This window comes from Nesoenas mayeri, assembly GCF_963082525.1.
Source record: "Nesoenas mayeri genome assembly, chromosome: 6".
NCBI lineage: Eukaryota > Metazoa > Chordata > Aves > Columbiformes > Columbidae > Nesoenas > Nesoenas mayeri.
Window position 1 is genome coordinate 30,853,980 of NC_137545.1, and position 71,722 is coordinate 30,925,701.

At 44.9% G+C, this 71,722-nt stretch overlaps 1 protein-coding gene across 1 annotated transcript; it reads left to right on the top strand.

The window, feature by feature from the left end:
* Positions 1–40,050: 40,050 nt before the first annotated feature.
* Positions 40,051–58,150, top strand: MRAS (muscle RAS oncogene homolog). The gene is made up of 5 exons (XM_080346663.1): positions 40,051–40,249; positions 49,586–49,739; positions 53,047–53,146; positions 54,450–54,529; positions 57,570–58,150. The coding sequence occupies exons 1-5, from the start codon at positions 40,057–40,059 to the stop codon at positions 57,667–57,669; spliced, it is 627 nt and encodes a 208-aa protein (XP_080202789.1). The 5' UTR covers positions 40,051–40,056; the 3' UTR covers positions 57,670–58,150.
* Positions 58,151–71,722: the final 13,572 nt, after the last annotated feature.

Consider the following 71,722-nt stretch of genomic DNA (forward strand, 5'->3'; position numbering starts at 1 on the left):
TTTGTAGACATTGTAATCCATGTTCAGGGGCTTGGCTTAGCTCCTGGAGAGCATGATAAACTCTAATGTGTGGGGCGTGACACAGAGCTGAAAATCCCTGGGAATCCTCATGATCCAAAGAGCACAGCTGTCCCATCGTGGATAAGTGCAAATGCTTTCACACCATCTCCGCTACTGATTTACTGGACAGACAGCATTAGTCTCACTTCGGGTCTTCATGCTGTAAAAACATCAGTGTGTACTCCACACTGAAGGCAATCCCACCTCTTTGCATGTTTATTGATAACTAAATGGTCAATTGTGAAACCTCAGCTAGCTCTGGTTTTACTTCAGACTGAAGAAGAGCCACCTGTCTGTTTTTTTTCAGCTTCCCCTTTTAAGATAACAATAGCTTATCTATCTTTAAACTTCACTTAGCTCGTTAATAAAATCTTACTGCCTAGATGGCTAAAGCTGGAAAGAATAAGGTCTGTGCGCACCAGCTCCTGAATTACAATTGCTTGCACATCACATGCCATTTAATGCCATCTGGAATTGCAGAGGAATCTCTTCATGTATCCCCCTTGCCCAGTTCCTCAAAACTGAAATGGGTTTCTTTGTAATGGAAATTATTTTAATAAATGTAATCAATTAATTTATTACTAATTTGATAAATATTGCTCACCTTAAAGAAACAACTTCGTAGCTTTTATAATTTGCCAAAAAAAAAATAAAATAAAATAAAGGAGATACAAAATTTTTACCAGCTCAGACAGAGAAGGGAATGGACCAGAGCTCCATATTGTGGATCAGCCCTGGGCTTTCACATACTAATTGTCATTAGGAATCTCTCTTTTCTGTCCTTGGAACTGTGGAGTCCTGAAAGCCTTTCTTCTGTAGCTGGTGGAAGAGAAAATCTTATTTTGAAACCAAAATCTTTCATGAAGGAACAACACTGTATTTCCGATGATACTAATTTTACCAAGTTCCCTAATTTGAGCTCAAAAACTGTGGGTTTTTTTCTCAGATCTTATACAAAGGCATCTTGTCTCCACACAAAAGCACAAACAGGAGAAAATCCAGCCCTCCCACTAGGGATTTGTTCCAATGATAAACACTGACTTTGGTTTTGAATACTTTGCATTATTTCTTTTGTGAAACGTTTCAAGCTTCAGTTTTCAGCTAGTTGTTTAAGTACTGTCATTCTCGGCCAGGGTAAACTCCGGAGGGATAAAATTTCCTGTTAATGGGGAGTATTTGAACACACCAATTCATGAAATGGACTTTCACCCAGTAATTCCACTAACTATTTAGTAGTGTAATAAGAGATTACCTTCTTCAGTTCCCATTCCCGTTCCCCAAGCTCAATACTCATCAGTCCAAAGTCTTCTAATTATTTTCTAGGGCTTCCAGCCTTTGTTTAATTGTGCATTAATTTGTACAATTGTATCTGACAACATTTTAAGTCTATTTAAATCCAGATTAATCTGATCTTTCTCCTCTGCTATATAATTCTTGATTCCTTTTTCTTGGTCCAGCCAAATCTTTGGACACAGGCCTCTAACCTGATCCTTTTTCTTATGGATTGTTAGGATCCAGTTTGTGGCTATTGAGAGCCAGTTGGCAGAGCTGCTTTTGTGTGCAAGATCAGTACTGGAGCTGAAAAATCAGAAGCATTTGTTTCTCCAGGGTGTAGTCTGAGAACAGCTGGAAGGCTTGGGCTGTCACTAGTGTCTTAGGTGTGAAATACCTGCTGTTTTTACCTGGGTGAATCTGTGAGAGCAGAGCCTGTTACTGTACCACCAATAGGATTGCATCAATGGGCCAATTTTCTCTGTAACCATAAATCACACTTTATTTCTTCATAGAAGAGAAAAATCCACAAGAGATTTGATTCTATTTGGGTGAGTTGTACTGAAGGAATATTGCTATTTTAGAAATAACCGTTATTGAGTTTGATTTGATGTGGAATACAATAAAGCCTAAGTTGAATTATTCAGGGTTACTATAATTATTTTCAAAGCTCAGCATGGTAAAATTTGTGACAGCTCATATGTTCACATCAGGGATCATTTCAATTTTACCCTCATGAACAGTTGTTCATTCATTGCTGATTGCAACAATCTTTTAATCAAGAAAACAGTGTGGATATTTTACTGCAGCTGGCAACAGCGGCTGGGAGAAATGGCGAGGTTAATTTTACAACCTGAATTTGAGAATCAAATTTCTTCAAAGTAATGATACTTGCTAAATAAGAACAAGTGGTTTAAAAGCTTCTTTAAAATGAAAGATGGTGTCAAACCCAGCCTTTAAGCAACGTGTTGCAAGTGTGCTCCAATCCTGGAAGCAGCAATGGAAAGGTCTGTGTCATAGGCAGCCTACAGAGGCAGCTTTTCCCCATCGCTCCATGTGGCAGCAATGGGCAGGAGCCCTGGTTTGCTTCAGCAGCAACAAATTATAAATCACTAAGTGAATGAGCAAGCACACAATAAAACAGCTGGAAGCAAGGATCTCTCCATCCGTTCTACTCACTGCTCAAATCAGCTCATGCAGTGCTTGCTTACTCTTCAGTGCCCAAACCCAGCGTCTCACTGAGTACCTTAAAGGCCGGTGTTATTTGACAACACAAAGGTGGACAGACACTGCAGCTGGCTTCCCAGGCAGGTAGATGTAGGGAGGGGATAAGATAACAAGTCTTTCCTGTGTTCTGGGAGTCCCGTATCCCCTGCAGGTTACTCACCATCACAGCTATCTGGAAAGCACATTCCATTATTTTCCCAATCTTAATGTGAAAGAGGGGAAAGAGACAGACAGGAGGATCTCTTTATATGTTGTTGTCAACTTCTGTGAGTTTTTTCCCCTGGAAAATGTTGGGGTTTAAAGTGTTAAGAGATAACCTAGTGAAAGCATGAGAATTCTTGATTAAACCAGTTTTGAGGGTTCCCCCCCCAAAAAAAGCAGATACACACACTTTTCAACTCAAACTGGTGCTTCTGGAGGAAAGAAACTGTACCTTTCTTACCACCATTCAGCTCCAGGACTATGAGAAATCCTTCAGATTCTGATTATAGTCTGATGGTGTCTCCCATCATAATTTTTAAGCAGAGTCCATCCAGATATGAACCACGCAAGCAACAGCATTTGCATCTCAGAGTTGCCTTGAAGGACCCACTTGGGCATCACCAGTGCCAAGTGAGTGTTTGGCTTCAGGTTCTTACACAGCTCAGCTGCCTGCTCTGACTGTGCCAGCTCTGCTGTTGACCAGTTTGGATCCACGCTTTCTGATGGGGACAATGCTCTGAGAGTAGGATGCTAGTCAGACTTCTCAGATGGCCCATCTGAGGAGACAAGAACAAAGGGAGTTTACCCCACAGACCTTGCAACTGTTTTCAGTGACCAGGTTTCGGAATATGTGAATGAGATGCCCAAACTGTGAGAATCTAGTCTCAATTCAGACTAGTGCAAATAGGCAGGTATGGAGCAGGGCTAAAGTCCTGCCACGCCATGGAAAAATCTGGTTTGCAATCAGGAGATGTGAATAAGTAGTCTATATTGAAATGGGATGCTTTGCTTTTATAAGAGTTTTTTGTGTGGTTCTGTTTGTTTTAATCTAGTAAGGAGAGCATAAGCTGCAACAAATATGTATTTTTTTAACAATGAAATGAGACTGCTAAGTTATGTACAACTTAGGAGCATTTCCATCAAGTATAACATGATATGGCCAAGATGCTTTATCCTTTTCAGGCATAAGTGAAGTGACTCCAGATATCACAGGTGCAACTGAGATGTTTCTTCCTTTCTTGCCCCAGTAAACTCTTGGCTTCACTGGGAGTCTTGCCTACTTTCAGAATTCAAGCTGGGGACAGTTCTCATTAATACAAAAAGAAGTAAATGAGAAATCCCTGTTCCAATATGTCATGACTACCTATTTTCTCAGCTTACTCTCCAGACGAATTGGGTTTCAAGGGTTGGTTTTCCTGTTGTCTCTTCTGGGGACTGGAACCTATTCAAAATGACCTCTTGATATTTCTCATTAATTTCCTTACTGAGATTATTCCATAATTAAAAAAAAAAAAAAAAGTTTAGATTTGTCATACAGAATCAAGCAGCTTTGATATGCCCTACTTCACCCTACACTGTATTTTTCTACATGGTTGGAATATAAATTGACCTCTGTCATGGTGATATTTTCCTTATCTTTTTAGTGGCATGAAAACTGTCAAGTAAATCTTCTATAGAATCTCCCTGCACAAATGAAACTGAAATATTTAATCCCCATGGAAAAAGCTTATCACAGATGGAAGATTTCCCCCAAAATCAGATTGAGAGCTTCCAAGAACACATCTTGGAAATGGGGTTATCACATGAAAGCTGAAAAAGCAATGGGAGGAGAAGAGAGAAGATTTGTGGGAGGAGGGGGAACCCAACTGCTGGTGTTCACCCAGCCTGTGGAGCCTCAGCCTCCAAGGTATAATTCCTGTGGATTTAGTGTACATGTGAGCACTTCAGGCAGAAGTGCCGTTGTTAGGTATTTAATCTGAAGGCAAAGAGAATCGTCTTTCTTCCTTTCAAGTCTAAATCCCTTGTTAGCTTAATTTCTTGAGAGGAACACAATCAGATGGCTTTTTTTCCCTCAATACAACTGAGAGTCAGGCTTTTTTCTTTCTTCATTCCAAAGTACAAGTTACAAAGGAATGCTTACCTTCATATGTCACTTTTTTCTGATCACTGAAGTGCAAGTGATATGTCAGCTCCTTAAATACTTTTATTCTGCATCTGAGTCTGTACTGTTCTACGTATTTTGTTTTCAGTCTGCTGTGTCACTTTCTCCTTCCTCAGAGGTTATTTTAATTGCAACATTTTAAAACTTGACACCTGCATACCATCACACATCAAGACCATCTGAAGTCTTAGATTTGCCATTCTTGTTAGTGCCTACTTCTAGGCAATGATGCAATGTGTTCAGTTGTTCATGCCATTCTCCAGTGGCAGAAAAAAGGAAAAACTCTCAGGAATGGTCCAGATCACTTTCTGCAACTCATGGGTGAACTAGGACCCACATCCATGTGACCCAAGATTTATTTTCTTTCCGCAAGCAACCGAATATTTCCTCAAATGTCTTGAGTCAGGACACTGGTACTTCTCTTTTCTGTGGTTCTGTGGCTTTTCTGCTGAGAAATGCTGCTCAGGCTCTCAAGTCATATAACCACTCATGGTCTTTGCACAGCTGAGGAGGAACGGATAGGTCAGTAGTCTAGTAGCCCATTTCACAGCCTTTTATTTGTAGTCTTGTTCAGCTTGATCTTAGCTAAGATCTGGGTAAAAACTGACATTACTTGACATCTGTTTTTTAAATGAGCTGGCAGCTTCTGTTTTCTAAAGGGACATGGCTGATATTGAATACTGGAAATTTTGGTGACACACTCTCAACAGAAAATGGTCAGGAATTGAATTAGCATGCAGTCTGAATTACTGGAGCATGCGGAAGCATCTCTTCAGATAAAATTAACTTCTTGTCAGTACAAACAAGACCCATGTGCTCATTCAGGACACCCTTTGGATTATTCCTTGAAACCCAAACTGTCACAGAATTCAGAAGATTATGCCCTCAGATATTAAGCCCTGTGCAAGCAACATCCTTTATCCAGGAGGGATTCAGAAGAAATCCCCACCTCAGTTGCATTTTGTGACATTGGAAGAGGATTGTTTGACTTCCTGGGGAACAGCAACCAGGGAGAATCTGATTGAATATTGTAATTAATGGTGGCCACTGTAAATACACTCCACAGATCTAGGTGGGTATACTTTGAGATGTGTGGTAGAGTAATACACTACATGTAATATATAACATGTATATTTTAAATAATATATTGCCTATTACATAATGTATATTACACAATACATAATATCACATATGCATTATATTTATACCCTTCAGATTCATTTGTTTTTACCCTTGAAAAGGATAATCAGGGAAAGAAATCGAAACGCTGCTGTATAGGGCAGACTTGTTCTAAACATTAGCCTGAGAATAAAAGTGATTTGGATCTAATGATTAGCCCTTGCTGAAAGGAGGGAAGGTGGAGTAAACAACCCTAATGGTGGCTTTGATCAGGTGGCAGAATGGGTGCAGGTGGCAGAACTGGAACGAAAAGGAACATATTCAGACAGAGAGCAGGAGGTTTTAGTCCAGTGGCAGGAAAAGGAAAAAGGCATTTGAGATGATGGTAAAGACTCAGGATGCAGACTGGAAAGATATTGACATCATGATAGAGATGTTGTTCGACAGTACTGAGAGATGTTTGTGAAAACTGGTAAACGTTTGTTGAAGAACAGATATTTATGAAGAGTACACAGGGAACATTAGATCAAAATTGTCCCTTGGTCAATCCAGGGTGGGATCCTAATATCATTATATCAAGGGACAGGCTGAATTGGTATCGACAGTGCATTTTATACAGGGTTAGACACGCTATGCCTAAAGCTATAAATATGCCAAAACTTTTTGAGATTAAACAGGATTGTAAGGAATCTCCCACTGAGTTTTTAAACTGTCTTAAACAGACAGCTCAGAAAAATATCAATATAGATCCTGACTTGGAGAACAGAGAAATAAAATTCTTAGTTGACCAGGAGCTCATTATTCTGCATTAAACACTATGCAGGGAAAATTAAGTAATGATTCTGTAACAGTTACAGGTGCCACAGGAATTGTGAAACACAGCCTTCCTTTAACCTGGTGCTTAGAACATTTATATGTAGACTCATGTACTTATTGATCTGTATGCCATGTGTCTTATCTTGTGTACAACGAATGATTGAAAAAAGCTTTAATGGTGTAATGGCTGTGCAATTACATGCTGCTATGGCTATGCAATTATTAAACAAAGACGGGGAGATGTGGCAGTATTGTGACATCAGGCCTGTGAGAAACTGCAGGAGTCGACAAGCACTGGTATGCTATGAGATACATCAAGGACAGAGGGACTGATACAAGATTGATACATCAAGGACAGAGGGACAGCTTACGATAGACAAAAAATGTGTTTATGGCAGTAACTTTGGTGGGAACACAAAATGCATTGCTTATGTAATTACTAACTTAGCTAATAAGTAAATGCTTGAGCAAGCATCATAGCGAGTATAAATGCAAACCTGAGTTTGTAATAAATGTCTCTTCACATCTTAAAGACAGTCTGTGCTTCATTCGCTAAACCCCTTTACCTGTTTCCCAAATCATGTTTTAGACTGTATTTACCATTGTAAAAACAAAGCTTTCCACCCTTATTTTTTGTCATGTATTGTAATTAGAATTAATAGAGATATTGAAGCCTGCCCTAGCTAAACTGGAAGATGATGGGTTTTTCTGGTGTAGGTAACCATACACACACCTTTTTACTATAAAGTGAGTGACCGCGGTTTGTTCTTTTTAATTTCGCCCTGATCGCCTCGGGGTCCCGGCAGGGCGGCAAGAACGCGAATGACGATGCAGAGCGGGCCAATCAGATCGCGCGAGAAAGGTTGATGGGCGGAGCGCCGGGGAAACGGGGCGGGGCGATAGGCGGAGAGAATGGAAATTGAGGTGCGTAGCCAGCCAATCAAGTTGCCGAGAGGGAACAGAAGGGGCAGGCCGCATGGGCGCGAGGGCTTCCTAATGCGCATGCCCAAATTGCGCAGTCCTCAGTCCGGTCCGCCCCCGAGGTGGACTCGTGGGGGCGGAGCGGGAGAAGGAGCATCCAATAGGAGGACAGCGCGGTGGGGTGGAAAACAGCCAATCAGAGCGCGATGAATCAATCTACTTTTAATAGCTACATCCTTGGCAAGAGTGTCCGTGGTGTCTCTGGGGGGTACGGGGAATTAACGGGACGGCGGTCGGGGCGAGGGACTGGAGGCAGCCGACTCAGGGCAGCCCTTTGTGAGGTCCCCGGAGCCGGCAGAAGAGCAGAGGGGAAGGAGGCGAGAGCCGGGAACCTCCCGCTGGGAGGTTCGCTGTGCAGGTCTCCAGGGCACGGCGGGTGTCGGTGCCCGCGGAGCCCGGTGGGATGGTGGGAGAGAGCGAGGGGGACGGAGCGGCGAAATAGGCGGCAGGTCAGTGCGGGCGTGGTGAGGGTGACTGTGACCATGACATCGAAACAGGGAGAATGGCATGGACCAGTGCAGTGAGGAGTGTTTAGTTACGTTTTCCCCTTGCCCTTATGGCTGCGCTCACGAAGCTTGTGAGAGGCATGTAACTCTTGGGGCAGGTGGGCTTAAGGTTTGTGGTCTGGAGCTGAGTCTCTACTGCAGTGCCCGTTCCCAGTGTTGCAGTCTCTCCGGGACCGGCGCATCCCCTTTTGCCAGGGAGATGTTTAAAACCAGAACTAAGGTGCGGTTGCAGGCTCGGTGACATGGTGAGCAGGGTGCCGCTTTGGCAGAAGCTCAGGGCGAGGCCCAGCGGGTTCTGTGTCTGTATGTGTGACTGAGTGTGTCCACTCACAGCAGGCTCAGGGTCCTTCCCAGCCTGAGTGCCCTCCCCGTGGAGAGGACCCCCGTGGAACCGTGGCACCCCAGTGCTCAGCTTCCCCTTTCCAGACAACGCAGCACAAGAGAAAGAAAAAGAAAACATGCACACAAAAAGACAGCACAAGAACTCATGCCCAATACACACATCGCTTCACGCTTTGGGTGGGAAGGCGATGGGCGGAGAGAATGCCGATTTGGATGCAGAGTGGGCTGATCATGTGCTTGTTCCTGCAACCAAATTTTAGGAGGGTACTCTGCATAGTTTGAATATCATAGTGTGGGGCAGGGGAAAGGGAGTAGCTCTGGGTCTCCTCTCACCCTTCCTCCTCATGGGAATTAAACATGAGAGCTAAGTGCTTGCTTTTCTGAAGCTATTATTGGCAACCAATGCAAAATGTCCCTTTTCATGACAAGCAGATGACCTGCTAAGTACAAGCTATAAAAATTCAGGTCATGTTTTCTGTTTCATTAATATGCTGCCTGACAAAGCCTTTGCCTGCTGGGCCTCTCTGCTGGGGAATTGGAGTTAGAGAACCCTTAAGGATTTCTCACTGTCATTATGAGAAAGAAAGGCAAACAGGCTTCTAAAGGAAAGAAGGCTCCTAAAAGACAGGCTGCCTTTGTGTCTTGATCTCACAAGCAACCACAGGAGGAGAGAAGTAATGCCATTTACACACACAGTCCCAGTAGTGTGGGGTTCGAATGCTTTTATGTTTCACTAATAGATGGGCCTGACTGTCTCAGAAGTCAATAGAAAGATTTTCCTTGATTGCAACAGGCAGTGGACCAAAAATGTCATTCAGCCACAAAAATGTTTGTAAAGTTAGTAAGGAGGAGGAGAAGAGCAATATGAATCAGAAAGTGAATCCAGGGGAGAGTCTCTCTGAAATGCTTTTCTACAAAAACCATAGAATCAGTTAGGTTGGAAAAGGCTTTTAAGATCATTGAGTCAAACCGTTAACCTAACACTGCCAAGTCCATCACTAAACCATGTTCCTAAGAACCTCTTCTATGCATCTTTTAAATGGTGACTCAACCATCTCCCTGGGCAGCCTGTTCCAGTGCCTGACAACCCCTTCGGTGAAGAAATTTTTCCTAATATCCAAAATAAACCTCCCCTGGCACAACTTGAGGCCATTTCATCTCATCCTATCACTTGTTACTTGGGAGAAGGGACTGACCCCCACCTCACTGGAACCTCCTTTTCAGTTCTTGTAAAGACCAATAAGGTCTCACCTCAATCTCCTCTTTTTCATGGCTAAAAAGCCCTATTTCCCTCAGCTGCATCTCGTAAGTCTTGTGCTCTAGACCCTTCACCAGCTGTGTTGGCTACTGTAGTCTTTGGACCAGTAGCATCAAGAATTTACTGGAGATGATTGTTCTTTCTACATAAAACTGTCTGTCAGAAATCAGAGAATTGTCTCCCTGCAGGGGACATCCAAGCTGGGTTCAGAGGGTGCATATTACTTGTAGGTGTAAATACAGGACTTTCCCATAAAGAATGCAGGGAGGATGGACCTTCATTCATATGCTTGGCTAAGGCTAGATTAATCTAAAACCAGATTCTGGATTCAAAGTCTTTTCTCTGTGTAGGGCGGTTTGGGTTTGAAGGAATTTAAAGAACTTTTGCTTTTGGCAATGTTGAGTAGGATGCACCCTGCATTCTTAACTGCATTCTCTGGGCTTGCAGGGTGTTACTGATGTGCTTGCAGGGAAGCTGTACTGCCCTGCCCAGGGCTGAGGTTTGGCTTCCCAGCTCCAGATCAGCTCCCATTCCTCTCACCTGTCCTGCTTCCCTGGCTACAAGCTGATGAAGTGAACTTCACATGGAGATCGTGGAGGCTGAGATGCAACAGAGAGATCTGAGATGTAACCTGACGGGTCAGTGCCATTCAGAGGGATATAAATATTTCCTGGAGCCAACAGGTATTTCCAGGTTTGGCATTCAGGTGTCCCGCTGAACCACTTTTTGCCAGAGGTGGGTTTTAAGGACCAGGCTGCTTCATGCCCTCCTCTGTGTTGTTCATTGCCATGTACCTTGTTCTCTCCAGTGCTCTTGCCCAGAATGCCAATGTTTTGGAGCAGCACCATCAGCCTCGTTCCAGGGATACTCAGCCTGTAATGAATGCATTGATTCATAGCTTATTTTAAAGCCAGAAGGAATGGCTATGCTCATCTGCTCTGACCTCGAGCATGCAGTGGGCACAGGAGTATTTATAGCTCTGTTTACAGTATTCTGCTCTGAATACAAGCCAAGAAGGCCAAGCAAAGAGCAGGGTCCCTGCCCCAGTGTAGGTTTGACAGTCACTACAAGCTCAACTGCTTTATTAAGGTATTGCCCTCAGTAAATGACAGGGCAGACTAACCCCGACAATTCCAGAGAGTTACCCGTGCATGGGACTTGCTGCGCATACATCTGTGGCCTGTTTGCAGCAGAAGCTGGGTCTAAATATCTCATAGGGATGTGCTGGAAAAAAGCAGGAAAGAGCCACCACCAACTGCAGCTGTTACAGCTCTTGCAGTGTAATATTTCTCAATGTGTGTCCCCTGCTTTGTATTTGGAGTTGCAGACGAAGACACAGCATGCTCCGGAGTGCCATGGTGCTGCATCTCAGATGTGGTGCTTGAACTGATCTCCCCAAAGCTCAAGCACTCCAAGAAGTTAAGCTCTCTTCTTTGTGTGGGACTAAGATCATTAAAACTGAAGCAATGCTAAAAGTTACCTTGCTTCGTACTTGCCATGTTCTGTTTTCCATCTTGCAACATGCAGCCAGTGTCCAGGTCACTTGTCTTTCTCCAGCGCTTGATTCTGTTTCCTTAGCTCTTGACGTGTGGTGAGTGCCCAACCAGAAACCTGAGCATTAACTAGATAAATTAGCTAGGTAGATTAGCTGGTTTTTCTTCCTGTTGGACGTCAGTTCTTTGCAGGTTGGTGCCCCGCAACTACTTTTGGACTGTCAATACAACGAAGAAGCCCATGTCATTCTCTTTCCAGTGAAATGACAATTACAATATTTCTTAGAATAAGATTTTCACAGCTAGATTTTGTTAGTATGCTGACTGACATGTGTCCTTTCGGGTTCAAATTCCCCTAAGAGCCTGCCTTTTTCACCAGACTGTATTTGTGAGTGAACATGTAACTGACTGTAACATTGTGCATCACTCAGATGAAATCCCTAAGAGGGAAAGTAATTGCCTTTTTACATGCAGAAATGGCAAAATCAGCTGGAGCTAATGCTTTGATAGTTAAGAGAATCAGTTATTAATATTTCTACATGGAGGCAGCACAGCCACTGAGGCCTTTGCAACTGTGAATCTCACAGTCTTGCTCTTGGGCAAAGTATATGCAGTCGTCTCTAATCTGTTTCATCTCTCCACAAGCAGCTCACCCAGCAGTGTGAACAAAGTGCCTGGAAATGTCGTCATTTGGCTTCATCTGGCGCTATCTCCCCTTCTGTCTGGGTCATTGATTTCCTCATCTCCTCTGCCTTAAAACTCACATCATACATTAATTTGTGGCTCTCCAGTTCTGAGGCAGCTGCACTGTGCCTTCCCTGCTCAATACCAGCAGCTTTCAGCCTCTAAAGTGTCCTTTACTACTGCTCATATGAAGACCTCCCGAATGTGTGTCGAGTGGCCTCCCTGCCTGCTACATAACAGCATGTGCTCTGCCAGCTTTTGTTTCATCACAAGAGAGCTTGGAGCTGTTCTGCTTTCGGAAATTGGGTAAGATTCGGTCTCCTTCCTTCAATGACTCAGTGTGCTGGAGAAATGACTCCTGCTTTGTACACGAGCAGCTACTGCAGAGCTCTGAGAGCTGTGCCAGCCTCTGTGAGCCAGCAGCTCCCCACCCGAGAGCCCCTCAGCCAGCAAGGAGCTGGGGCTGCTCCACACTCTGGTCTTATGATTGCTAAATATAGACTCCATTGATAAATAACACAAATGCATGAAGGGTGCAAGAGCCAACAGTTGTTGCAGAGTCATCTTTGCTAATACAGTCTTTGCCTCTGTCCTTTTGCCCGTGTCCCTGTGGCCTTTCAAACACCATCCTTTGCATTTTGAGTAAATATCTCCGTGCACCAAATTCATACTCAGTTCTCATTGCAAGATAGTCCAGGATTGGGCCTTCAATGTGCAATTCAGGCTGGATGAATGATTCTGTAAGAGATAAAGTCTTGTCTGGCTATTTAGTGATGCTGTGGTTGCTCTCTGCTTGCTCTGGTCAGAGTTTATTCCCTGTCCTGGTCTGTTGCTATCATTTAATAGCCAGGTACCAGGTATCAGACTTGTTCACTGAGCTGAAGCCAACTCAGGCAGCTGAGCCACAGGCTTTTGCCTACTGTAGGTTTGTTTGCACAGCTATTCCCAAGGATCTGGCCAGCAGAAACTCAGTTTTCTTGCATTTTATTAATAGTAATAAAGTCCCATTTTTCCTCAACACATGTAAGCTGAGTGCATCTGACATGGAAATAAGTGCAAGGGAGTGAGGCCTCAAAAGGGAAGCCCTTACTCCTAAATTAATAATGGGAATAATTCCATCCAAAGGAAGTGTCCGATAAAATGAGTCTATTTCCTTAGGGAAGTGTGTTCTTATATAAAGCTTTACTGATCCTTGTCTTTGTAGAAATCAAATTGGAAGTCTCTTTGTTTCACAGCCAAATTCTTCATTCTAGGCCTGGAATATGTCCGGGAACATATTTCTAGAGAAACCCGTTATAAATAACCTGGAGGGGAGAAGTATTCAATGTATCCTTCATAAAACAAAGAGTGGCAGGCTGCAATAGTGTATGGAAAAGGCCTGGTCTCTTGCACTGGAAGTGGGGAAAAAAAAAAAATCTTGATCTTGAGGCTGATGTTCGAAGTGTCTGCTCAGGGTGAGTCACATGAAAGGCAAATTGAGATAAGAGCAAAGACTCCTGAAAGAAAGCTGGTGATTTTAATCTCTTTATCTCTGCTTTCAGGGTCTTTGCTGTAGAAATAAAAGTGCTGCCCTTCCCTGTAATGTTTCCTTGTTAAAAAGTGCAGCACCACCAACTCCCCTGAGCTTTCTGTCTATGCCCTTGCTGTATGTTTTCGATGTACAAGCCTCTTAGGAGTTTTTTTTCTTTGTGACCTGTTTACAGAGGGTGCTGCTTGGTCAGCCTGTTCTAGTCCTCTTGCAGCTTTTACAGCCATATCAAATCCCGCCTTCAGACATGCTGGCTCTTATGTAGTCACACATGAATTTTTATTTGGTTTATGTAGTTCCCTGTGAATATCACTAGATGTCCTCTACTGCTAAGTAGCGTTATCGTAGCCTGTGCCAAGCACCACGAAGAAATTCAGTTAAATTAATCTCAGCTGCTTAAACTGTCTTTTTTTATAGCTTCATTGTTCCTAGTCCATAGATGTACAGCAATATTCCTCATCCATAGCGTGTAGGAGCAATCACTACCTCTGACAGCAGTGACTACAGTGACAGCAAAGCTACTGTATTGGTGCCATGCGGATTTGGAGACATCTGGCACATCATAGGAGCACCTCAACTTTTTCCTTTGCCGCTCATTTAAGCTGAGCTGGCAGGCAGGGCTCAGGCTTTGGTCTCCTTGTCCAAATTCTTTTATAAATTCAACACCAAAGTTCAAGCCTGTGGGGCTCCACTCTAGTGAGATCTGGTCTGGTGCAGGATGGCGCATGCATCTCTGCAGGGTGCAGCGAGGTATAGCTCCTTGCTCCAGCACAACCCAGCTGGCCTCTAGGCAGTGATGCCAGCAGCACCTTGGGTTAGCTCATGGGAAGGCCACCATGTGCCCTCAGACCCCGTATCCACCTCTGCCTTCTCCACTGTGACCTCTTATCCCTGACTGTGTGCCACCAGCAGGAACCTCTGCAGATATCTGCAGAGAAAACATTACTTTTTTTTGTGTGCAAAGCATCCCTGCCTTGCTGCCATGCTGTGCAAGGCCCTGCGCTTGCAGTCACTTGCTGCAGATGTCAGATTGCATGCAGTGTGCAAGGGACATGCAAGGGATGCATTTCCAGCCAGCCCAAAGGGCAGCTGACAGCAAAACAAGCCCAGAGGCTCACTCTGTGTTAACCTGCTCAGCTTTAATAGAGGACAATAAACAGCCACATTCATCTAGCCCTAATAGTGAAATATTATGCTATACAAATAATGTGTCCTCTTATTTAGAGACAGTTCACCTGAAGTATCGTCTGACCTGAGCGGTTAAGAGACCGTATGGTCACTTTAATCTAGTAAGTGAAGATGAAACACACTGGAAATGTCGTGTGCTTAAAGCTGTGTAGAGGGAAGCGCGGGCTGAAATCTTAAGGCACTTTTTTCTTTCAGCTTTGTATTAAGTTCCACACACAGTTTGAAGCATTGCCCATCCTGCACTCACATCCCCCTGGGGAAGGCTGCTAAAATGGGGGGGCTCTTCATGCCATTGCCTCTGCTGTCAAACTGAACGTGAAGTTTTGTTTAAGGGTTCCTCAGGGTGACTCAGCAGGATACAAAAATGCACTTCAATTGGAGCTGTATTGTGTAAGCACTCGACCACAGTAGCAATTTCCCTTTAGCAATGTTGTTAACTAATACACACTACAAGAAATTTAATGCTGCTCCAGATACTGGCTGGAATTGAAAGAGGAGTTTCTGGCTTTCCTCCTTACATAATTTTAGTATTTCTTACGGTCAGGAAGGCTACTGAGAACAGAGGAATACTCCAGAGACCCAATGTGCAGGAGCAGGCCACAGGCTTTTCCTCTCAAATGTTACTGACTTTGGTATTAAATGCATCAAAGATTTTCAGGCTTGCATGTCTGAATACTGGCCTTGGTTCGGAACTGCAGCTACCTCCACAGAAGCAGAAACATGCCAGCTCTGATGGGTTATCTGTTTAAGATGCCTAAGTACAAAGCTGGATGCTCAAATTTTAAGATCTAAGCCTGAACCCTTTGGTCTACTCGTCCCAGGACTGCTGTGTCCCCAGAATTTAGTGACCTTCGATGGTGTAAAAACGACCTGCTGTGTTTTGATACTCACTAATGGGTACCACTCATCAGCAGCTTTGCCAGTGTTGCTCTCGCTTGTGGCAAGAGGTGCCGATAGCAAAAATACAGATTCCTCATAGCCAGCCACTTCCATCGCTGCACTGCGCATGTCAATGCTGACAAAGTGCCCTCGGCAAACTGAGGAAATTGTTTTGTCCTGGAACATTTGCAGCCAACGGAGAAGACAAGCTTTGTACCACGTTAATGTACAAGCCTCTGACTCCAGTTGACAAAAGTGTGTCTTACAAACCCAGATGTTGATTGATATGAACAAAATGCCTCTGTCCCGCTGTTCGATCGGGAAAGCCTGGAAGCCTGAGGGGTTCTCCTGGACATGCCTCCTGTGTCTTGAGGTGGGGTGAGATTAGTGAAGAATTTTCAGGGTGAGCTGGCATAGGTGCTATGGCAAGGTGTGCTGTAGGTTTGCTCCCTCTCACCTCCTCCATGCCACTGGACATTAGTCCAGCGATGAGCAGATTTTGAGGCAGAGACTCATTTATGTTTTTTGTAAAAAGGCAGCGTGTTCCTCTCTGCCTCTAACTTACATGGGAAAGATGGCGTGGTGGCTCGCTCTCTTTTTCATACAGGCCACAGCACAGTGCCAGACTGCCTCAGGTAGATGTTTTCAGGAAGTACTGGCATGTACATAATGCTAATTTGGCACAGGGGGGACCTGGGGCTGTTCACTTGTCTGTGAGAACCAGTTCAAGTCACATCGGCATGGAGCTGGGCCCTGACCCAGCAAGGTAAGTTAGCAGGTGCCTAAGTGTAGTCCCCTGAAATGCTCTGGGTGCTTGGCACATGCCTGAGCACCCTGCAGAATTGTGCCCAAGATGCTCCCATGGTAGGACACCAGGCAACACCAGGCTGACCAGTCTTTACTGACATGGATTATCCTCTCATAGCCATTGCCTACAGCCTGTGTGAGGGCAGGGGGTGTAATTAAATGAATGTATGTGCAGAAGCCTGACTTCTGCTCATGTCAGCTGTAAAGGGAAGGTACAAGGTGTTTGCAGGTGAGATGTGAAGCACTGCTTTGGTAGTCTCCCATTGCCAAGGCCACAAAGGAGAGGTAGGAAAAGTAACCACTGTCTCTGTGTTCCCTGGCACATGTTACTGTGATAAGAGTAGATCAGGCTACCTTGTATTTAGTATGAGCATATGTATGTGTGTAAGTGTGCATATAGTAGCTGCTTCTTGATGGCACAGTGTGTGCCGTATTAACGTGGCATGAACCCCGTCTGTAGAGCATAATCCCGTGCCCTCGGGTTGCTGCCCTGCCCATCAAGCAGCGCCCGCAGAGACGCGGTTGTTTGCTCTCCTCCTCCTTCGCAGCCGCTCGCACGGAGCCCCGCGGCCCGCAGGCTCGGTCCGCTCCCGCTCAGCCACCACTCTCCCGGGGTGCCGGGCGGGGAGAGGCGCGGGACCGGCCACCCCGCCGCTTGGGCGGCTTAAGGTGCCGCCGCCGCGGTCCACCTTAACGCGGCGGTGGCTGCGGCGGCTGCGGCGGCGGACGGGCCCATTGCCGCGCCGGGGGTCGGCGGGCTCCGGGTTCCCCGGGCGCCGCTCCGCCGTCCCGCGCCCGCCGGAGAGCGGCACAAAGATGAGTTAAAAGTGAGAAATACGTCGCCGTCACCGAGCCGCGGGTGATGGCGGGTCTCGGCTGCAGCCGAGAAACCCCCGCCGGCGGCACCCGACCCGGCCCCCGCTGGCGGGGCCGGGCTATTTATAGCAGCCGCCGCGGCGATATAAGGGATGGCCGGGTGCGGGCTCCCCTGCCGTGGCCGCCGGGGCGGGAGCGGGCGGGGTTGGGGCCGGCGGCGCTACCCGGCCGCGGGCGCCTCTCGGCGGGCATGGGCTGGCGCTGAGGGCGCGGCTTCGGCCGCCGGGGTGAGCGGGGCTGCGGGGAGAGGGGTTGGAGGGCTCGAGGCTGGGTGGTGCTTCCACCAGGGGAAAAAACAAAACACAAGCAATAAAAATCGCAGTTTCTTTCGCTTCTCCCCCCAGGAAGAGAGGGGGTGCGGGATGGCTCCGCGAGGAGTTACGGCGCTCCACGCGTGAAAAGCCCGGGGGAGGGGTGGGATCACCGTGACACCCCGCAGTAACGGTGGCGGGGCTTTGCCCTCTCTCCTGTCTTCCCCTAGTAATTCTGCTGAAATGCCGTGCCCCGCTCGGGCATGAGCGCACCCCGCCAGCAGGAGCGCTCCCCGGGCACCGCCGCTTTCCCTGCCCGCAGCTCCGTGTCGGGAAGAAAAAAGGGCTGTCGCCGACCGTCGCCGCCGAGCCGCAGCTCTCAGCAACGCCAGACGCCGGGCTTGGGACAGGACGGTACGGTGGCTTCGTGGCGCGGGTCTCGGTGGGCTCTCGGTGTCCGGGGCGGGGGGGTCTGTCCTTGCCTGACGAACACTTGAAAACGGACCGTGTAATGCAATGGTTGGACCGCTGTGGGTCTCTGGTCTTCATCTGGGGGTGTAGGGGAGAGGAAGGGGTCACTCTGAGTTACATTGTGTAATGAAAGATATTTAGAAGTGGAGGGTTTGTTGGATTTTTGTTGTATTGGGGGTTCCCCCCCACCGCCCCAGCAGATTCAGAGCCGTGCTTGTCTTTCACTCTCCTACCCCTTTCGAGTTCTATTCTGCGTGTCACAAGTTTTGTTATCGTGCATTTAAAGCTGCCCTTGGACTACTAAATGCTTTGTGAAAGCTTTCAAATTCATGTGTTTGAGTTATTTGCTAGATTTCTACAAGAAAGATATAGATGCTATCTTTAATTCTAAAGAAAGAAGGAGAGGTACTTTTTTTCTGCTCTTACATTTTCTCTGCTTAAGAAAATGAACTGAACGACAGCTCAAGGGCAAGGAATTTTCAGCTCTTGTGCTTGGGATTGCTGAGGATTAGAAAGAAAACTTGGAACTTTTTTCTTTTTTTTTTTTCTAAACGGTTCAAGAGCCCTAGAAACAGTGTTTAGAAAACCCTGCTTCCCAGGCAGAGAAAGCAAGATAAAGCCATGCTGGCTGCAAGTTGAGGAGCAAGTTAAGTGTTAGACTTCGGGTGGACCAGTCTCAGCACCCTATACTTGACTGCTCTAGTAACTTTCCCTGTCGAGCTGATGACTTTATCCAACAAATCGGGACTTTACACTGTGGCGGTCTGGGGTAGAGGCTGGTGTTTTATTAGAAGAGCAAAGTGCACAGCGGAGTCCTGACACCCATGTGAGGCTTTCCCTCAGCACAGGTAATTGCGGCACTTATGCACACATCAGCTGGTACTTTTCTACATGAGTTGCCTGATGTTATGGAAGTGTGAAAATCTAAGCCACCAATTCCTTAAGTTATCTAAGTTCAGATTTTTGTGACAGGCTTAGAGGAATGGTATTGATTGGAAATGTTCTATTTATGTCTTACCTGGAAGCTGTTGTTTGTATGATAGTTGGTACTGAGAAAAAGCGCACCAACTTTATAGTCATACTTGGATATAGATGTGGTTTCTGAATTTTCACTATGAAATTACCTAGTTAGCTCAGGCCATTTCTGCACAAGAAAGGTGCATTTCAAAGGCCTAAGGCTGCACGGGTCAGCTCTCATTATTTTTCGTTATGAAAGGTGCTTGTCTGTTGCTCTGAATCTTTTAGGGTCATTCCAAAAATTTGGTGTATTAATTTAGAAAAAAATAGGAGAATATAAGATAGAGAACAAGGGTGTGGCAGGGAAATTATGAAGCAATAGCTTGAAAAAGAAAAACTTTGATAGTATAGCTTTAGACTGCCTAATAGAGATAAGATTTCTTTCTGTGTACTTGAGCCTAAAAATACAATACTGACAGCATCTCTTCAAAAATAATAGAGCATATAGAAAAATAGGTATTCTACGTGTTATAGTTCTGCATCACTTCTTTTTTTGCTTTCTTTGATATTACTTCTCCATTTCAGGAGATAACCCACATGATAAGAGTGCATAGCCCAGATTGCAGGGGGCCAAGCACCCCACTTGCGTGACTCCTGAATCAGAGCAGCTGCACCAGGGTCAGAGCTGGCCCAACCTCTGTTTTCAGATATGATTTGAAAGGCAGTTTCAGTTTATTGAAGTTTTTGGTGGGTGTTTTCACAAACTCAAGAGTTTTTGCAGGGGAACTAAGAATTACAGAAACAAAGCTTGCCTTCTTCATGGGGATTTTTTGGTATATTTTAGGTTGGGTGTTTTTTTTCTTAAACTGAGACTGAGGCTAACAAAAAGGAGGAATGAAACTGTATCATCTGGCAATTAGAAAGTATTTCTTTCTTCTCCCCATACACTTTTTGGTGCTCGGGGAGACCTGCTGGCATTTGGGGACTGGAAGGAGGAAGACAAGTCCTGTAAATGGGCTGGTGTTGTCATTGGCAAAGTAGTACATGAGGGCAACGTAAGGACAAGTGAATATAGGACAAATGAATGTGATGAATCATTATTGTTGACATCGTGCTGTGGTTCCTTAGTGCTCCTCTTTAACTGCGGGCAGAAACGGTGTCCTGTGCCCAAGACCCGCATGACCCTTTAGCTTCCACCGCATGTTGTTACATTGTTGAGACCATCAGGACAGAAACTCTTCTCCTTTCTGCTCTTAATTCTAGAGAGCTCCTTGAGGAAAGCTGTTTGGCTTCGCTCATTTCTGCCCTTTCCATTTAATCTTCCCACTTTCAGTGTGAAATTTCTTTGTGGCTGAATTCAAGCCAAGAGTTTCTACCTACCTGGCCCTGCTGCTGAACTGGGCATCCCTGCTCACCTGCTGGGTACAGGGGAGTCAAGTCACTAGGATGACTTAGTCTGCCCTATGGAAGTTTTAGGCTCCAGACTTCGACTGGACCAGTCTGTAGTTGGTTTTTCCTGGTTTGTTTGCTTTATACTGCTTCTGTGATGCTGTCACTCCTGGTCGCTCCTCGCTCCAAAGTTGCTCAGCCTCCGAAGCCTGTGCAGGGGCTGTGGTGCGGCGTGATGTCCCTGCACACAGGACTTGCCCTTGCCTCAGCATTGCAACTTCTCCTTGTCTGTGCATCCCTTTACCTCTCTTACCTGCGGGGGTGGGAGGGATTACACCTCAGCATGGTGCAAGCCTTTGACACAGAGGACACTCCACGTTCTGGAGATTGAGAATATTGACTTGAAACCACAAGAATGAAGAGGCAGAAGAGACTGGTGTTTGCATAAGTTTTCACTGTCATAAATCAGTAGATCAGGGTTGAGGGGAAAGATTCAATATGGAAAATATGGCATTTATTTTCAGGCTTCCAAGACAGTACTATAGACAGGTCTGAGGAAGAGGAGTGGTGTTAAAAGATATGGAACTATGCCTTGAAAGTGACCTTTCAAAGATTAATGATTTTTTTCTTGGTGCCTGAAGCACCCAAGTTTAATGAAGCATAAAGTAGAAGGGGTTGGGAGGGGTTTATTGAAGTGAAAACAGAATGAGCGTGGGACTGGCAGATGGGAGGAACATTAGCCCACTCCTTGGTGGAGTTACTGCTTCTTTCTCTGTTGTTGCCTACAGAGGGACTTGCCAGAAGATAGGCAGTGGGGAGGGGAGTGTAGCCTTCCTGTTCTGCTTCAGTGTCACTGGCTCTGTTTTTCCTCATGGGGGGAAATGAAGGTCCAGTGCTCCAGTGGGTCACATCCTGAATGTTTGTATCCAATGTAAATCTAGAGCAAGCCTATCAACTTCAATAACATCTGCAATAAGCCATGACTGTCTGTTTCTGAACAGGGAGGAGAAATGAACAGCTGTGACTTCAGATGTTGAATTTCTTGGCATACTTATTTTTTTGAGATTTATGACTCTTGTTCTCTGAGAATGTAGAGGAGCAATTGCTGATGCATGCATGCATGGATATGTGAGAAAATGTCAGCAGAGGAGTAATATGTATGGAAATCTTGCATAGAGATATGGCAAACTGGCCACCTGTTCTTAGATAATGAAATAATTATAGAAAAATATGTCTCCTGAAATAATGCTTGAGGGATGAGGTAGGGGCAGGATTGGGGGAGGTTAACAATAGTTTTAAGTACTTTGCAGTACTTCAGGTGCTTATGGTACTTATTACTCACTGTCCTGCTAATTTTACTGCCTCAGACAATACTTTTTCAGTAAGTGGAGGTTAGTGCTGCACAGAAATATCAGTTTAATCAGAGAGCAGTCCAGTGGCTGAAGAGATGGGAAACCTGGCTCCAGGTACCTTCTCTATCACAGGCTGCCTTTGGCAGAGCAGACTAACGTCATCAACTCTTAACCCACAACTGAATCTGCCTCTCATTGAGCCCACTTTTCTTCTTTCTAAAATGGCATAGTAGAAGTTTCTTCTTTGTTGAGTGTGTTGGGAACATAAATACAGCAAATGCCAAGATACTTCAGAAGGCATCTAAGTATTCGAGATGCTGTGGGATTAGATTCCCCTTCTTGTTGCTTCTCTTCTGACCACAATTGACCAGCAGAATTGGTCAATGATTTTACAAATGAGGTTTTTTTATTAATTTTTTACTAAATCCTGTTTGCCTCTGAGAATTTGCTGTTGGTGGACTTGAAATTAAAAACTTGAACTACTTTCTTGTACTTTCTTCTACTACTACTAGAAAGGAAGTTAAAAAAAGTGTGCCAACTCCCCTCTTCCTTCTCCCAGGTAACAGAACACCTACTTGCCTGCCAGCTCTTCTCTTTCTAAAGATCTGCTTCTGGAAAGAATATTGCACCAAATATGTAACTTTATGCAGTGTGGTAAAATGAGTTATTCTTTCTTTATCCCTCTCAGCCCCCTCCACTGTCTAAGCCTTCTTAACTGCTGCAGATTCTACATAGTTTCACACCAAGTCTCTCTTTTGAATGTGTAACAGTTGTCATTGCCGGGTTAACTCGCTAAACCTACCTGCAGCAAACACTTCATTTCATGGAGGGGAAAAATCTATGTATTTTCTCAAGTGCGGAGGAAATGCCCCAAAATGGTTTGCTGATCTCTGCTCTGCTCGGTCTCCCAGACAACTCCCAGCTGCATCTGCCTAGTTCTCAGTCTAGAGATAAGTGTCACTGAGGACTTCCTGGGCACTATTTTATTTCTCAATGGTGACTTGTAATGATCAAACATGGTAGGCCAGACCACACTACTGGTTTATGTAGTGACTGGTGTTAGTTCACAGAAGACCAAACAGCTACTCCAAGTTTCCATCATCTCCAGTGAAAGTGAGTACAACTGCATCAGCTCGCAGCCAGTTTGCAATAAACCTGCTCCCTGGGCTTGGGTTGACCTCACTGAGTGTCTCCTGAGGTCAGGTCTGTTACTCTTCTTTGTGAAAATAAGTCTTGGTGTGCTTTCTGTTTTACCGGAGTGTAAATAAAGTAAGAAGGTCTTTCACTTACAGGCTCACTCATCGGCATATATTAGTAATGCTCATCAGCTTTTGACTGGAACTTTGATGGCATAATTACTCTAAAAGGGTAACATATTCAAAACTACCTGTGTGACTTTGGGAGTTGGATTCCTAAGAGTCTTAGTCATTATTTTAAACAGGAACCAGCTTTTTAAGCCACACATACTCCTGGAAGTTTTAAGAAAAGGCTTCTGTTATCATGTCTTTAAAATGACAGTTTCTGGGATGAGAGTGGCAGCTCTGCCACTCATTTCAGACATTTAATAAGGAGGTTGAGAAAAGTATTAGAAAAATACTGTGGAAAATAGATTCTTGTCGATAATCTTACTGGAGAGGTCCAAGATGTGAAAATGTCTATTCTTCAGTAACCTGACAGCAGGATGTATGTGAACATGTATTTTCAGCTATGTCTTTAGGACAGAGAGGAGGATGACTGATGTCTTGGCCATTACTGTAGACAGAGCAAAACATACATTTCTCCAGACACCATCTGGTGCACTGAATTCAAACAACTTGTGACTGGAATATTTTGAGTCACCAGGGCAAACATGGTTATCAGAAGAAACAGATAAACTAAGAAAGGAGTCTTGCATACCTTAGTACTTACGTTTGTATAGGTAAGACTAATTTGCTATCAATCTTAGGTTTCTTTTTGAGCAGTGATGGATAATTCTTGGTACTTGTACAATTTTTAAAGCATTCCTGTAACACTTGTAATGCAAAATCTGTTTATTTTGTAACATACCTGCAAGATAGGGACCTACTATTTATCTCACTTGTACAGCTGGGGAACTGGAATATTCAGTAAAGCTAAACAGAGCACACAGGATCACGCAGGGAAGTCTGGAGCAGGACAGGCAGGAGGGTGCTGAAACCAGATATCAATTCCTGTGAAAACCATCAAGCTCTGGTCCATGTTCTTCCCATTAGTTTCCTTCTCAGTGCTTCTGAGGCAGCTTAGGGCATTTCTTTGGCTGGACAAGGTGGGATTTGGCCTTTCTAATGAAGAAAGCAAAGTGTGTTGATGGAGAGAGGAAGATAATGTATGTCAGAGGGAAGATGGAGAATAGGAAGCATCCCCCAGCTAGAGATGCCAACACCACTTCTTCAGCAAGCCTGTCGTCTCCAATGCTGACAAAGGCTGCTTCACAGCTATTGAAAATCCACTCCTCTGGGCAAATCCCTGCTTTTCCTGTGCCCAGAGCCAGCTCTGCTCTTTTTAATAAAGTTGATGTAAGTGGCTGGGCTGATGATGAAGCCTTCTGCCCAGCTGCTGGCTCCACATCTACTGCCACTACGCTGTATCTCTGTGCTGCCTGGGCTCCCTAGCAGAGTGGAGCTGCCTTCGCTCCATGCCAGCCTCATGAGGGGCACCAGTCTTTTGGGTCTGGGGGACAAAGCTGTCGCAGAGTTGGCAGGGGGAATTTTTTTTTGTTTGGTTGCATAGTAAACAGTAACAATATGAGTTTTATTGCTCAGTATGTATCCACATTTATAAGATGCTATATGTAAAAGGGAGAAAAAAATGAGTCATGGGGAGCTATGCTAATGTGAAGTATTTATGTCTACCTCTTGTGAGGCTGTAGGCAGCAGGAGCTGAGCAACACTCTTGTGAAGTGTCTGGAGGATTTACGGATCAAACTAAAGCCCACTGAAGTCAGCTATAAGTCGTGCTGTGCCACGTTCACGGCCTGTATGGTATACCTTGTGCTGGATACAGTGAAATACTCTTCATGAAAAACCTGGAAGTGCTCAATGCTGTCAGCTTTCCCTGGACTTGGTGCGGAGCTGCAACAGAGATGTCACCCTACCCGCAGTTACTGCTCCACTGCTGGAGAGTCACACCTGGGTGGTAGCTGGGAGGGATGTCCCTGTGCCTGTCAAGCTGTGCCTGCAGCTTCACGTGAGCTGGTACCTGCACCCTGAGTGGGAGCAGATGGAGCCTGGGCACCTCTCAACCTCTGCCTGCACCTCTACAAGAGCTGGATTCCCGAAGCTTGATCCTGAGTGTCTCTTCCAACCAAAATGATTCTATTATGATTCAGTGAAAGAGAAGTAAGTCAGGGTCTGCTGCAGTACAAGCTGCTAGAGCTCTTCTTTCAGAGCCTGCTAGGGACACAGGGATGCCAGGGTTTGGATGCTTTCGTCTGTGGCATGTCTTCACAGTAATTCAGTTGGCTTGCACTTAATTATGAAGAGCAAGTGTCAGTTTTTGTTAGAATTTTTTTAATTTAAACTTTCTTACTGAGATAGCATTCTGTTTAAGAGTGCCAGTGAATTCAGCTTTCCAAGTGTCTGCTTGCCACCATGGCTCAGCTCCAGTCACAGGTAGACAAAGGACAGGGACTGCGATTTCACTGCTGGGTGGGTCAAGAACAGAGGATGGAGACAACTCACAGTGAACAAACCCAGACAGTGTGGTGTGCCCAGAAATGCAAATTGGGTAACAACAAGGTGCTCTGCAGCTCCTCTGTTTTGCCCACTTAGTTGAGAGGAAGAGTTTTCAAAGTGAGCAGAAAATAATTATTAAAGTGAAGTCTTCGGGTTTAGTGGGCTTTTTGTTCTGTTTTGTTGTGGTTTGGGGTTGGTTTGTTTGTTTTTAAGAATTGGTCATATCAGTATGAAAATGAGTATGTTTAAGCTTTCTTCAATATATTTTTGAGGGGCACACTGGAAAACAGAAAAGGCTGTAATTGGATAAGGCTGGTTCTGGTTTGTGAAAACAAATACATGCTTGTCTTGAAAATGGAAGAAGAACTGAAAAGCTTTTGAATACAGATCTCTTATTTGCATTGCTGGAAGCACAAAGCCTAATGGTGAGTCTGAGATACAATAGCTGCAACAAAGACCCACCCAACCCAATTTAAAAGGATATTAATGGACACTGGTGCAGTGGGAAGCCCATCCATTTTTTTCTTGAACTGGTCTTCCCACTTAAAGGGCTACTAAAACATCTACTGTAGCACGTCTCCAGGCACCTGATCATCCAAAAAAAGCATTTAGAGGATTTTGTTCTCTAAGTTTGTGAGCCTGTGCTCTTTACCAGTTGGTTGTTGTGACATAGAAAGACTCCAAAAAGGTATGAACTGACAAAAAGTAACAAGATGCAGATGGAATTTAATCTTTCAGGCACATCGAGACACTGTTATCGTCTCTGTCATCTGTACTTAACATACCCAAATAGCTCTTGAGTGGTCTGCATAGACAGCTGGCAATTTAGTAGAGATTGTGATCTTCAGAAAATAGTATGTAGTTGATGTCTTGTGTAATACTTGGTATGGAAGTATTAGTGCCACCACTGTTAAGTACAAGACTTGCTGGCTAGGGGCATATCTATCTATGAAGTAGGAGTCATAGGGAAGAAGTTATTTGGTACCCAGCCCTCAATCCCAGAAACAGTCATCAAGGGCATTCACAGAGCTTGTTTTGTGGGGTGTTGAACTGGGAAGAGGAAGATCACTGAAGGAATCCCTTCAGCTCAGGAGTGCTCACTGACAAGCTGCAGGCTGGGGGTTGGTATGATGGCTGCTGGCGTTTGGTGGGGACAAAAGTCCCCAGCTAACCTTGGAGAAGGAGGAGGAGAAGACATGCCCCAGTGTTCTGGCAAAACCCCAAGCTGTTGTGAGTTGTTTTTGTGAAACAACAGTGCAGCATGAAGTATTGTGTCTGTAGCTCTCAGAGCAGCACATGATCTTGCTGTTAGGTACCTGCCTAGCCACAGGTCTACATCTGACATAACCATTCTTGGAGAACAAGGCAGGTATTGCCTGAGCCCATCCTGTGCATGCCCTGCTTCACTTCCACCTGAAGAGGCCTTGGTAATAGCTAGTGTGGGATTGTAGCACCAGATTAAAAGTCTGAAGGTTATAACGAGCCATACCAAGGAAATGGACTTGAATGAGTACTTGCAGCTCTTCTCTCAGAAAACATTTTGTTGCCCAAGGGTGGAGCACTGGGAGAAAAGACTTCTCTGTTTCCTCCACATGCTGTGGATGCTTTCAAATTAAATCTCCAAACAGGCAAAATAGCAGGCATGAGGAGCTGAGCAGACCATTTGCTTTTCTTGAGGTTTGGTCTGGTCTGAAAAGATACAGGATTCTGTGTTAAAATGCTCTGCTGAGCATAATTTCCTTTGCAGATTCTGCAGAATGGACCCATGTGGCACAGAGATGCTGATAAGATGCTGCATCACCCCTGTCCTGTGAGCAGCGAGTGTTTTGTTACATGAGATTTACCTGTGGAATGTCAAGTCTGTCTTCAAAGGTTTGACTTGGAGTGAACACCCATGGAGCATGAAAAGTCTTTTGTGATAATCACCAAAGTTAACTAAGGGAATATATGGTTTCTTTTTACTATGTAGCAAGTCTGTTTAATTAAGCATCTGGGATTTGAATTATTAAATAATGGAACAATTTCAATATACTTTTCTGTTGGTAAAGATCTCCAGCAACCTATTTTTAATCCTTGGATTTTTAAATTATGAGCTTCAGAAAGTCTTTGAACCTCAGGAGGATGACTTACTGGATCTGGGAGGGCAGAGAAATACAACTCTTTTTCTAAGGTCTCCTGAGCACAGCAAGTCACTCCCTGTTGTTTACATACCAGCCTCACAAGAATATAGGAATAAATGTTTTTACATACCAGCCTCACAAGAATATAGGAATAAATGTTAGGTTGTTGAAGCAAAGCAGAGAAATCCTGTTTTCAGGCTATCCTCCATTAAAGCATCTGTTTGGTTTTTGTGCAGCATAAGAATAAATCCTTTTGCTGCACAAAACACTGGGAGCAATTCTCTGGTTTGGAAGTCAATTTGGCTCATCTCTTTGGAGGAAGAAAAAAATGTAGAAAAATAAAAGTAGTTGTGATTTGCCTGGGCCTGGGAAGGCTTACAAAGAGGTGGATGGGTCTGCCTGAGAGGTGGAAGGGACAAAGAGGAGTCATCTAGCTAAAATGGTGAAGAGTTGCTGAACTCAGGCTGCGGGTGGGAGTCTGGCACCTTGGAGGCGGTGAACAAGGAGCTGGGTCAGGAGGTGAGGTGGTGCCTGGTAGCCTCTGTGGTGGGGCAGAGGGTCTTCGCAGGCAACGGGAGGTGAGGGACTTGCTGACGAAGCCTCTTGGCCCTGACAAGCTCCCAAAATGCCTCCCAACCTCGTTCTCCAGCTCCCCAAGCCCTCCTGACCCCAGCCAGTGTGCTCTCACTCCTGTTTGAGACTGGTTCACTTCAAAAGTCTTATCGAGCCGTGGGGTGGGTGGACATGGTGGGTGGAGCTGATGACCCAAAATATCATTTCCCCTTCGTAAGGCTGGGTGTATACCAAACTTGTGTCTCTGTGTGGTAAAAGAATATGAACCAAAAGTGCTGAGAGATGCAGTGGTTAAACTGAAACATGCTGTGGCAGGATGAAAGTAATCTTGTCCCTTACCAACCCTTAATGCTTTGGGGCTTTTTTTTTTTTTTCCAAGTGGCTGCAATCCATTCCGTCTCTATCTGTGCTTTTAATAGAGAGAATTTTATATGCAGAAACATGTCAGGACACCACCAGGGTAAACCATCTGATGTTGTGTTATAGCTCACAAGGTTAAGATAAAACATGAGGATATCTATGGTTGTCTTCAGGTTCAAATTTTATTTTTGCAGTGTTTTTGAATATACTGAAGCATATGTAAAAGACCCCTATGTGGAGTTAATGTCCCTTAGGGAAAACTCAGCAGTTCAAAGAACAGCCAAATCTAAATTTCTTGTCTTTCTGTGAGACTGATATTTAAAATATGAGAGATGTACCTGAGTTGCCAAGACTAAGGCTAGCATCTCTTGGTGTTTAAAAATAATGGCACTATACAGGCATAGGAATGGCATATGAGATGTACCATGAGGTCAGAGGAACACAATGCTGCATCCCACTATTATTGAGAAAAGACCTTGATGTCTTGACTCTGTTGTGACTTCACAGTAGGATAGCTGTACTTCACAGCCATGTGGTGGATGGAAGAAAATAAAACAGATCTTCCTGGGCTCTGGTGGTAGAGCATAAATATCTTTTTGAACCTATTCAGCCAAGGTCTGTACGGGATTGAAACTCAGGAGTCTAGACTCAGAAACTTTGTCCAGTTACTTTGCTTTGTTCAGTTCAGTTTGTGTGTATTCTTACCTGTAAAACAACCCTTCCCATTGCCTGGGTGAAGCAGAGGTCCAGAATCCCTGTGGGAGCCAGTGCTCGGTACTAATGCATGTAAAACCACTCACACTTAAGGAAAAACCTCAATAAATGTTGAGAAATGCAGTAATCTTTGTGTTTAACCAATGTTTTATCCTCTAGATAAACATAAGCACCCATCAGAGGTCCTTATCCTCCCCTCTGCCAATACCACATGGTGTGTTTGTTGTCCACATCATTGCAGGGATGGAGCTCCTGGGTGGGTTGGGTGTAGCCCAGCACATCTCCTCATCCCTGTGGAACAGCATCCCCTCAGGGAATATGACTGCACGGTTTCTAGAAATCTGTTAGTGCCAGCCCAGTGATTAAACAGAAAGCATCATGTTTGGCATGGGTCACTGGGAGGCTGAGTACCTTCAAGGCTGAACTTCTGAAATTATTATAACCGTGTGTGGTGTGTTTCTTCCATGTGAATGCTAGTGCCAGTTTATAGGGCAAAAGTATAAGTTGTTATTGTTTGTTGTGTGTGAAAAATGCTTTGTGGCAATGGCAGCGGAGGGTGTGCCTCTCCTTTTTCCTTTAACTGGGGAGAGACTCTGATGTTGCTTTTTCTTTTATTTCTTCTTTTTTTCTCAAATGGTAGTTGATTTTTGAGGGGGTTTGTCTTTTCCTGAAGTTGTGAGTTTCTGATGTGATGCACAGAGGTGGTGGTGGTTGTAGCCTTGCTGTTGCCTCATTCGTTGGAGGTGCTTCACAAGAGTACAAAACGCTTTTGAGGTATGATTTGCCATAGCATTCTAATGCAGCGAAGTGCTGTAGACTCACTTGCTGGCACTGTTTAAATCCATAATGCAGCACCACCTGCCAAACCACGGGGCATAATGGAAGTGTTAATGAATGTACATATATACCCTCCCACGCTGCTGCAAGTTGAATGACTTAAAAGTTGAGACATAGGGTGTAGACTGAGCATAGAAGGAAGAGACCTAGAATATCCTGATGCAGGTCTGTGCCGAAACTGGGGTGTGAGGGGTGGCCACAGGCATCTGGAGTTGGGTCAACTAACCCATAGGGTGTTTTCAAAGATGTGTTGATTTTCAGCTGCTGCTCTCTGATATATGGAATCATCCACTCATGACATCTGAGAAGAAACTTGAGCATCCAAAAGCAAAGCCACAGGTACTAAACAGCACCAGCTGGGACCCCAGTAAATCTTTTCTGGAGGAGTGTCCTCATGGGATGCCTCTCTCCAGTGCTGACAGGGTGAATGCACTCCATGGAGGGAGGACTTGAGTCATGCTTGGGTAAACTCTGTTCCTGAAGGGTGGTTTTGCCAGTGTCCCACTGGTCTGAGTGTTAAGGTGTGTGTTTACTACCAGGAAGGCTTGCCCAGGCTGGCAGGGAGCAGGAGGAGGGCAGCAGGGAAGGAGCAGACAGCCACACAGCTTACCAAAGAGAAGGGCTGAGAAGAGGTGTCAGGGCTGCCCTGGCACGTGGCTGGGGTACTGGTGGTGTACGTGTACCCTGTCCTCAGATGGGATCATGGGGATGCTGTGGTCTCATGCAGATGTGGGCTGCCGTGACTGGGGCGGAGCAGGGGCTACGCAGCCCCCTTCCTTCTCCTCACCCCAGTACCTGGCCCCGAGCTCTCCTCACACTTCTCTTTCAGACAAGCCCATTGGATTTGCCAAGTACAGAGTCACCTCCTCAGCATGTTGTACATAAATAAGAAGCACGTGCTCTTGGCAGACATTCTAACAAGCCCGGAAAAAATGACTGTTAGGTGTCCTGGGCCAGTGATGAGATCTTGGAGTCTTCCAAGTTGCAGAGTAATGACACAGACCTGGGAAATGCCTGGAAAATAGCCTCCCACATCATTCTGGGATGTAGAGTCTACTTAAAATTTGCCAGGTGCCTGTCTGAGTAAACCTGGAAGATGGTATTTGTGTAAGCCTGGAAGATGGCTGTTCCTTCATCTTCTGAAGTCCATGCTAGCAAAGTTCTACTAGAGCTCCAGCATCACAGACTAGAACTGTTCTTTGCCTGTAGGTGAGTACTACATGAGCTGTGGGGAACCAGGAGGACTGTCCTCAACCCATCAGCCTGGAAAAATTGTCAGAGTCCTACAAGCCTGCTCGGTGACCTGGGATGTAGAAGTGTTGTAGAAACATCTGTGCTGCTTCATAGCTCACAGGTAATTCCGAGGAGTGGTGATGCAGAGAGGGAATGTGCAATCTGTCTGTTTTTCCATAGCATATGGACAGCAATAGTCTTTTTGCCTAGGGAGGACATAGTCATGAGGCAAGTTTTGGAGAAGATTTGCAGTAGAGCACACGTTTTGGAAATAGCCTGGAGATCCCCACTCTTCTCACCCTCCTCCATCTGCCCCAAGAGAGGGAGCATCAGCCTGAGACTTGATGGGATTCACCCATCTCTGCATGGAAATGCTGTTACCAGGGATTTTCACATGCTTCAGCTCTTTACAGCTACCTGGAGATGCAAAGTATATTTGCCAGGAGGGAAGGGAGTCTTTAAAAAGCCATTTACATTCTGAAAGACATCCAGTAGCAACACTGGATATGTAAAAAGCATTAAATACCAAATTGAGCCTGAGTGGAAGACAAACTTGGAGCGAAATGCATTGATTGATTTGCGGGAGGGTGAATGGAATGAGATGACTCTGTACCCTTTCTATCCATAAACCATCTCCAAAGCATCCATAGGTGCCATGAAGTCTGTGAGCTGGCTCAGCCATGCTTGCCCTGTGCATGGCACGATGTCCATAAGACCATAGCACAATGAGCCATCAAGGAGCTGGGTGGCACGTAGGTACACAGTGTGGTCAGGGTACTATTGAGCACTCCTTGTTTTGGCAGGGGGATGTGGGTTCCTGCTGTGGAAGGCAGGGTGGAGCCGTGAGGATAGTCCATGCTGGGCAGTTCTTGGTGCTGCTCAGGATACACCCCCCCAGCTCCATGCTGTGATGCACGAATTTGGCACCTGGACCTCTCTGCTCGCCCAGGGTGATGCTAACAAAGTCCAGGAGGGCTGTGCCATGAACACCTGGCTGTGCCATGTACATCTGGCTGCATCACCAGCAGTAAGGCCACGTGCAGGCAGCAGAACATCTGGCTGCGAACAGGCCTGCCGCAGCTCTGTGCTATTGCTTTGGAAAGCTCACTGAGCAGTGTAAGAGCAGCAAAACCACCCAGGGCAGTGGATTTGGGGTCTTTTCATTGGTGTGTCAGCAGGCTGGGATGTGGAAGAGGGAAGCTGCCCATTTCCAGGGATTGTACGGGCAGGAAGGGCAGCTATTGGAATTCAAAGCTGTTTCCTCCACTGTAAATTTGTTCTCGTGTTATCTCTGGCTGGGCAGGGCAGGGGAACATCTTGGCTATCTGATTGTTTGCTGGAGTATGTTTAGGTCAGCTTCATCAGTTCCATGATAACATAGGAGAGGCATTCCTGGCCTCACTAGCAAAGAATTTTCAAGAGTGATACAGGAATCTGTCTTGCCGCGATGTCTCCCGAGAGCTTTGGAAATAAATGAGTAAGGAAAGGGATGGTGGATTTAAACACACAAGAAGTGATGGAAGAAAAAATAGTTGAGCCATCCTCTTCCTCAGCCTCCAGTCTAATGTGCAGAGATGCTCTCATTTAACACCTTGGCAAAAGGCTTGGATCAACCCCCAGTGGACACCCCTAAACTGGAAACCATACAGTTTGAATCGAGACCTGAGAAATACAGGTATGGATCTCATGTAGCTGCTTTCTGGTTGCATATCTGGATTCTGCTACAAAACTGGTAGCAGCAGTGCTGTAGCTCTGCAGATGACCTAAATCTGACTTATGTGTTGTTTTTAAATTAAAAAAAATAATAATCTGGCTTTTGCATCTGAGTGTTGGCTTGTCAGAGTGACAGGAATCTTCTTACGTATTTTGAAAAGGGCACTACATCAGCAAGAGGAACAGGCTGAAGATTAATGGAGTTGTGGGAGGTGGAGGAGTTGGGAGAGGGAAGCAGAGTTCGTTTTGGATGACATTTGTCAATATGATTGACTCATGCTGTGCTACATTTACACACAGATCAGGACACATGAAAAGCACATGCTTCCAAGTAAATATGAATGAGCCCCCAAGCCCAGCCTGGCCATGGGAAAGCTGCTGCTCAGTGCTACAGCAAGGTCTCCTTCTTACCGCTTAAGGATTCACAAGGGGAAGAGACAAGGGGCTGTCTACCATCCAAGCAATTTCCAGTGACGTGGTTTTTTATTATTATTATTTGTTCACGCTATAATTCCATGTTTCCAGAAATAACTACCAAGTATTCATCAAGCAGCTACTGCCTTTAGCTGCCTTTTGTGTGAATCTCAAGTGTTTCATTACTCCCCCGGTGCATTTTCTTTCTCTTACAGTAAATCTGAGCAGCATCTGTGCGATGGGGGAGGTGATACCATCTTGGCTTAAAAAGGAGAAAAGGTCTGGCTGGCACAGGAAGCCAGTGAGGAGTTCAGGGAGTGCAGCCTGAGGGGTACAAGCATCATTCTGCACTGGAGGAGAATTCATGAGGCCACTTCCAGGACCTGCAGCTACATCCCCCAAATTCAAAATCTAACCAGTTACAACTCTTTATTGCTGAGCTGAGGATTTTATTTTTAAACAACAGTTGATTTATGACTTTTTTTTTTTTCCTCTTCTTTAGTAACAATCTGATAATGCCTTGATCACTCCTTCAGAAGGAAATGCCTGTAATCTCCGGGACAGATCTTGCCAGGTGCTGGGTTCCATCAGATCTTCTGGAAGCTGATGGGAATTGCAAGCATTCTCACCTGGCAGGATCCTCCTTATTAGAAAACCTCAGAGAGTTGAAATTTTGCTTTGGCTTCTAACATGACAGATCTCTTCTATGCTGACTTCCCGCTGAAGACTTCCACGTGGCCCTGCTTTTGCTCATTGTGTCCTTTTTCAGGCATTGACCAGCCAGGAAATCTGACAGACTGGAGAAAACCTGCTAAGAGTTAATCAACTTTATTAAATAAACAGTTGGCTGTGGTTGTTTGTACACTTACAGGTCCTTTGGCTTTCAAAGGTTTGGGACATGGTTTTGCCTGTTTGAGGGAGAAATTCCTGAAGTTCATTTGGTCCTGTTCAGCATGACTCAAGGGAGGACACTGCCTCCTAAAAGGGCATGTCCCATGTTTCAGGGGTTCTCAGTAGGTTCCAGTCTAAGGAACTGCCTGGATCACATAAGGTTGAACTATTTTGGTACCTGGTGAGCGTCTCTGGGTGTGTCTTGGCAGTTGTGTGGCTGCAGCCAGCAGTCTGCAAGAGGAAGAGAGAGGGAAGTGTTCAGATCTTGCAGAGTTTCAGCCCTGGAGGCATTGCATGGAGCTGCTAATGCTTGCAAAGTGGCCCAGTAAAAGGGTGTAATTGAGTGAGCTGTGGCTAGAGGAAAAATTATTAATTGCAACCGTAGGAGTAGTTGGCAGCCTTAGTAGCTCATAGTCTTCTTTGGCCTTAGGTGAGGTTGGTGTCTTCAGCTACATAGAGCTCTGGCAGGACTTACGGGAAGAGCTATCTATGGACCAAAGCAAGCTGATGATAGACAAATTCCTTTGGCCATGGGCTGATGGAATTGGTCAGCATACATTCATATTTCTACGTATATGCTAAATCGCAGCCTACTGTTATAGCAGCCGCAGGCTCCCTGAAGTTGTCAGTTTTGGAGAACAGCAGCAGAAGAGGATGGAGCTAGCTGGTGGTTCCCACGCAGACCCTGCTGCAGCTTTTTCTTGAGGCTTCATAACAGAATTAAGCAATTTGTGTCATGTGTTGCCATGGAAACCGTAAATCACTGTCATGCTGGACTTCTCTGTCAGGGAGCCAGTTCCTTTTAATTGCACCAACTTCCCCTGCAAATCCAGGGCTTGATTCTGAGCTCGTTTACCTGCTGTAATGGCTTTGCCATGGGAACTGTGCATCCAGAAAAGCAGGGCTGGAACCAGGGATAGGAGCACTTGCACACCAAATATCAAATAGCTGGGGTCGATTTTATTATTATGGTATGTGACCACAGCTCTTCTCAGGTGAACAGAAATTATAGTGATTTACACAAGCCAAGATCTGTCCCACTTGCATTCAGGGCAAGTTTTGCAACGAGGGTGGAGATTAGGTACACTGCCTATATGTTGTGGTGACACATTGGGATTTGGTGGTCCAGTCACACAAACTAAGCTAAATTTCCCTGTCTTTGGTGTTTTTATATTACTTGGCTACTCCAAGGGGATGGCTCAGCTCTTCCACTCCATCCCCATGTCCAGACAAGTAAATATGGTTTTGGATAGTTTATTCTGCCTCCCTAAGAAATCCTTTTTCCAGGGGAGGCTCAGCCTCAGTGATACTCTTGGGTCAGCATTTCTCTTTTTTCCTTGCCGTCTACCCAGAAGTAGCCACATTTCTGACTGTCTCAGCATTACTGTCTTATGCTGTCAGGACACAGATCTTATTGGTGTGGATGAAGATGTGGGTGTAAATCAGCCTCCTTCCTGTGAGTTAACCGGAACCCTGGCGGCATTCGTCAGCATAGTGTATGGATCCTTCTCTTGGCTTCTTCAAAATAAACAACTACATAAATTGTAAGATGGTTATCATCAGAGCTTATTAGCATATTACCACATACTGCTTTGTATTCAGACAATAGATAAAAACGTCTGTGCTTCGTTTTTCTCAGTCGGATCTCCAGAAAACACGCTTATTCTTGCTCCCATCTGAGGAGGACTGTGCCAGTACTCTTCCCAAACACACATGAAAGTAAGCCCAAGTCTTGTGCACTTGCCCATGGTGATGTACCCAGCCAGTGCAGATGCTCTGCACGCCTTTGGGAGAGTTCAATGTTTTCCATGAGGTGACATATGTTGTTTTTAAGGTTTGATTTATTGGCTGGTTTAGATGATAATCTCATCAAGGCATGAGCTGTCTTCTTGTTTTGCTTATCAGGGCAGGTGGAGGTGTAGAGGGATTGATGTACTTGGCTTTTGCAGGGTTTGCATCATGTACTTGCATGTTGGGAGGAGTTTTTCTGTGAGCATTACTGCTGTCTGGAGGAAATGTGTAGCTGTCTGGCTTAGGGCATGTGTGTCTTTCAGTTTCACAGTGCACAAGGACACTGTGTAGCAAATACTTGTGGAATTAAGGCAGTTTGGTGGCAATTGTCACTGCAGGGGACCTTTGGCAGTGTGCTGAGGACAATACAGAGCAGGCATTTGCCCAGCCGGGCAGTGTGTCCTGGGACAGTGCCGTGCCAGCAGCTGCTGGTGGAGTAGAAACAGCCCTGCAGAAATGTCTAAACTCTCTCCCTTTTAACATTCAGTAGAAGTTTTCGTCTGTTCATGCTAGCATCACTTAAAATATGGGGTCTTGTACTCAACAAGCAGCCTACAGTGCCTGACTTGTTTGGGTTTTTTTTGTTTTTTACAATTCTTGCTGTTTTTACCCAGGCTACATCATACTCAGTCTGGTAGCACAGACATACAGTATGACCAAACTTCTGGAAATGAAGGGAAGCAAATGTCCTGATTCAACCCATAAGTGTGTTGGGCAGAGTCACAGTTTGTATAATGGGCTAAATATTATCCTAGTACTTTGGGGAGCATTTCATGCAAGATAAGCTTGAAGCTTCTTAGAAGTGAGTTAGTGGGGCTGGTACTAAATGTCAATGAAAATGTAACACTTGTCTGCTGAGCAGTAGCTTGTGGTTTTGTGATGAGGTCAAAAATCGTGCACAAACGGAGTACAGTTTTCACATCCGTGGTCTGTCCCCCATCATGTCAGTGACAATTGGCCTTTCATACTGCTCAGCCAGAGCAGCTCTGCTGGGTAAAGAAGGATGGGGTGAAATCTTGGCCATAAGCAAAGCAAAAAATTGTCATCAAATGTGTTTGAGGGGACAAAGTTTTAGCCATTACTTGAAATTCATAGGTTTCTATGCAGCCAAGGATTCTGCTTTTTGATTTGTGATCTTGTAAATACGAGAAAGTTGCTTACTCTCTCAAACATAGGGGTAAGAAACTTTTGCTTGAGATTATGATGAGGACCTGCAATAAGACTGGCTGAGAGCTCAGCTGGTGTTTGGTCTCCTTCTCCCCATCCAGCAGCTGTTTCTTGAAGCAGAAATTCTGGCTGTTCTCAAGAATATCTCCAAAGATTTTTTAGAAACAAGTATATTTGATCATGTTTCTTCTTGGTCTGAAAATTTTGGCTCATCTCAACCTGGACAAGAGGCCTTTGCAGTTATTAGAAGCCTCAGTGATCCCCGCTCTGTGATCGCCCTCTCTCTCCCTTGTACAGGTTTTGTTGTTTGTTTGTTTGTTTGTTTGTTTGTTTAGAGAAACTAAGACCATTCCAACAAATTTGATTCATGGAAAAATAGCCAGTGTGTGACCTTAATTAGAGGTCAAGGCATTTAAGCAGCACAACATGTAGATGATGCACGTGGGAAGTTATTCCTGTGTTTACAGAAGTTCTTCAAATGCGAGCTGTATATTACCATGCACAATGTGGTGCTGGGGAGGATGGAGGAGAGGACATTCTCTTATTTAGAAAATCAAAGGTTTTTCTCTTTTGACATTGTGCCATGACTGTAAGTAGGAATGTAACTCCAAGAGTTGTGTTCTGCTGGCACTAGTTGGGTTATGATATGGTGATCAGAGTAAAGAAGTAGCCAGGAAGCCTTGTTCTCATTACCTATAATACCTTGTGAACAGAAAAAGCACACAGTGAATCACTCAGGTTTCATCATCTTGATATTGTCTTTGGGCATTGCTATGGTTTGAATGGTGTGCTTACTGCATGCCTCAGGTAACCTGCTGACACTGAGTTGGTTTAGGGGGTTATATTTTAGATTATGGCTCAAATTCCACAGGCTGCTTTGGCCTGAGGATTTTTTTTCCATAAGTAAAAGTTAAACTCAAATGCAAATGTTCAGAATGAGTTTTCTTTTGTCTCCTTTTATGCATGCATGGGAAGGTGAGTGTGTAGTGTGGGGAAAAGCTGTTTAGCAGAGCTGGGAAATGACTGTGAAAAGCCCTTTTTCAAAGGATGAGGTCTCCAGTATACAGTAAGGAACATGGGACCTCCAAGAAAGCGCCTTTATAGTTCAATAATTTGGATTAAACCAAAATAGTGATTTAGGAGAAAGGGACTAGAGAAACTAGAAAATTAACTTGGAAATCTGGTGTCTCTTCTTCAAAATGAAATCAAACCATCAGAGGGTTATGCTTTTGTCTGTTTGAAAAATGGTCCGACTTGACTTTTGGACCTCTTTGGAAATGAAGAGTCAAAATGTTTTGTTTTGAAAATATTAAAATGAAAGAATTTCTGGGGAAAAAAATATACTATACTATAGGCTGAAATAAAATATTAGTTGGTGGCTCAACTTGTACTATGCACACAGCAGCTCTGCAGTCTCAGCTCCTAAGCACCACCCTGGCCAGCTGCAGCATACAGCCTTGCTCATGGTCTCTGAGAACAAGAGAATTAAAAGTTGTCTTCTTAATGAAAAAAAATCCCTACAGTTATTGGGAAGGCCACCAAAATCTCATGTGGGGAAGTGGGGATACAGAGCAGGATGCGGACAGTTTATGGAGTCTTCCCCAGAGCAGGTGGTCCAGGACAGTGCTGGTCCCTCCTCAGCTCTGACCCCAGCCAGTGCCTGCAGCCTGAAGGGCCCAAGCAAAACCAAAATGGATGGGAGCAGGTGCCTGCAGAAAGTGTCGCCACAGCTGCTCCCACACTGCATGGCTTGTGTCAAGAAAACTGATGCCAAGGAAATCAACTGCCCTCTCTTAAGCCTCATCATTAGGATGGATTTTTTTTTAATTTTATTTCTTTACTCTCTGAAAACCTCCCTGAAAATGCAGTGGCCCTTCAAATTTGAGAGGTGGCTACTCATTGTTCATGTGATTGGAGTGAGCATCGCGGTAGCCCATGTGCAGCAGGTGGGTGGAGGGCACTCCCCTCTGCAGCATGTGTACCAAACTGCTCGCCTGGCTTCTTCTGAAATAAGCCTTCACTGCTGTACAGTGTTGAGATGGGCTGTTCAGCATTGGCTTTCTCTTCTCCTTTCTCCACACACATGTGCCCTTGCTCAGTTGCAATCAGTGAATTTTTTCCTCTTTCCCTGAAAAGTCAGTTCCTCCACAGCTCACCTGAGATGAGGGCAGCGATGTGACTGCACTGCAGGGGAAGCTGCTGTGTGGGCTCTGCAGGCTGCATCACAGCCACAGAAACCAGCCTTCCTGCCATGGCAGGGTTGGGGTTTTTCTAAAAAAAAGAAAACCAAAAAAACAAGACAAAAACCATCTGTCATTGCTGGCCTGCTGCCTTCTTGGTTTTATTTCGCAAACTTGCAAACAAGGGAGAAGAAAGCAGCTACGGGCATTTTAGTCTGCCAGCAGAGCCAGAACTGGTGCTTTAACTCCAGTTTCCTCCATCACCACTGGTTCTGCTAGCAGATCTGGCCCCTGCACCTAACACGCCATTTAATGTTTGCTGCACCCCAGGTTAAGCAGCGAAAAGCAGTAAGACTCTGGCTTCTCAATTTGGTCACTGGCAACTGGTAATTATCTGGAACTTGAGAGCTGTGCTGAATCAGAGTGATTTTTGGCATGGCCCCAGCCCCTGTAGGAAAAGTATTCTCACATTTGGTGTGAATGAAGATGCATCTGATGGCAGTTAGTGATCCTTGTAGAAGAGGCAGGAGTAAACAAGCCACAGCAGTGGGGTTGTCTGCACATGTAAGTGATGGGTCTGGGTTGTAGTAGAGCTGCTGGGGAGGGTAGGTGCTGTTGCTCCTGTTCAAAAGGAATTTGGATGTCAGTACTGCCTTCATCCTTACTTCTTAGGCAGCAGGTAAAAGCTGCCTTGTGCATGTTGCCCACTTTTCATTGCTAACATGTGATCAGAGACAATCTCTTTCTCCAGCAGGTTTAGCACACTGGAAGCATGGCTACAAGTGCCGTTCCCAGCGAAAACCTCCCCACGTACAAGCTAGTGGTGGTTGGAGATGGTGGCGTGGGGAAGAGTGCTCTCACCATTCAGTTTTTCCAGAAGATTTTTGTGCCGGACTATGACCCAACTATTGAAGACTCCTACCTGAAGCACACAGAAATAGATGGGCAATGGGCAATTCTTGATGGTAAGCAAGCTACTTTTGTGGCATCCCCGTTCCCTTCTAGCTGAGCATAAGTGCAAACAGACCTCAATGTCTCCCACAGCATGCTGTGCCCTTGTGTCCCTCTGACTCTGCTGTGGGCTGCCAGGAATTTGAGTGCAAACTGGCCCATGAGCTGCAGCTGAGTTCCAGCAAAGCTTCTGCTTCCAGTTGCATGGGTTCCAGTTCTGCACAGAAATGTTTCTTGCAGGAGTGTAAAAACCTATAGATCACCATAGACAATTGGGCTAGGCTTCGGTGAAGGGTGAATTATAACACTGTGAGGTGCCCATTGCTAATGATACTTCATTGTGATTAGGCTTATCCCCTGGGAAATAACAGTGAGTGGGTAACTGAATGAGGGTTATAACCAGAAAGAACATTTAATCAAAACTGTCATCCAGTGACAATGAAGAATTGTAACATCTCTTAACTCCCATCAGTCGGGCATGATGTTTTCATATCTAGTTACCTGTTTCATTTAAATATGGGTAGGGTACCAGCCTGGAGAGCTACTGTAACCAAGATCTTTTAGTTATGTGAAGAGAAATCACTTAGAAAGAAAAAACACACACACACACACACACAAAAACAAACAAACAAACGAACAAAACCCAAAGCAACCAAGCCCCAAAAAAAACAAAACCAAAAAATCTTGGTTTTGCGGGTGAGGAAAAAGCCCTGTCTTACCTAAAGCTGCAGCTTATTAGTTTGTGCTGCAAGAAACTGACTGACCACAGCTATAAAGGGAATCTTGCTGTTAAATGTTAGAAGTTTTCTTTGGCTTTATACAGTAATTAGGTAGTATGTAAAAGCAAGCAAATATTTTGTGCCATAATTACCCAAGTGAATGTATGTGGCCACTAACACAACTGAACTACACTTAACATCACTTGAGGCATGTTCCTGCCTCCATCCTCATGCCATGAAGGCACTCAAGATCTTTTGTGTTTCTGCATATGTGTCATTGATGTGTGGGGACAGAAAACTGGGCGATTGTCATGAGTGCTGGAATGTGCAGGGTGGTGGGGTTTTGCTGCAAAGACCATAAGCTTGGTCTGGAAACTTGAAATCTTAGATGTGCTCTTAAAGATTTATCAGATACAATTTAGTGAGTACTGATGGCTCCAAGGTCCTTAAAGAACAGCCTGTCTTCAGTATTTAATCAACTTAATTTTGCCAACATTTATTCATTTAAATATATTGGTAGTTGATCACTGATATGAGGGAATATTTGTAAAATCAGTGCCCAAATACATCTCTTATTGTCACCCGCCTCAGAGATACTTGCTCTCAATTAACCAGAACATAATGTACCTGTGCACCTTTATTTTTTAAATTCCAGTGTTGTATAAAAGAAAAATCCAGTCCTGCTGTAAATGAAATCCATTCTTTCTTTTTAATCCAGAAGACAGCCCTCAACCTTTACCTTTACTGGTATGTCCCATGTTCTGATATAACAGTACCAGTTTCTATACACATTGGCTTTGGCTGAAACAACCTGGTTTTTTATAAATTTTTTGGAAGTAGAGAAGACATCTTTCACTGAATATTTGACATTTTTGTTCAGCCAAAAAAACAAGAAACAACCCTGACCTGGGTGGGAGCAGAGAAAGAGATGATTTTCCAACAAGCAGAAACTTAACCCTTTGCTGTAATGAAAAAGCCTTTTCTTTTGCTCAGATGGAGTTTAGTGGCTGCACTCAGGCTGAACTGAATTCAGCTGTGGCCTTGAATAGCATGTTGGGAATTTCGTGTGCCCACAGATGCCTTGCAGCCACAGAACTGAAACTGTAGCTGCTGCTTCTCTTTCCTACCATTTGAGATTTTGAACAATGAGAATTTTGGAAGAAAGGCAATACTTTTGCTTGGAAAAGCATGTGAGCCTTTACCATCTGCCTGGTAGAAACAGGGCATAAAGACTGACTGTCACGTGTGTCTTCTGCCACAGCTTTCTGTCATAGGCTTTGGACCTAGGCCATTCTTGGAGGCCACCATATACTTGGACAGCTGCTCTTGTTATGGTTACACATGGCTGCATGAATCACTTATGGTATAAAATTAGGGACAAGCATGATAGGAAGGGTAAAGATACCTCATGATAAATTCTAGGGTTTTCAGTTGTCCTTTATCATGAAATCCTTTAAAGGCTAATGTTTCCTGTGGGAGGAGGAAGCTGCCGACCCCCAAAATAGGGGCTAGTTATAGAAGATCAGACTATCAAGTGAGGATATAGTGTGAGGGGCTCCATAAGTTTCTAAGTTTGCAGAAATAGTTATTAAAAAAAACCCACATTGGCATTCAACAACTTAATTAAAAAACAAAACAGAACACAGCCCACTCTGTTCCTGGCTGTTGCCTGAGCAGTTTTGTACAAAGCATCTCTAGCATTTGGTATCTGCACCAGCATTATGTTGTAAAGAAACCTCTTGTGCTAGCCAGCTTGCATAAAGCATTTGGCTTCCCTCCATGAAGACCTCCACCCACATTTATTCAGTAGTACTAACTGGCAGCATGATGAAATGTTTGACTTACATTTTTTCCTTTGCTGAAATCTCTCACAGAAAGTAGACTTAAATGGAATGGGCTTTTATTTCAGCTTTTACACCTCGGAGCCAACCTGTGTTCAAACTCTTTTTTTACATATTTGCTCTCTGACTTGGGCATGTCTCTGTGTCTATTTTCTCACCAAAGAACAGTCTATGATAGTACCTTGCCTCCCAGAACCTGTGGAACCTGTGCTTGGTGTGTTCAAGTCCAATGCTACACAAAAATACTTCATTGTTGGCTTTACACCAGCTTTATAAGACCTTCGATGCAGTGTTTGGATAAGTGTTGTAGAGTGGAACAGGGTACTTAACCTGAATAAGGGATGCACAGGCAACTTGTGGCTAGTGAATTTTTTCGCTTGCCGCCACCCCAACGAGGCTTTAAGATCAGCCTCCAGTTTTCTCTGCATATGTTACCTTCATTTATTCCCTGCTGTTCATGCTGAAATCACCATGGTGATGTGTTTGGTTAAATGCATTCACACGCAGGTGCTGTGTAGACACGTCAGGTCAGAATTAAGTGGGGGCTGGGGTTAATCTGCTTTGATTAACTGTTGCTCCAATTGAGTTGCTATCTTTAATCTTGTACACTCCTTTCTGTGTGCAGGCTAACTGAGCAATTATAATAGCAGAAGATTTATTTTGGTATGGCTGCAAAATGCCAGACTGGAAGTATTAATCTGGGCATGAAGCCAAAGGTGGAATACCTTAATATGTGAGAAGGTTCCCAGTGGTTCAAAATTCCTTATGGCTCATAAGCCACACAGAGATTAAAAGGTGGAGAGGAAGAGAGGAGAGGAAGGGATGGTCACAACCACGTGGCTTGGGCATGTCGATGAATTGTACTAATTTCTTAGCTGTCAGTAGGGCTGTGCCAGTTGGTACCAGCAAAGCAAGGAATTGTGCCGGTGATAGGAGGCTGTGATCTCCCTCCTCTTTCCTTTCCTTCCCCTGGTATGATTTAAGTGAAACTCTCACTGCCTAGAAGCTGTCTTCCTACTCCTGTCATGTTATTTCTCTTCTTCCCAAGTCCTTTTCTCAGTCCCTGGGTGCTCTTGCGTTGGGCTAGACCTGCATGGCCCTGGTGTGCACCCCCATGGAATAACACCCAAGCCCCATTCCTTCCCCCAGGCTCCCTCTCTGCCCTTTCCACCCATGTCTCCTATACATCCCTTTTTGCCGAGGGTTTTTGCTCCTAGTCAACCCAGGACAGGCTCTCTGCCTTTCCGCTTTTATTCTCAGGAAGCTTGAGAACAATTCAGCCAGGAGGCCAGAGGGAGATCAAAGGTCACTTCAGACTTGCAGGCAGAAGGGTTGGTTTGTGGCTCACTTTTTTCTTTTTAATTTAAAATTCAGGTAGTGTCACTGAAAGAATTAAAATTAAGTTTGTACTTTCATTCTTTTATTTGTGTGTGCAGTATTTTCCCTCCCTTAATTGCTGGGATATTGTAGCCTTGAAAGGGAATTTTTCCTTGGGTTGTGGGGATTTTTTTCTTGCCAGGAAAATTTTGATGTTGCAACATGGAAAACACAAGGCTTTGAATACTTGCTCTTTGTTAGAGAAAGAGCCTCTTTAAGGGCTCACATCTTTATTCTGTTTATTGATGTGGAAGCCTTTCTTCTGAAGGCCCCTCTTTTCTTTTTCCTTAAAGAAAGGGCAAGAATTCGAGTACTTGGGTTTTCCATGTTATAACATCTGTGTATTTAGTTAGGGCACAGAGAAGGGCTCATAAAAGCCCCAGTGTTTCCCTGTAGCTTGTTTTTGCCTGAGGAAAACTCTCATGCCAGGGGCAGTGTGGCTGTATCTGGGAAGGAGCAGAAGCATCAGCGTGACCAAGCGATGCTTCTGCCTTGCCTTGTTCACAGTATGGGCACCTTATACCTCTTCAGGGTGACTTGGGGTGTGGGAATACAGAACATAAGCTGTGGCCTTTGTGTCCCATCTGCTCAGCACCCAGAATACCAGTTCTTCAGCTGAGACCATTGCTGATGGGGGCTGCCCTTGCCCACCGTGCTGCTGGTGGAAGAAAGATGAAGACAGTGGGGATTGCTTTTCTCAGCTTGAGATTTTTTGGTTTGACTTGTCAATTCAAGTTTTCCCTTGAGCTTAGCAATCAGCAGGGTAGCTGGGTATGGGATTTCTGGCCTCGACTGTTGAAGAAGAGCTGCAGTGCCAAGAAAAAAGCAAGACTCAGAGAAAAGAGCACCAAGAGGAGTCTGGCACTATAACCTGTGATAGCAGTGCTCCCCTGGCAGTGCTACATTTCCAGTTCTGCTCTTTGCTCCAGGGATTTTTTTCTGTATTCACATTAAGAAGTTGTTGAAGAAGAAGAAAATGCCTGTGGTCAGGCTGCTTTGTGCTTCTCCCTTCCTTGACGCTGTGAACCCAAGTTCCTATATGCCTGCTGACCCATCAAGCCCCTTAAAGGCTTGCATATGTGATGGATGTATGTAGGCAAGGGGATTTCACTGGAGACTGCTTGCAAAAATCAGGTCATACACATTGTGCTGACTTTTCTAAGCACAAGATTGAGGTAGGCACAAACAACTGTCTCCCGTCCCTGAGCTTCATGACGTGCAGCCACTCCTCTGGATGCTGGAAGGCAAGAGCTGTGTTGAGCTCTGTTCAGGGCTGGCTGCAGCAACATGCAGTTGCTGCTTGGTACAGGCCACTGGTGTCTGATTTGGGCAGTGAAATCAAAGGGCTGAAGGATAGAAAATGAGTTTAACCTGCCCGTCTGATCATCTTTGTCCCCTTAGGTGCCATGGACAGTGGAGAAACTCTCTTGAGTTGATCTACACACATAGCTGCCCAGCAGTATAAAGATAAAGCTCTAGGAGGGAATTTTGCCTGGATATGAAAAGAAAAAATCACCTGCACAAACAGATCTGAGCTCCCCAAAGGCTGGGAAGACTGTTTGAATGTGAACTGAAACCAGCCTAAGTTCTAGAAAAAACAATGCCATGACTTAGATTTCATGGTATATCTCTGCCTTTGGCTTAGATTTACATGTCTGTGTCTCTGGATGGGCACTTGGAGTACTGTCAGTTGCAGAGACATTGCCGCATAAAATACCTGGAAGTACCAAGTGCTTCTATTTTGGGCCACAATTTCATGTGTATTCCTGGGCTCCTGTATCTGCTCAGAAGTGCTCTCTATGCAGCTGCACTTTTGTCTAACCCATCAGGATTCACAGGAAAATGGTGTGTAAAGCTCTAAGCGGGGGATGGGATTCAGTTAGCAAGGAGTTCATCACAACAGTTGGGGTCACATCCACTGGAAAGTGGAAAATGGCATCTCTTTGCTGAGCAACCTCTTACCTGTGAAGCAAGACACCTCCCTGCTGGGTTCTCACAGCCTAATTGCTCTTAGTTTAGTCTCCATCTGATTGTATGATAGCTCTCTAAAATGGCTTTGCCCTCTTTGGAAGTGTGTTCCCACATTAGATGTATTCCTTGGCTTCTCTCTCTCTTCACCAAATGCTTTTGTTAGTGCTCTTTCTTGCTGCCTCTTCAGTCAAGGTTTGTGGGAACTTCACCAAGTTTGCTATTGCAAATCCCTGACCATGCGCTCTGCAGCCTATGAATTTGATTTCAGTTCTTGGAAGAACGAGGTAGGGGAAACCCGCTGTGCTTTGGTCCAGCCTTGTTTCCACATTGACTTTAATGTACTGCCAGTGAGGCGACTGCCAGTAAGAGGCAACTGTGGGTGTACATGTGTACCAGAGGAGGAGAGATCTCACAGTTCTTCTCTGCTTGTGATTATTTCTATGTCTGCTGGCATCCTGTCTACAGAAATGGGGATTTTAAAAGAAGATGAATGCTGGCTAACATCCTTAATCTCCTCAACCCTTTAGGAAGCCAGTCAAATCACCCTTCCAGTTTCCCCTTTCCAAGGTTTCTCCTTGCTACTTCCCCATTTCTGTAGATAAGAATCGTCTTGAAGCCTTTATGGCACAAGATTACAGCAGGAGCACAGCTGCTTGCATCTGGCCCTTTTTCAGTGCTGATGCTTTCCAGTACATGGTCCTGTCCTGCCTACGAGGGATCCAGATTGCGCTCTCTTCTCTGACTATTTACCATTCATGTAGCACAGAAGTATTAGGATGGGGAGGTTGTCTTTCTGAAGAGCACATTTAAAGTTAAAACAAGGGCTTTCTCTGCCCATCTACATGATGCTTTACTTGTGTGAATAACCCATCTGAGATTAACCTTCACTGCTCTCTGTCTTTCACTTGTATTTCCAAAGTGCCATTTTACATGCTGGCTGGACTTGCTCGCCTTTCTACAAACGCTGCAAGTGCACTCCCTTTAAATAGCAACTGCTGAGACAGCAGCTCAGCCTGTGTTTAGTGTGATGCCATGGCCAAGATCTGGGTGAGGCAGTAGTGGCAGGACCACAGCCTGTGCTGTCCCTCGGGTGTCCTCACAGCCCCCCTACGCTTGTCCCCTATCCTCTTGCGGGGGATGGAAAGGTTTGGAGAGGCAGCAGCTGGGGATGGGTTGGTGGGTACAAGAGCAGAGCTGGATGTTCCTCATGTGTTTCATGCGAGGTTTGCAAATGTGCCAGAGCAGAGGGAAGTCCCTAAGCAAATTACCATGAAGGAAACAGCACATCCATCTCCACCTTCCTGGTCATGGCTTGTGCTCAGGCACCTGCCCTTTCTCAGGGTGGAGGGAGGGCAGGAGAGCCTGGACCCTTGTGAGAAGCCATCTCACGCCACCACAAGTTGGGAAAGTGTGTTGGAGAGGGAAATCGAGTGTTTGTGTGTGTATTGGTTGTCAGTGTTCAGCCCTGCCCTGCCATCACATTCAGCTGGTGCAGGAGTCAGATGAGGGCAGCCCAGCCTCTCCTTACAGTTTGGGTGGGTAGGAAGGATTAATTTCCTTTTCCGTCCTAGCCACGTGGTCCTGGCCTTATTCCGTGGTAGCAATTCTGCCCAGCGCATAGAAATTCACCAGTACATGCAGTGTCTTTGGGTTGTTTTTCTGTTTTCGTTTTTCTTTTTTGTACAGTCCTTAAGAATAGCCTGGATGCCTTTGAGCTGAGACTCTTGTTTCCTAGATTTTAGAAGGGAGAAGCAGGATAAAAGGCTACAAAGAGACACCTTTGACTTTCCAGCAAACTATTTGGCAAACAAGCCTAAGTCTCAGGGTCTCTGCAGGAGGCTAGAAGCTCTTTTCACCGTAAGGGCTCATGGAAACAGACACTCAAGACCAGCTAAGGCAGGTGAACAAAGGAGGCTGAAGGCTTTAAAGGGCCTGTCATCACCAAGTAAGGTCTCCAGCTCCTCCAGCATAGCTGCCTTTCTTCCAGACATATAGTGAAGGTGCATGGGCTGGCACTGTGACATGTACCATGTCTGCCTTTGGCCACTCGGGCTGATTGAGCCAGTAACACTGGCAGCAAAATGGACTTTATCCTGACCCCATCTGGAAACTGGGGCAGCCTGGCTGCTTACCACTATAGAGCACATTTTGATGGGACTGTGGGCCTACTCAGACTAGTAAAACCCATATCAAGCCCTGCTGCTCTGTCAGCAGAATGCTCCTGCCACAGTCTCCATCCACCAGTGCCCTGGGCTTTCCCCATCACTTGTGGGCAGCAGCTGCTTACACTGTGGCTGTACAGCGGAGGCGGAAACTATTTCCCCACCCAGCCCAGTTGACTGGGATGTGAAAACATTCCCAGTCATCATGAAGGAAGGTCCCACGTTTGCCTCTAGGACACAACAATGTATTAAGACTATTACTTCTGAGTGGCTGATGCTCTCTGAGCTCACACCACATTTGCAATGGCATAGCCTAAACTGATGTTGTACCCTCCTCTGTCAGTGTACAAACTGAGGCCCAAGAATTGGCATTATTGTGTATGTGAATCAGTATGTGGTGTTTACCCAGAAGGCTGGTGTAACTTGTTCCACATGTGGTCCATGATGTAGCTGATGGGACCCCCTGTGAGGCAGAGTGATGCAGAACCAGGGCATTATGGTCACATTAGAGAGGAGGTTAATCTAGTGGGGAACAGCATCTGGGTTGCTGCCATAACTGGGGTGGTTTAGGGGATTTGAACATGGTTTTGGGCATTTTCACAGAATCACAGAAACACAATCACTGTGTAGGGGATGCAAGTCACTTAAAGCTTTTCCACCTGTTTTAATTAGCTTCTCAATATCAGCACACAACTTGGGACCAAATATTTAAGGGGAGTTCCTCAAGGCTGTACCATCTTGCTCTGAAAGCACATAAATGTGTAGAAATAATATCCAGGTATTGAGAAAATGAAAATGTTTGTAGCTATTACTCTGGGTTGTCTACCAGCTCTGCTTTACCATGCAGTTTGTAGATTGTCCCTGACATTTAAAATGGCATTTACTGACTCTTCTTGTCTTGTTTTTTTCCATGTAGGGAACAGAGACCTGGAGAGGGAAGGATGGAGGGCTATGAAGTACTTTGAGCTGTACCTTGTAAGAGGAGCAGCTCCGCAAGTGCAGTGGTCACTATTTGGTACTGGAAAAGGAAAGCAAAAGCTACATAGTCTTCTTCCCTCCATCCACTCCCAGTGTAGGCACACAGTGATGAGTGGGGTCTGGGAGAGTTTTTTGGTTTGTAACAAGAAACCACCTTGTCCATCCAACTTGCTTTCATCAAATCTTGCAGCTTTTGAGAGGACCAAGCCCAGCGGATGCAGAAAGGCCATGTAGGACACATAGCAGTCACAGCAGCTGCAGGTCCTCACAGTAACTAAACCCCTTTGTTTCTTCTGTTCTAGTTCTGGATACTGCAGGCCAAGAAGAGTTCAGCGCAATGCGGGAGCAGTACATGAGGACTGGAGATGGTTTTCTTATAGTCTACTCAGTGACGGACAAGGCTAGCTTCGAGCACGTGGACCGGTTCCACCAGCTGATCCTCAGAGTCAAGGACAGGTGGGTGCTGTGGAGCCAAGTGCTGCCTGACCCCACTCTTGTGCCATAGGGGGGGTTGCCCATCTCACCCTGTTCTTCAGCCCCTGGGTGCCCAGGGCAAATCCTTGTGTGGGGCCTTGCAGACATACATGTGAGGAACAAGAAATGTTTTACCTCTTCTGATAAACATGGAGTGCTTTCAATGTGGAAAAGTTTAGTAGCGTTATGATGGAGTGAAAGTAGGTCTGGAAGGGAGAAACTCCTGCTGGAATGGTCTTGCAGAGGACTGTAAGGCAGATCAGACACCTTTGAAGGTAATCAGTTTGGCTTTGAAGAGGGGGGAAGGATGCTCTGTGCACAGTGCAGGCACTTTGGGAATGCCAGCAGGGAGTCAGCAAGCATTCAGCCCTAATAATTTTGTGCGTCCTGGCAGCATCCTCCTTCAATGGCTTCAGTTTGTGCCAAACAAACCTTAGAAGGTCCTGTATGATTAGGAGCTGTGAACAAGCGTCTTGAAGGGGGAAGCATCTCACTGTATTTCTTACAAGGGGTGTAATGCAGTTGATGCATTGTGTTCTGCAGCAACCATTGTCAAAGAATAAAATACCTGTGTGTGACTGGGGAGAAAGCAAGAGGGGTCACCCGCTGCCCTCCCTGTGCGTGCATGGGAGAAGGCAGCGCCGAGAGTTTAATTGTGGTAAGCAAATGCGTCCTGACAGGGTGAGGGGAAGCTGCCAGGGATTTATCTCTGAGATAACTCCCCTCCCTCTTCCCATCCCAGTTCAAGAGGCAATGAATCCATCCTCACTGGGTGGGGTGTGAATTAAGCCCTTATACGTCTGCAGCTTTGAAACACTTAGTTTTTCCATTCATAATGGCTTTTAATTATGGAAGTCATCAAGAAAAGCCACCAGAGGGTTTGGGCCTCGTTGCTGGCTTCCTTTCACAGCTCTGAATAACTTCCCCACAGGAAGGGTGGACTCGTATCATGTGAGGTTCACAGCTGATAGCTCTTCCCGTAAAGCAGCCAAACCAGAGCCCACAAGAGTGAAAAGTAAAGGAAAAACCACCCTTTGATTGCATCTAAATGAAGAAAAATGTCAGTCACTCAGTCTGCCTCCCCAAGTCACGACAGTCTTTCCTTCACTGCCAGCTCAGCTCAGGGCAAATTAAATCTGTTTCTGAAAGCTGAAGAAGACAGGGCAGTGTTTCCTGTAACCTGCCCCAAACCGATGTCAGTTTTTTATCTAATTCAACTTTGTGAAAATACAGTGCGGTGTTCATTGTTTTGCTCTGGACTGAAACTTTCACTCCTCCGCGGGCTGCGCAAACGGGGCGGCCGGCGTGTGAGAAGCAGGAAGTGAAACGCGCGGCTGAGGCTGTTTGTGTTTCCCTGTTCAGCGCCACCCAAGCACAGAGCACGGGCAGATTAATGCTTCATCCAAAACCTGAGCTTCTTCAGCAAACGGCATCAGTAGGAGCAAGCATGAGTAAAGAAACTGTCCCGCTGGACCGGCATATAGGTGGGAGCAGCATCGCCTCTATTTGCAAGCTAGCAGTCTGTTCTGGCAACTTAAAATCCAAAGGTGTTGCAGGCTGCCGCACTAGCAGAACTGTTCAAAGCCTTCCTCCTGTTTCCTTCCATAACCTTCATTAACAGTAAAACTTAGAACTATAGTAGCTTTGTTCAACTAGCAATCATATGGCTTAAAACAAGGAACAAAGTCCCCATAGAGGTTTATGCCTGATGTAAACAAGGCAAATGAGATACCGTCCAAATGTAATCCCTTTCTTATCAATGTGCTGCAAGCCAAAAAGGAATCAAATAATCCCGGCAAGGAAGTGTTTTGCTCCAGAATGATCAGAGTCAAGATACATCAGTGCTCAGGTATTAAAATTAAATCAAAGCCACATTATCAGAACAAGTAAGACTCATTTAAAATGCAGAGTGCAGTATGGTATTTTTCTAGCCAGAGTAATGGGGCAATGTGCCAGAGAGAAGATGGAGCACTTATTGTCTCGATGAAAAATGACATAGAAACACTGTTTGGAACTCCAGAGTTACTCAAGGAAATGTTTTATGCAGAAATGAATACAGCCAACTGCTCCCTACCCCAATAAAATCAGCTCTTACAGCAGAGAACACCGGAATAATTTTAGGAGGATTTAAAGTTGAATATAAGAAAATAATCCTGCAATAACTGTCATTTATCACAAGGGACCTCCTCCATGCTAGCAGTGGTGAAGGCCCTGCAACACAACTTTGTTCTATGTGTCCTGCAGCTGGAGGAGCGGCTCTGCTGTGACAGCTGGGGTGGGTGGGCAGCAGCTGCACTGCCAGGACTGCCAGTGGTGCAAGCCAGCTCAGTTCAGTTTAGTTACCAGAGCTATGGGGATTTCTGACAGGGAAGAGCCTTACCCACACACCTTGTCAGGAGAACCTTGCATGGGATGTGCTGTGGATAGATGGGTCGCTTCTGAGGTGGTATCCAAAGACCGTCACTTACATGCCCCATAAAGTTAAAGAAATACTGAGTATTGTTACAGAGGTGGATGGTTTTGGTACAAAGGGACATTTTTGCACCAGGTTTTTGCTCTGGATTGGAAGCAAGTAATAGCATCTGGAAACTTAGGAAGACTCTTTGGTTCCCTGGTTCCCTTCAGCATCCTTCCAGCTACCACTGCCAATCTTTCAGTTTGTCTTGAGGTGACAACTGATGCAGATCTTTCCCCCAGTCATTTGCTTCCCTATGAGGTGCTCCCCAAAGTGCCGGCTCTCCCAGAGTCCATCTTTTCTTACCCCATGGTTACTCTCAGTGGATGACTCTTTACCAGGACATGAACTGAAACCAGTTCCTCCAACATAGCTCATTACCTTGCAATGATCAGCAGCTGCCAAGATATGTGGTTACTGCGGTGCCCTAACTATTAGAAAAGAGGCCCATTCTCCTGCTCAAGATCTGTCTCTGTATCTCAGTTAATTTTCTGGCTAATTTTGTAGCTCTTCATGTAGCTGGATCTTCAGTCTTAGCTATTACCAGTCATTGCACAAACAGTGACACCAAGTCCCTGAAGTGTCTGCAAATAAGAACGAACGTGTGCATGCTTGCAACTTGTCAAGTAAATTTTTACAATACCAACATGTGTGTAGCAGAGTCTGGGGCTTGATGTGTGTTCATTTGGTCTTTCTTTATATTTCTTTACTCAAATGTGGTATGTCTGTAGCTGAAAATGTTAGATGATGTCAGTATCAAAAAGTGAAACTTATGCTCAGTATTTTTTTATTGTAGTTTGCTAATAACTGGATGGTGGTTTTTATTTTTTCCAGAGAGTCCTTTCCAATGATTTTGGTGGCAAACAAAGTTGATCTAATGCATTTACGGAAAATTACAAGAGAACAGGGAAGAGAAATGGCAACAAAACATAATGTAAGTTTGCAGTATTGTTTAATTGGTTGTTGCAAGTCCCATTACAGGCATTCAGAATTGAATTCCCTCCTCATTTGGAGCTGTATTAAAGCATTTCTCTTACAATCAAACATTTGCAGATACGTTTTCGACTACTACAGAGCAGTAGCTATACAGTTTCTTTTCACTAGGGCCAACTCATTGTTGAAACTAGAGCCTCTGCGCTACACCACGCTGTAGCAAAGCTGTGGCCGTTATGAAGCCACTTGTACAAGGTGTCTGCAAGAGGTGAGAAACGAAATGTTCAAAATGAGAGAAGTGAAAAGACAGAGTTGAGCATTAGGGATTATACCCAGGTGTCTGTAGGAAGCGAGTTTGTTAACAATAATGAAGTTACGGGGTTGTTAAGCTTATATAAATCTAGCCGACCATCTTAGCTCTGCATTATTCGGGCCATAGTTTAGCCTGAGAAATGGGTCTTGGATGTGTGTAGATGACATGATACTCCACTAATCACCTCTAAATGCCAGCAGCCATGAACACCCAGAGGGAGGCAACAACTCCCGCAGGAGGAACCGAATGGAAAGGTAAAGGCAAACAAGCCTGAGACCTCTTGGCAGCTTGCTGTGCCTGAACAGCAAACTGTGGTGTTTCTAAATAAGCCATGATGGGAGTTTGGCAGGGCAGGTTCCCTCCCTCCCCAAGGAAGCCGGTTTCTGTAGGAACCAGGACACCTAAACTGCAACACACTGCACCCATCTGTACACACATGCTTTGGAAAAGGCCCTGTACAAAAATACATTATCAGAGGCAGTTTTATAAATCTGCCAATGTGCTGGACAAGCAATCTAGGAGGCCCCATCTGGCTGTCAGACTTTGAAGGAGAAGATCATTTTACACTGAAGGGGAATTGTAATCATGAAATATTCATGCAGTAGTCCTAATAAAATGTGGCAAGCAAGAATTTTTGGCAAGTGCTCATCTTTCAACAACCTTCGGCTGTTTTCATGTCTGCTAGCACAGCTTAGAGGGAGAGAACATCTGACGACATGAAGTCTGTGATTATTCTTCCCCAAAACTGGAGTTCTGATCGCAGCTGGTTTGTCTGATGCTTCTTCCAGACCTTTTGTAAGCACTTGCTGGCCTTGCTGTGAGCATGAAGGTGTTGATAAGCAGTGTTATGACAACACTTTGTTTCCCTGTATTTCCCTGGTCTCTTAGGCACCCAATTTCTCCAGCCTTTAGGGTTTTTAATTTTGGAACTGGTTTGCTATCAACATGTGGGCTGTAACTAGTCTCTTTCATGATACGTTCTGTCCTCCAGATTCCATATATAGAAACTAGTGCCAAGGACCCACCTCTCAACGTTGACAAGGCCTTCCATGATCTCGTGAGGGTTATAAGGTAAGCTGCAAACCCTTCACTTGCTCACTGCCTGTGGACAGGACATGTAGGAGTCAGGATGGGCCAGGTGGTTTGGCGGTGGGAGATTTCTGGGGTTTATTAAACTTTCTTGTCCTGTATCTGCATAGGGATGTTACTAAGACTTAGTTACACTTCTAGGACATCATTGCTACGCAGGTTGAGAACAAGCTGTGGCCATGATGAAAAGCTATTATTCAATTAACAGTGCAAAGCCTACTATAATGATCAACTTTGAAAGGCTGGTGTTAAAAGCTCTGGACCAGTAATATGGGTTTTCATAGGTTTTTTTTTCTCTCAGGGTCTCACATTGCCAAAGATTAAAAAGGACTGGCAAAAAATTCTACAAAATTTTAATGTTGTAGGCGACTTCTAACATTTTCTGCTCACTAAATGGAAAAAAATTAAGCTCCTTTGTATGAGAAACAGCATGACCTAATGGCTAAGCCACAGGTTTCCTCCTCGAACTGCAGAGGTTCATTCCCAGTTTTGCATGAGCTGCTTCTCCTCGCTTTGACAAATGCTGGGCAAACCCCTGCTCCGGCTGCCGGCGGGGAGGGACTGCCTTCCAAAATCCCAGCTGCCCTGCAGGAAAAGAGCTGCACGTACTTCTCAGCATCTCAGCTGATAACCTCAAATCTCTCTGAGAAGATTTGTTTTTCTGGCACCAGTTGTCTGCCAGATTTTTCTGAGCCCTCATTTTTCATGTTTTGGGAGGGTACTGAGCTGAAATCACGCTCCTCCTCACTGTGCAGTCAAAGTATCTTGCTTGGCAATTAAACCATGAGGCATTTATTCACTGTGTATCTGTACTTGTGAATATCTTAGTGCAGCCTCGAGTCAGCCTTCATCAAAAGCAGATGGTACTGCCCACTCTTCCCACATGTCTCAAAAGCAAGGGGCAGAAAGTCTTTGGAGAACTACAGAGCTACTTGGAAATGTCCCAAGCTGTTTTCCAACTGTTTTGTAACTTGGCATTAGCCAGCTAGATATTCTGTGTTGCAGCGAGCTCTTGCCATCATCTATTCTACTCGGGGCGGGGGGGGACATAGCCAAAGTAAGATGGTGAGGCTCTGTTTGCTTTCTTTACATAATACGACTCTAGACAGGCTGGAAGGAGTGTTGTAAGGAGACATCACTAAATTCAAGCCCTGAAAGTGCACTTCATAACCTCAAAAATAAGTGACGCACCTTACGTCCCTGAGTACTCACTGTGAAAGTCAAGAGCACCAGAGATGTTCACAAAAGCTGGAACTCAGGTTAAGTCAGAGAGCAGAGAGATGCTGTGATCCAGCTGGTTATTTGCCACAAAGCAGCTTCGTTTGGTCTTTGGACATTGCAAACTGTCCACAGCCATAGGATGGCATCACCCACCAAGTATTGCTTTGCTTTTCTTTTCTTACATGAGCTTTTCCAAATAAATTGTAAATTCACAGCTGTCTGATAGCTGTGCCATTCCTAGAGTGCTTTACAAATGTAGAGGCTCCTTGGAGCCCGTGTGAGTTTGCAGGGTGAGGACACTCGTTCAGGGTTGGCACTGTTTGTGCTCCTTGAACTTGGCCGATTCCCAGTTTATTTAACATTATGCAAGAAACTGTTGTCTGGAAGTAATCCAGAAATGAGTCGGGTGATTGAGTCTGCCCGATCTTTTAAATTTTCTGATACCTCTTTTATGCTGCAGCAGTGCATATACAAGGACTGTCGCAGTAGAAATCTGAGCACGCATGGGACGTGGTTTTCTGCATCTCTGAAAGTTCCAGAACACTGTGAACAGCTTGCAGCCACTTAGTGTTCATTCAAATTAAAGTAAAAGCTTTCTAGTTTTGAGCTTTAAAGTTTTATGTTTTCCATTGCCTCCAGCCTTCATACTTACAGAAAAAAATCTTATTAGTCAAAGCTGAGTTTTTCAGGTGGTTGCAAACATCTGGGAGCTGAGACTGTAAGAAAAACACCAACTAAAGCCATAATGATTTGTCCCCCAGCTATGTCTCATCCTCGTCCGGAAAACATGGTGTAAACACTCAGTTTAGTGCCTGGCATATTACATGGCAAAGAGGCTGGGTTTGAGCTATTCAAACTCTCAGTTTGGTTATTTAGACACTTGTTTGAATCTACAGCAGCTACCGGTGTTTGTATGACTTATCTTGCAATAAAATCTAAGTCTATGGGCTGCCTGTTGTGTGTTTGAACTACAAAACCACCTTGTGTTGAATTTGCACTGCTGGGCTGAGTGGCTGCTGCAAACAGGTACAGTTGCAAACAAGCATGTAGAATGCCTTGTCTTAATGAAAAGGGAGAAGCCCTCAACATAACATTTTGGAGGTTGCTCACAACCCACCAGGGGCTGCGGGAGGGCTCTCAGCTGCCTGTTTATGGTGGCTGTGACTTCAGACAGCCAGGGACATCTTTCTGAGGTCAGCTCACTCTCTGTGCTCTGGTGCTCTTCCCAACTTCCAAGAGAGTTCAGAGCCCTGTCAGCAGCAGATTCTCTTTTTTTCATTATTATTTCTTAGCCTCCCTCCATAACTAAGTCCACAGCAGTGCAGCTGGCTCAGGGCAATGCCGACTGAAAGCAAATCTTTGCAGGAGGGCTTATTTCTCTGTGCACTCTATCTCTTTCATCCTCTTCCCTCATGAGCGTTAGCAGCGGTGTGATGGATGACGTTTCATTGCTTAGAGCATCCCTGTTCCCCAGAGTGGCCCCTGGCACGGGAGGAGGCAGCAGTTCACCCAGGGCAACCAGAGGCATAGTGCTCTGGCAGGACATACGTACATCCCTGCCCTTAGCCTTAATGTTTGCTCATGGCTTATTTCCTCCTTCCTTAAAAATACAGGCAGTTGTCTTGTTAACTGTGTGGCATGAAAAGCCACATGGTGGTGGAGGGGTATATGGAGCTACATATGCGAATACATATATGCACACCAAGATGCTGTTCTGCCGGCTGCCCAGTGCTCTGGATGCTGATGTCCGACCCAGCCTTGTGTCTCACCTGCTTGTTTTCCTCTCTGTCTCCCAAAACAGGCAACAGATCCCAGAGAAAAGCCAGAAGAAGAAGAAGAAGACCAAATGGCGAGGGGACAGAGCCACAGGCTCCCACAAACTCCAGTGCGTGATTTTGTGACAGGACCACCTGGGAGTGCCTTGGATGCCTCTCTCCTTCCCCCGTGACCCACTACTAGCCCAGGCGACAAACAGCAGCACGATCCCGCCGCCCCCCTGGGCTCCCCAGGGCATCTCGGGCTCGGAGCGGGCAGCTTAACGGGGTCCGGACCCCCCGAGAGGGGAGCTGCGCGTCGGGGGCAGCGTGGGAGCCACATGAATGGGAGGTGAAAGGGATCAGCAGGACCTTGACTCTTGAACATCCCCAGCGCCTTCCAGGGGCCTCCATGATGTTTATTTAAAAAAAAAAAAAAGAAAAAGAAAAAAAAAAGTGTTGGTTTTATCTGCAAACATTTCTCCTTGTGACCCATTTCTGAGCAGCTATGAATAGCCCCCCTGTTTGGTACAGTCGTCTGTGTATGTGTGGGGGAAGGGAAAGGGCTTTTATTTTCTCGCTCTACTTTTTTTTTGTCCTCTTCTCCTTTTTCGTTGTTTGCTCAGCAAACGCTGGGTTGCAAAGAAACACGGCCGGGGTTAGATTTTTTGCACTGAACTCTCTCTTAGGCAGCGGTGCCAAAACACGACTTCATATGAAAGTGCATAGATTTGGAGGAAGAAAATGAATTCCAGCTGCTCTGGGTGCTCCAGACATTGTGTCAGACTCTGGAGGGCAGCCAGCTCACAGACCATAAACTCTGGTTTAGGAAAGGAGGTTTGGGCTTGGATTATTTTCTTTTCTTACCCTTTGTCAAGAGGTTTTGTTTCTGTTTTGTAATTTGGGGCACGTCAAAGTTAAGACGTTTTGTTAACCTGGAATTATTTAAATTAAAGTAATTTACAAATGGAAGGGTATGTCATCTTTAAGGGCAGGGGGGAGGGACAGAGGAAGTAAAACCTGAACTGAATATGTTATCTGGGTGTTGAATTTCTCCCTCATAAATGTGTGTAAAGTGATGTGATCTAAATCCTGCTTTATTATTCCTTAACCTTTCCCTGCAAAGCCGTTTTTGGGTAGATGAGTTGTTTTGCTTTTCCCAGGCTCAACTCACACACACACAAAAGATCTGTTTATGGGCTTTGGCTAAGTGTTTCTTCATTTCTGCTTCTCCCCTCTTTGCTAAGAGCTGGTGACTTGAAAGGAAGAGGTGTTTAGAAAATGACTCAAGTGGGTTGTGTCTCTTCATAAGCTTAGTATAGCTAAAAAGTCTCCCTGAAAACAGTGGAGACCAAGTATCTTTATGCCTTATGAAAACGCAAGGCAAAAAACCTGCAGCCATTCAAGCTGCCATCTGTGGCACGAGAAATACGGTTGTGCAGATCCTGGAGGGGACACATTTTCTCTCACACCTTTGCTGGCACTAAGAACTGCGGTGGCAATTTTTTTCTTTAATTTAATGGATTGTCATCTGCTGGACTGAAGCCATTCATTCCATTCACAGGGTCACCAAACTCCTTTAAAAGTAACAACTTACTTTTCATCAGCTTGAATCCTATTCAAATATGCTTTATGGGCATGACTTAAAATATTGGCAGAGTATGAATGCCTGAGATTTGTGTGTCTGAGCACAGAAAATCCTGCTATTGGCTACTGAAGATCCTTTCAAGATGGTGGGTCATCACAGACTCAGTTGTTTATGTTTGTCTTTACAATCCATTTGCCACCGGATTTCGTCTCTTGACTCATTGCCAGGCCACCTTGTGAAACAGGAGTTGGCTGATGATTTTTCAGGTGAGTGCGGCTAATGAAAACATTTTCCTAATTTGTCTAGTCTTTATCACAGCCAGAAGATGGCAAATGTCTGTGGCGGGCTCAGCAAGCTCCTCACCGTAACGCTGGCTCCACGGCCTCCATCCCCTTTTGTCTGATGACAGATGCTGGGGCTGGATTAAGGAGGTGGATATTGGGAAGAAATATTTTTCATGGCCTCTTGTGTTGGATGTGGGCCACATGCTTCAGTAAAGTTGCAACGCCCCATGTCAACTGAAATCTGGCTCCAGACCATCGCAGCATTTTCTCCCACTGTATCGTTTCCTTGTTGGCTGAACTGTGGTGACCGAGACCACGTGAGTCAAATCCTGGCTCTTGAGACTTGCCACTGTCTTCTGGCGGGGGAAGAGCTCCCTGGAGGCACCTCATTTGTTCTGCCTTGAAAACCTCGAGTAAATCAGAAGGTGTCTGATATGTGCAACCAACTCAATTTGCTGTAACACCCCTTACCGCTTTCCTGCCAGAATCCCTATCTAGCCTGGATACTCGCCTTTTTTTTTCTTCTTAATTATACTCAACTAATGCTATGGGATCCCCTACACAAGAAGATAATGGTGTTTTCAGGGAGCCCTGCTAATACCCTCTAGAGCTCTTCCACTTAAAAATAACCTGATTTCTGCTGAAACCCCTCATCCTCATTATTTTTATCTAAACCCTTGGGAATACTTGCCTGAAAACAGCATGTGTGTATCTTGAGTCACATCTGCTGGGCACTCAGCACTGCATGTGAGAAATTGTCTGCTTTTTCTGAAGCATCCTAATTGTTTCTTCAGCTTCTTTAGCAACTAACAGATACTGCAGAATAATGGGGGGAGAAGAGGAAAGGAGCAGGTTAACAAATGAATGCAGGTAGTGGCAAATGGGCAAAGTGTCCCCGTTTTCTTCTATGATTATCAACTTGTTTACAGCAAGGAGTGTCTTCTAACAGGGATCACATCTCTAACGAGTCTAGGGTTCTCAGAATAGTGAAGGGATACAAAGCCAATTGCCATCTAACTCACCTTTCATATTTAGGGCTGTTAGCAAACCAAGAGCACCTTCCCTGCCACATGCAGCACCTAGAGACCTGGGCTGTAAGACACAGGTTCATGGTACTTATGCTGCCGAAAGCACCAGCCATGCTGGTGAGTAGCTTATTTTTTTCTATGGAGCATCCAATGGAAAGGGACTTCTGCTGTGGTCAGAGACAGTCTGGAGAAGGATCCTCTAAGGATGTGCTTGGAGCTCATTTTCCAAAGAGCTGATGGTCCAAATAACCTAACATCAGCTTCACCCACTGGGTAAATCTGCATTCACTTGTCTCACAGCAATCTGGTTCTTCCTCTGCTAAACAAAAATTTAGAATGAAGAGCTGGCAATAGCCTTACCTTGCTTTCAATAGACACTTTCAAACAAAATTACGAGAGAAGAGGGGTAAAACCTTGCAAATTTACTTGTATTTGATAAACAAATGGTCTCCTTTTTTTCATTTTAGACACTGAATAATGTTTGTAAAACAAACCAAAAAAAACCAAAAAAACCTTAAGCTATGTAAGTTTTGGCTTTGTAAAGGTGTAATTCACCTCCCCAGCTTTGCATCTCATCCCAGCTGTATCACTGCCTTCATGTAAATCACGTTGCTGTTTCCTCCCTCAGCTCCTTCTGCCTATTAAGGAGTAATAATGGCACTGGCTTGTTTTCTTACCAGCCTTTGAGATATATGGCATTTATTGTACAAGCAAAGTCATCTATCTGTCTACCTTTGTGTTGTGGTTTAACCTCAGCCAGCAACTAAGCACCACACAGTCGCTCTTTCACTCCACCCCAGTAGGATGGGGGAGAGAATCAGAAGGGTAAAAGTGAGACAACTCATGGGTTGAAATAAAGAGCAACAACTAAAACACCAGTGTGTTATCAACATGATTCTCAAACTGAATCCAAAATGCAGCACTATACCAGCTCCTAGGAAGAAGATCAGCTCTATTACAGATGATGTCTCTCATTTAAGGAAAAGAAGGGTTGGGAAGCAAGAGAATGATCAGTATCTAGCTAAAACAAATACATTGTCCTCTGGCATGAGCAGAGGATTTAGTTGTTCCTGTCTGTCTACCAACTCTAAATGGAACAAAAGCCTGATAACAAAAAAACAAACACCTGTGCAACCCTACCAGTGATGGGCTACCTATAAACCTGCTTTCTTGGCAGTCTCAGCCAAGGCCAGTGCTATTGCTGGCAAAGCTGCTGAATGACAGTCTGGGCACATGTGAGTAAATCATGTTTAGATGATGCTGCTCTGCAGAAAAATGCTAGAGATAGTGAACAAGACAAGCAGGAGTTCAAGGGGCTAAGATTGCTGGGTTTGCATCAGATGTTTCAGTTTAACAAAAGACCATTGTAGTATGTTGCTTTGTTCCTTAATCTGTCATAATTAATTTTGGCTGGCTCTTTAAACTTACAGCTGTACCAGAATTTGTAAATTGGGATAGGCTGAGGGTTTTAGACATACATGATGTGTCTCATCTCAAGACAAAATGAGCATTATCACACAGGGAGAGGACAGTATTGTAATATTGGCTCAGACTTTTCCTTTTTTTTTGCTTGTTACCATCCTAAGACCAAAAAGGACTGCCCAGAGCCTTGTGATTGCATGGGATGGGAGCTAAATGCTGCTGTAGTGCTTGGGAATGATGCAATTCCCCCCAGGCTCTGCTAAGAGTAGAATTAATGATGAATACAGAATATAAGAGTGTATTAAGAGACACAGCTTGTGGACTACTCCAGATGTCAGGGTTTACTAAGGAGAGAGGGGGCTTGAAAGAAGTTTGGTATTAGAGATATAGTCAAGACCCTGTGATAACTGCCACCTCAACCCATGTACCTGGGACTGGACAAAAAACCACTGTGATTGGAAATCCATGTTCTATGAGTTGGGGTTCAATGGCCAACCTACTCTATCTGCTGCTGGTTGGGCAGAAAGGAGGATCTTTAGTGTATGTGAGAAGTACTGCATTTCAGCCACACACCCAGCACTACAGCAAAAAGGAGACAAAAGATGCTGTGGCCAGGCATCATCTAGGCTCATTTCTGTGTCTTGCATGTATGTAATTAATGCCATTTGAGATGCTTTGGGTTATCCAGGGCATTTCCCTGGAAGTTTCAGATGTAACAAGGGACATATGGGAGATCTGTGCCTTTCTGGAGCAACAGCTTGCAGCCAGGTAAGATTCACCTCAGCATCTGAAATGGCTCCAGGTGTGGATCGTCAGGCGGTGAGTTGAGCCCATGGCAGTTTGAGAGCCCTTTTCTGTTCACAGCAATGCTCAAAGAAAGAGAGACACATTTCAAGTGACTGAGAATATTCTATCTCTTCTTCTGCAAAGGGATCTCACCTGTTTTTTAGGGTCTCACAAATGCATCAAAACAAAGTCTCAAAGAGAAGCCACTGATTTTGCAAAATGTATTAATTGCATCTTGCAGCCTAAGCATTCTCATACTTGCACAATTGGTCTGCAAATAATTCAACATTTGGCTATCAAGGATTCCATCGCTAATCCGCAGGCTTTTTGCTTTTTTTCTCCTGAATGTGAGGGGCATAAATAGTTCATAGATGATCTCACAGGCACAGTTTCTGGGATGACATGGAACTTGCTTGCAGCAGAACAGAGCAGGGAGATGACTCTGCGTGTGCTGGATCCTACAATGGGGAGAGATGAGGAGCAGCAGCACGAAGGTATGTTCTGGTTTGGTTTTGGTGGTGGTTTTTTTTTCCCCACCACTGTGGTAAATCCCTCCAGCCCCAAGAAGTCACATATAAGTGGCAGGTCAGGCAGGCCAAGGCTTCCCGAGGCAGAAGAAGCATGCAGTGCCAAAGGGAGGGAGCTGGGGGAGAAAGGCTCAGCTCAGCATATTAGACCTGACAGGTCAGTGAGTGCAGGAGTTAGTGATCTCAATGGTGAAGAGGATGTTCAGCAGGGCTGAGTGTGGAGAGAGGCAAAATCACTTAATCCTTTTGGCAGTTTTGAGACAGATTTTTAATATCTTTTGAATTGAGGGCTCCATTTCCCAAATCCTGGGGGACCAGCAATATCACTCCAAGCCCAACACAGCAGTCTGACTTGCCACAAGCATTTTTACCTGTCTGGTTTTCATCCCTCCTCTCAGGTATCTTCTGCAGACTGTGTACAACATAGCCTAAGAGCTCAGGCTGGGCATGTGGTCAGGTCCAGGAGCCAAAGAGGAACAACTTAGACAAAATCTTGGATTTGCTCAATAAGAGAGCAAGAGCAAGATGAGGAGGAAGGAGCTTTGTGAATTGGGAGCCTGTTTTATAAAGCCAAATCCTCTGCAAATCTAGGTAAGAGACATTGCATGGTCTGTGATTAGGACAATCTCTGCTGAGAAGTCAGCCCAGCTGAACAAGTCATGAGCACCTTGAAATGTACCACACAGAGGTGGTTATTTTGGAGTTTCTGTGACAGCAGCTCCTCTCCACTGCTGTAGTCGTGCCTAACTAGCTGAAGACCCAGTCAGGTTCAGGGCAAGCTTCTTTGCATCTCAATAGCCCACGTCTCCTTAAAGTGGGAGCCCTGGCACTGGGAACCCACAGAACAGCCTGGACACACGCTTATGGAGTAGGGGTTTCTTTTCTGCAAGCTCCATAATAAGAGCAGTGTTTCAAACAGTTCCTGGGATGCAAGCCGACAAAAAGCAGGAAATTCGAAGTGAAGGCTGATGCGCCAGGCTCTGCTCACACAATTGTCGAGGTTGAACAAAGCACAATGGTGTGAGCTGGGGACAGTGTTCTGCTCGCCCTCCCGCGGGAGTTTCCTGCCTTGCCTTGCCCTCATCCCCATTTCCAAACCTTCACAAGAGTTTAAGCTGGTTTCTGGCATTGAGTTTCCCACAGAGCTGGTCACAGAGTTTCATTCCCACGTTTTTTTGCTCTGCTTGGTGAAGTCTCTTTGTTTCCTTCAGCACCCTTTGGCCAGAAGGGCTAGTGGGCTGATGGGGGAGTGTTTGGGCAGCCTTTGGCAGAAGGTGTTTCATGGGGAAGAGTAAGTCGCCACGAGCATGAAATACTTTGCTACTTTTTTGGTGGGTTTACTCTAACATACATCAATTATTTTAGGGAAAATTCACGTGGTACCTTCTGCCATAAGAATAGAGAAGTGGCAGTCAGAACACTCAGAGGTAGCAGATCTTGTTCTGAAAGCTCCAGAAACAAATGCACAGAGATCTGATGCATGGAGAAAGAGCAGAAGTTGATGAGATGCCAAAACACCTAGCACTGCTGGGTCTTGTGCGCAATTTGCTTCAAGCTGAGAAACTACAATTAGCATAGACCTAATTAAAGGCAAATACCAAATGCTAAACGAAGAGGTCTAAGGCCAGCTATCTTGAGAGGTTCAGTCCCTGACACAAACTGTAAATACCTACTAGACAGAGGCTGCTTCCCGAAGTGGCATATTTCCCAGTTGTTGTTTGTTGTTGTTGATGTTTTTTTAACCTAAACAACCCATCTCATTCCTTATTTGGGATTGAGCTTATCACATCATGGAGAAAAGAATAAAAATGTTACAAGTTCTATTTAATTTAGTGAAAAAAAGAAAGTTTACTCTTTCTAAAATGCCTTTGAACTTATTTATATGACTGCTTTTTTTTTTTTTTTCAGAACAAAAGCTCGAATCCCAAGGAGGCCCCAGCAACTAATTCAGCAATGGGCTGCCCTATGAGAACAAATACATGAGCACCAAGCGTGAGTTGTGTGAACCTGCAGCTGAGTTCCTGTTTCAGGTTTCCAAGGGGCAGAGGATAGCGCTTGTTTTTAAAATGACAGGTCCTTTGGCAATGTTGTCCTCTGACAACAACAAAGAAAGGATGTGTTATCTAATGCCAGCCTAGCTGTTCCTGTTAGCATCCAGAGGACTTTCAGAACTGGCCATATAAATAATTTTACTGATACCTGTGCTGAAAAACTACTGCTGCTTCTTGGGCCAGAGTTAGCAACAGCCTGACCAGCACTACAGGGAGGAAGGCTGCATATATGTTTCTTACGTTTTATTGCCAAGTAATTGCAAACCACAGATTTATTCAGCCCTAGCAATGGTCTCTGTTGGGTTCCCTCTGACTGTGACCAGCCATATGGCATCTGGCGTGATCAGGGAGGTCACTTGGGAACCCCTGGACATGAGTGCAGGCTGGGTGCTGCCAGCAGGACTGCCAGGCGCTGCTCACCACTCGGCACCCGGGTTTTTGGTGAGGGCACACTACGCTTTTCCAGACCCCTCCCATCCCATTCTCTTTCCTACTGGTGCAGAAAATAACCCAAGGTAAAACTAAATGGCAGAAAAAGCCTCTCTAACACCTTAGTCTTTTGTGTCCCTTCTCAGTGAATGTTGGGAGTAAAACTGCTCCAAAAACAATGGTGAAAAAAATTGCTGAAGGAGGAGAGTGCAGAAGAGAAACTAAAAAAACTGCACTTGCATTAGTGGCTGATGTTTTTTATTATTGCTGTTGTTGGCTATTCAAACACCCAAAAAAAAGAAAAGGAGAATTGGAGGCAGCAGCCTCAAATCAAACAGAATATTTCAGAGTTCACAAACTTTTTTCTGAATATGTTAATCTTCCAAAGGCTCTTTAGCCTGTTAGTTAGATTAAATAATCATGACCTAGTATTTATTGAGTAACTAAAATCTTTTGAGAGTTCACATTTATACTCCAGGAGATCACTGTAAAACAAAGGGCTGAAAAAAATCCCATTTGGATGTGAATATTTAATACGGCTGTTTGGAAAGCTGCTGCACAGATATTAATTTGGGCAGATAATAAAACAAGTATTAAAACACACAATTATGCAGCGATAAAATTAGAACAGAAAAAGCTCTAAGTTAAGCCAAAAGAAAATGGTTTATAAAGATCATTTGACAATGGCCTTTCAAAAAACTGGAACAAAACACCAGAGTTGTTAGTTTATATTCAGGATTACAGATCTGTGGCAGTACCAGTAGTACCTGGTATGTAAATACAGGATGAATGTCAGGTTTGGTCCTCAGAGACCCACTTCAAAGCCCATGAATGTTAACCAGGGCCTTGCTGCTAAGTCGAAGGGGCTTTGGATCAGGCTCCATCAGCTTGTGATGATGAAGTCCCACAATTCCTTTAATCAGCAGCTTGCAGGAGAAGCAGAAGCAAAACATATTGCAAAAGCCAAACTGCAACAGGAGTCTTGTTCAATTATGTCTTAACATTATACTGTAGCTAATGTGCTTTTACCAGATGTCCTGATGAAATACTATTAAGAGCCAGTGCATTGCATTAATTAAAGTGTAATGTCATAATGAATTCTTTTTGCAAGGCAGCAGGGATGAATCGGTGACCTACATAACCTCCTTTCCCTGTGAAATAGCTTTCTGAACTAATGAAATGAATCCCCCTTGTTGTAGCAGGAGAGCAGAGGGAGCCACACTCCACATCCCCGCTACACCCTGTGACATGAAAAAATCTGGGCACTCTCTGCAGAGACTATGGCTCACGTTTCATTGTGTAGAGCAACAAGAGGGAACTTCCAGAGACAGGAGGACTCTCCATTAAGGGCACTGTATGTAATGGGAGGCTTTTGAAAGCTCCATTAAAATTCTTGGACAGTGCCTTCGCAGAGAAGCCAGGGGATAAGCTGGCTGACTCTCTGCCTCATAAACCAGCACGAATGTACAGACAGTTAAATGCACATTCATTTGAGTGTAAGAGGCTTGGGGTATGTCATTAAAATATAATCCACAATGCACAACAAACACATACACAGCTGGCAGGCTCAAACCCATTTTTGCAAGCGCTTTAGGAGAGAAGCAGGAGAGTGTTACATAGCTCGTGTACGCAGGGAGAGGATGGGAGGAGGGGAAAGCTCTGTGTCCTGGGCATGTGTTTTTAAAAGAGAAAATATGCATGTGAATTCTGATTATGCCTGTGTTAGTACATTTTTTCCATGGTGGTTTGAGATTAAAAGTGATTTATGATGTTCCTAAGTCTCTGCGTTTCACTAAGCCATTGGAGTGCAATCAAAACAGTGCCTGTACCAATGCTGGATTGTGCCAGCGAGTCCTAATTGCTTGAAAGATAATGGTGTCATTAAAGTCTCTTGCCCCCATAAGCCTTGTGCTCCTCAACAGAAAAGATGCTTTTATTGTTGGTTTCAAAGGAGCCCTCAGTCACTGCTAAAGCACATTGTCCATTCAGAGGTACTAGGAGGCTGTATTCTATAACTGCTTTATTTCTCTGCTTTTCTCTTCTTAGGCAGAGGACAGGGGAGGGCAATGGAGAGAAATGCAGAAAAAATGTTGACTTTTCATCAAGAAAGCCAAAATGTAAATCAGATGTTATTCATTTAGACACCATGAGGGGAAGAAGTGGCTGAGACATTGCAGTGGTAAGGCTTGCAGAAACAGAAATGGAGAGTGCTTCTGTGAAAGCTGACACGCTCCACAAAAAAATGCCAGCTACACCAATAATTTTCAATTCAGTGATCTTTTTGACAGAAAAGCTGTGACCAGCTTCTTTATTCATACAAAAGGCATGCGGCTCTGTAACTACGCCTTAATTCACGGCCATCCTTCTTACTGGACAATTTCAATTAAGAAATGACCTTTCCATAAAACATTCAATTCTGCTACATAATTTATACATGTCTTCATCTGGTAACATATTTTTAGAAGACAGAAGGATGCTTATGCAGGTCAATTGATCACTTGTCAATTTATAGGTGTGAGGTATTTTAAACAGAAGTTTATTTACCTGCACTCTGAGATTTGCCAGTTGTGCTTTGAGAATCACCTTTCTGTTTGCTTTGAAGTGCCCTGCTCAGTCAAGGAGCCAGTCTTCACTGGGGCTAGCAATACAAGACCACATAAAAATGCCAGTGACATGCAGAGGTAACCTATTAATAATTATTTCTTGCATTTTTGTGACACAAAACTGAACAGAGACGTATTTAATCTCTAGGAACTAGTACAAATAATATCTATTGAGCCACTACAGTAAGTGGCTTGGTTTGCAGAGGGGCTGGACTACATCTGACCCACTACCTTCATAAAACCATTGCAGCTAAATGTACACTCAGTTATGCTTAAGAGACTTACAGTGTCCTCACCAAATGCATGCACTATAGAGAAAATGCTTTGCCTTGCACCTGCAAGGTACTTCAAGTAGAGCATTTGTACTTTGCAGCTTACAAGAGTAAACTGGCTCTCCACAAATGAGCACTCCACATTTTCCTTCTCCTTATCTGTCTTTCATTCTCTTAGCTGTTGACTTTACTCTTCCATGACTACCTTTCCATCTTCTCTCCATACTATCCACCAGAGCTGCTAGAAGAGCCTTTCTTCATTGCATCACCTTTCTGGAGCATTCTCTGTTGTAGTTTTTGCCGCAGACTCTCCATCTGTTTAAGACTTACTGGCATTTCCCCTGCCAGGGACTCACTCTGATGCCCAAACCCTGCAAAATGTGAGGTCAGATCTTAATCCAGTGTATTCAAAATAGACACTGCTTTACTTGTTTTTATAGAGGACTGGAGCACAAATGGCAGTAAATCCATGAGCCTTTTGGCTTAATCCCTTTTCAGGCACAAAAAAAGAAAACCCTGCCTGACAGCCTCAAGCTCTCTGGGAAGAGCTGGCTCTTCCTATGTTTCCCTAACTATAATTTTACTCAGTCATGTACTGTCATCCTCCAATCCTCCTTGAGCATCACTTGAAAAAAAAAGAAACAAAAGATCTGTTGTCAATTATAATGACAATATATTGAAGATGGCTTACAGCAGAGAATGGCAGTTTATAGCATCCGGCTGTGACAAATCTGGGTTTTGAGACAACGTTGTGTGTGTCCTAGAGATTACAGCTTTTAAAATAAAAACCTCATTCTAGTTCCCTGGGGCTTTTTAATGAATTGCCACATGCATCAATGCCTTAAAGGAAGCATCAGTGATTACCCATCTGACTGCAGCTCACTTGGTATTTACAAAATAAAAAGAACAGCCAACACCCTGAAAACTCTAAACCTACTTGAAGAGCTATACTGAGGCTAAGGTATACCCCACTGTATAGGCAATTAAGTAGTAGTCACTTAAGGAGCAAAAGCTTTCAAAGAGATGGGACTTCGGAGGCTGCCCCATGTCTTACCACGGTTAACATTAATTGGAGTGATAATACACCCTCCTCTGAGCCATGGACCAGTTGCACCACACGCAGTCCAGGAAACACACTGGTGGCAGCAGGTGCCAGTCAGGTGCCAGTTTTATTCATTCTTCAGACACCTGGAGAAAGGGAAATCATGTTTTAAGCTGCTGGCAAGAGCTAGGATGAGACTAGGCGCAGCAGTCCTGACAGTACGACCCAGAGGGAAGTGGTTCTTGTTGTACCGTGAAGATACGGTCCCGTGACGGTTGGCAGTCTTGTGCCTAGGGCCAGGGTTGTCACCTTCCATCCATGCACCTTTTTAAACACATAAGCACTGTGGCTTTTCCTTATTGTCCAGGCTTGCTGGTCACAGCATTTAACTCTCTGCTTAGGTGTGCAAGTGAACAGTCCAAACTACCATGGCTCCCTCTGATGGCTCCCTCTGCAGCTGTTGGATGAGATGGGCTCTTCTCCCACGTAATACAGGCACTGCTGTGGATCACCCAGCAGAAAAGCCTGCCTCTCTCCAGTGAATATACAAGGGCCTCTGGAAACCACAGTCCTAAATTAGATACTGCATTTAAATTCCTCAGGTTGGTTTGTGCAAATAATCACCTTGGTGCCAGCAGTTAGTGGAAACCTCCAGCTCTTCTGTCCCATCTTAACCACTCTTCCATGCCTATGCACTCACCCTGCACCCTCCAGGGCTCTCCCAGTCCTGTTACAGCCTGTACACACAACCCTAACAGCTCCTTCAGGTCCAAAAGCGTGTTTTAAAGTATCCCAAACTGGCTTGCTCAGAATAGCCACTGCACATGTGGAAGAAGGCTAATGCATCCCAATGCATCGGACTTGCGGCACATGGGACACAGTGTCCCTCTGCGTCTGGCCAGGGTTTCTGGATGCCCAGCAGCCCAGGTGGCAGATAACAGGTACCCACTAGGTCATCACCCACGTCACTGTGGAGCTGGCAGGTCCACATGCTTCCTCGACACCTGCCCCGCGGGTTCATCTTCTGTTGTTCTTGGGCTTGGTGTCTTCCAGGGTAAATCTGGGTCAACGTCTTTCCACAGGACTTGTGTTCCCTTCTGCTGTGGCTGGCAGGAGGGATGTGCCAGGACAGTACTGAGGGGCCATTGATTGGTGTGGAAGGACAGGCAAGGAATGAGAGGATTTGGTTTAACTATGTCAAATCTGTGTACAAATGCACAGGCAAACAGATGGGCATTGCTGGCAAATGTCAGTAAAAATCAGAGGCTGATGTAAGAAAATCTCTTGTTTACTCCAAAAATTTCACAGATAACATTTGAATCAGTGGGAAATGCAGTGTTTGCTTTTTTACTGTGGCTAATAGCTACTCAGGTTTTCATAATTTTAAGACATTATTGCTAGTATATGTAATAACCTAAGTTTAAAACCATACTTAGTCCAATGCAACTCTGACTGTTGGGAAGCCCACATAAAAAAAAAAATCATCTCATTCCTATTTCAGTAAATGTGCAGGAGGATCAGTATGAGTAAAAGCTCTTGTTAGTTCTCTCATGCTTTACTCTTGGTAACTTGCTGATATTTTAGTGATGGAATAATCTGTGGAAGCTGCTTTCTGGAGCATGCCTGCTAACCCTCTTTTTCTTTTTTTTTCTTTCCTTTTTTTTTTTTTCCAGAAGATCCTTTTGAAATTAGATACAGCTTCTGGAATCAACCCAGACACTGCTTTTCAAGCCAGAAGCATTTATGTAACCATCATCAATCATGCCACTGGCTCTTATTGCTACTGTATATTCACTTTCTACCTGGTTTGAATTCCTAATTGGCCCTGCTGTGCAACTTAAAGCCCTGAATAAAGTGGTGGGAGGGAGGTGGGGGAGAGTATTACTTCCACAGCTAGGATCAGGAGGGTTTCTTGCAAATCATGCTGATAAAGTCCATTTCCTGGAGAAAACAGACAAGAAGCAGTTGGTAACAGGGTGAGTAAGAGTCGGATGTGATGGGGTACGATGTACAAAAAGTATGTACAACTGGCTTGATTATTATCATCAGAGCAGTTGGCCTGGCAGCTGCTTGTATCATGTGTTTCAGGCTCGTGTACTGTAACGCAAGCACACGAGAAGTCCTTTGGATGGGAACAGAGCTGATAACTCAAGAGATAGGCTGTTTTT

Coding starts and splice junctions, on each gene's coding strand:
- MRAS (XM_080346663.1), top strand. CDS start 40,057: ATGGCTACAAGTGCCGTTCCCAGCGAAAACCTCCCCACGTACAAGCTA. Junction 49,740..53,046: donor ATCCTCAGAGTCAAGGACAG/GTGGGTGCTGTG, acceptor TATTTTTTCCAG/AGAGTCCTTTCCAATGATTT. Junction 53,147..54,449: donor AAATGGCAACAAAACATAAT/GTAAGTTTGCAG, acceptor TCTGTCCTCCAG/ATTCCATATATAGAAACTAG.